The 71223-nt window shown below is 41.3% G+C and overlaps 3 protein-coding genes across 3 annotated transcripts; 2 read left to right on the top strand and 1 right to left on the bottom strand.

The window, feature by feature from the left end:
- Nucleotides 1-13045: 13045 nt before the first annotated feature.
- On the top strand, nucleotides 13046-15086 carry LOC124131989. The gene has a single exon (XM_046495543.2). The coding sequence runs from the start codon at nucleotides 13145-13147 to the stop codon at nucleotides 14384-14386; it is 1242 nt and encodes a 413-aa protein (XP_046351499.1). The 5' UTR covers nucleotides 13046-13144; the 3' UTR covers nucleotides 14387-15086.
- A 21396-nt stretch (nucleotides 15087-36482) lies between these two features.
- LOC124131991 (28S ribosomal protein S23, mitochondrial-like) lies at nucleotides 36483-46455 on the bottom strand. Its single transcript, XM_046495546.2, has 5 exons — nucleotides 46315-46455; nucleotides 44565-44726; nucleotides 42742-42816; nucleotides 39924-40047; nucleotides 36483-37041 (listed from the first exon to the last, which is right to left on the bottom strand). Exons 1-5 carry the CDS (start codon nucleotides 46356-46358, stop codon nucleotides 36991-36993), a joined length of 456 nt encoding a protein of 151 aa, XP_046351502.2. The 5' UTR covers nucleotides 46359-46455; the 3' UTR covers nucleotides 36483-36990.
- A 232-nt stretch (nucleotides 46456-46687) lies between these two features.
- LOC124131988 (CUE domain-containing protein 1-like) lies at nucleotides 46688-70654 on the top strand. The gene is made up of 9 exons (XM_046495542.2): nucleotides 46688-46784; nucleotides 50142-50605; nucleotides 52091-52708; nucleotides 53459-53669; nucleotides 55438-55497; nucleotides 56348-56473; nucleotides 57648-57720; nucleotides 59519-59636; nucleotides 61621-70654. Exons 2-9 carry the CDS (start codon nucleotides 50303-50305, stop codon nucleotides 61723-61725), a joined length of 1614 nt encoding a protein of 537 aa, XP_046351498.1. The 5' UTR covers nucleotides 46688-46784; nucleotides 50142-50302; the 3' UTR covers nucleotides 61726-70654.
- The last annotated feature ends 569 nt before the right edge of the window (nucleotides 70655-71223 follow it).

Below are 71223 nucleotides of genomic sequence, written 5' to 3'. Positions count from 1 at the left end.
AATTACAATGGTGCATACATAGGTCCGTGAAGGAGCAAAGTACATGACTATACATGATTCGAATATGGACATCGCAAAAACATTATCCTGAAAATAGTTCCTTATTTACCAAGCTCTCTAAGCGTCGTTTCGCCAAAAGGGATATCATGAGTGAGTGAGTATTGCTTAACGCGAATATGAACGTATTTCAGTTATGTCACTGCGTTTCAGATCGATGTTGGAGGAAAGCCGGAAGTGATGTAGGTCCAAAACATAATCAGGACAAACCGGGAATTCCAACACACGATCATAGGATTCTCGCACGCCTAGGGGACGCCACTCTGCACAGCGAATTCATCGATTTGAGCCAGTGAGCGTATTATTACCCCGGTCGTCCTCATGTCCACGGGGAGTATTCAACCCGAGCTGCATGCGATGTGATTTATATCCTGTATATTAGGAATAAACATTGTATTTAGCGAGCCTTGGATACAGGATATTTACCATCCACAAACACAAAAGCGTGATAACCTCTTTATCATATAATGTCATTCTTCCATTCTGTGCTCGAAAATCGCTTTCCATCTCTCACAAATATTACCTAAACATTGAATTTTCCTGGAATGTGAGCATTCGTATATATATATGTATGTATGTATGTATGTATGTATGTATGTATGTATGTATGTATATATATATATATATCAATCGAGGGTAAGTGATGTGTCAGTCGGACAGTGACAGTAGCCAATATAGTTCAAACAGAAACCTGTTTCTTATACAGTGGCGAAACTACATATATGCAAAACAACAATTGCCTACACATATTGTTTTACTTGCCTTTCGCGGCAATCCATCGGTCTGTCCGATAGAGTAACTGCCCTTTATCAAAGGGAAGCTACTCTAACCCTAGTCTATGTAACGTCACGGCCACAGTCCAAGTGCAGTCAGATGTACACACAGCGATAACACGAAACAAGGTAACAATTCGAACATATTTCGGCCAAATCCAACTGTTTTAATTTGTGGAAAAGGTTCCAAGCCGCAGAGGTCTACAAGCACAGATATGGAAAGTGATATTGCTTGGCTAGTGCCCTCGCTAAATTGTTTCGCAATTTATATCTCGAAAGGTGAAAAAAACACTTTTTAAAATGCTGTCCCTATGTCAAAGTTAGACACTGGTTTTCAGTATGTTAGACCAATGTTTTCATAATGATAGCAATTATCCCAGTATTTTCTTCAGATTCCCGATGGTTAATTCTGACTCGATCGCGGAATGACAAGGGCTACGCCATGATCGCTTATGAACACTGAAAGTAGTGTAAGACCCCTCAACCGTACAGGCTGAGAATAATCCGATGAAAATGTCAGGTCACAACGTTTAATAGCATTCGACACACAGACAAGTGTGCTCGCTGCAATCTGATTGGCCAATTCCGGCAAGCGTGGTTTGGAGCGAGCACATTCGTGACCAACTCGTGTTATTCCGGGACAAGCCGAATAGCGACTCGTGCCCCTCTCATGGCCATTTTGTGCGACCGGGTTCCGTCTTAGCGCAAACGGGCATACCTTAAACAAATGTCAACTCGTTGCGTAATCGTTCACATATTTCCCCATATATTATACATATTTCAGATGCAATTTAAAGCACATGGGGACGTGCGGAATTATACAGTGTGATTGAACACACTTAACTGTGTCTTGGGTATATTTTTAGACGCAGGACATATGTAAAATCAAAACTTATTTCTGAGGAATTCTTTGATGAAGAACTTGCAGTAAGCAGTAAAATTTAGGGTACTTTTTCATTAAGCAGTAATATTTCTTCTTTTTCAATAAAATCGTTGCGAAAAAATTTTGGGGTCGCATATTTGTCAAATGAATTTTTCAACATATATTATGATATTATCACCAGGTTATTTTACTTACATTTTTCTACAAAATTCATCAATACTTTTGGGCAATATTTGATATTCCTACACAAGTGCATTTCATAAATAACTTTCATTTCAGGGTGTTCTATTTCAGGGTGAAATTACAATATTTAGTTTATTAGATAAGGTATAATTTAACTTGCATTGTCGAAGTCGAATTTGACAGGCATATGCAGAACAGCTGAGAACTGACAAAGATAAACAATTTTATTTTGAAAAGTCCTTAGTGGGCCTTGTCAAGGTGTATATAATATTGCAAAACATCACTTCCTGCATTGTAAGCATGTAAAGACTGTGGATAAAAAATAAAAAGCTTTTTTATTTTTGTTTTTTTCATTTCAGATCAGAAAATGAAAATTATTTGCTTGTAGCGAAGATGATTACCTATCACCAAATTTAATTAATTAACATTATTTGTGCTACAGTGAAATTAACATAGGGGGCCTAGGTTACAAGATCACACAATATCTATGGGAAATAACGTGTTGGACCAGACTGATAAAATAACGAAAACAGACACAAACATTCACTTACCGTTCAACTCGTTCGATGTAGGATTGCTGACAAAGTGTGGCAACTCAAGCTGCCATTGGGACTGCGTAACTACAACAAAAGTTCTCTTTGTGTCCCTATTGTACTGTAGAATTTGTAATCCAAATTTTTGTCATCCGGATACGATCGCACATTTCCTGCAATCCAGTGAAGGATTGTACATGTTTCTTAAACTTATCAAAGAGTGTGCCTTCGGATCCAGAGGAAGCCTAGCCGTGCACTGTTCCAGCTTTTCGCCGTCTTTGAAAAGCTCAAGACACAGTTGATTATTTTCAAATTCACCTCCATTGCTGTCAATCTGTCAAAGCTGCCAAGTTGAATCTAAATTTGGAATTTCGATGCGAAACGATTCCTAAATCGGCCATGGTGGGACATGGGACTTTTAATTCTGCTTTCGTTTCATCCTGACAATTCATATGTTTAATACCGGGTAAAATCTCAAATCGCTAAACATTCTAGACTGGTCCCCTGCGTCAGTTGCGCAGCCTGCTTTCTGTGGCGAAGCATTTGGGTCTTGAAGTCAGACTGTTTTTGACCATTTTAATCATTTTACGATAAGCAGTAAATTATTTATTTACGTTAAGCAGTTATCCTGTTGTATTTTACGTTAAGCATTTACGATAGAAGAAGATGAATTCTACGCTTACGATAGTGTTTGAAGGGTGTTTTACGTTAAGCATTAAAACTCATCAGGATCCTCATGGGCTTGGTAGCATGCTGGTCCCATCATTTTTAGAGTTGCTCTGGGGTCTGTACATTGAAGGGTTCCCGATGGTGTCGTATTTCAACCTCGCTGGTGGAAGTCTGCGACGTCTCCTTCGTCACTGATGAGTTTCATTACATCTCATCATCTGCAAAGTCAGCGTCTGTTGTGGCCTGAGTAACAGCATGTTGAGGGTGTACCTGACAACTGACAACCATGTTGCTGTTCCCTCACTGTTTTCATCCATAGACTCTCCTGAGTCACTCTCATCAGAGACCTCGAGATTCTTTACTGTCACTGGTACTTCCTTCACCATTTTCCTGTACATCTTTGCCACATTCAATAATCATTTCTGAGGAGTTAGTGTCACTTTCACTTATGGGCACTTTGGGAGGTTCTGTCTTGGCTTAGCTTTTGGTCTAACAATCTCGAGTCTAGGGCCTTTCAGCTTGGTTTGCTGCGTCCCTGGATCTCTACTGGTAACCCATCACAAGGCAACAACATATTCCTGTGTAGCACTCTGGTCCATTACCATCTTCTGGTCGAACTTCATACACAGGTCCATCCTCTGTTGCTCGTTTCACCACGACATGGATCTTTGGTTCCCAATACGATCTGAGCTTACCAGGTCCTCCTCGTTCTGACATATTTCTTCCGAGTACTCGGTCCCCTGAAAGAAGAGTTGTGCTCCTTACTTTCTTGTCATACTGGTGCTTGCCTTGACGAGAACTCTTTGATGCCTGTTTGTGAGCTTGTTCATATGCCTGTGTCATACAATGTTTTCATTGTTCCACATACCTGCTAGGTTTGGCACCTAATATGTCTTGGCCCAGTCCAAACATCAGATCAACTGGCAGTCGTGGTGTGATCCTTCAAGCACCTGCATTCCTCGGTTACATATTGTTCAATGTCTTTCTGCATATGCAGCCAGTAGAACCATTCCTGTACAAAAGCGATGACTCTCTCTGATCCAAGATGACCCATCTCATTCTGAAGTTCATGCCACACCAGTGGTCGATACTCACGAGACAATACTATCTGAACCCTTTCCTCAGTTCAATCTTTACTGAAGAACAACTTCTTCCATTTTCTGAATAAACCAGCAGTCTTCCCATCCATAGAATCTTGTTTTGGCTTTGGTGGTCGTTTGTTCCTTTTGACATACTTCCAAACTTTTTGGATTGTCTGTTCAACCAACTGTTTCTCCTGAATATCTTGTGGGCTGAAACAGTGGAAAGTTGGTCTGACCTCGTTTTCTGGTAGGACATTAACATCATCAGTTATTGAAGAAACCGCGATCATGTCCCCTTCATTCCGTGCATCATCAACTTGTATTGACATGTTAATGGCATCTTGGGAAATCTGGGGGCACAGGTGGCCCAGTCGTCTAAGGCGCTGCGATTCGCTGTGCAGAGTTGCGTCCCTTGGGCACGCCAGAAACCTATGATTGTGGGTTCGAATCCCGGTTCACCCGGGTTATGTTTCTAGGTTTGTCGTGCTCGTGGGTTTCCAACGAAGTGATAAACGTCTGAGACCTGATTAACTTCCGGCTTTCCTCCCACATTAAGCTGACAAGCCGCGATATAACTGGAATACTGTTAAAAGCGGCGTTAAATGCTCACTCACTCACTCACTCAAAATCTCAAAGGAGCATTCAGAGATGTACTTATCAATATTAAGAGGCATCCTGCTCAACCTGTCAGCATCAGCATTTTTTTCTTTCCAGGTTTGTACTTGAAATCAACAAGCTCGGCTACCCATCTCGTTCCATGTCTCGTTCCATCTAACTTGGCCGATGTTAGGATGTACATTAATGGGTTGTTGTAACTCTAAACTGTAAACCCTGGTGCGTAGTACAAGTAGTCACGGAAGCGTTCTGTAATGGCCTACTTAATGGTAATTCTTCTCTGCTGGTCCATAAGCCACAATGGCAAGTTTTACCATCCTGCTTCTTTTTATATAGAATCTCAAGTTTACCATCCTGCTTCTTTTGATATAGAGTCGCTCCAAGTCGCTCTTGTGAGGCATCTACGTGTAGGGTGAATTCTCGCTCCCAATCTGGGTAGGCCATGATTTGATCACTGACCAGAATGTCAAGATTCCCTTAAGTACCCTATTATGTTCCTCAGTCCACATCACTTTGCATTTGGGGGAGACATGTCCATTCTTCTTGTTCCTGATCTGCTTCTTTGGAGACTTCCTTTTGACTGTGCTGCTATCACCTCGAGCACAAAGTAGTTCAAATAGGCAATGTGCTCTTCTAGAGTAATCTGGAATGTACCTCCTGTAATAGCTAATGAAGCCCAGTAACTGGCGAACTTCTCCGACAGTTGCTGGTTGTCTATCTTTCAACTTTGCGACAGCTTCCTTGTCTTTTGGGTCAAGGCTAATTCCACTTTCAGAGACCAGATGGCCTAGATAGCGAACTTGACGTCTGAACAGGTTGCATTTTTTTCGGTTTTAGCTTGACTCCATGTTCTCTTTACCTCTTCAGGACTGTTCTGATATCCTCAGTGTGTTGGGTAACATCTTTGCTGAAGACGATTACATCATCCAAGTATGGAATGCATATTGTATCTCTCAGTCCTTCAAGACAGTTGTTCATGAACCGTTGAAAGGCACTTGGGGCACCACTTAATCCAAAAGGAATTCTTGTCCACTCATATAGTCCTCAAGGACTTTAAAGGCTGTGTATGGCCTGCATGTTTCTTTGATGAACCCTTGGTGATATCCTTGCCCTGATCAAGTACTGTAAACCAACAGTTTTATCTCCATCTCAAGATCCTTAATTGTCCCAATGTCGTAATCAGATTTGCTAAATGTTGCAGATTCCCCTAACAACATTTGTTGGACTTTCTTCTCTTGTTCTGGGCTCAGATTCGTCTCTGTCAAATCTATTGGTGGATGCCAACACGCCGGGTGGTCGTCAGCCTTAGATTCCTCTATTAGTCCTACATGGATGTCATCTACATCATTGGAATTTAAAAGAACAATAGACTTGACGTGATGTAATGTTTCTAGTTCAGTCCTACCCTTGACACACACATCACGATTGTTGGTATTCCACAGAGTTAAGTGCACACTAGACTTTGTTCCTCCCTTTAGCCTCAGGAGTGATCCTTGCACTCTGAGTCTCTCAGACCATGGTCCTTCGATAATTGGCTCAAACAGGACAGTTGTTGAATCACACTCATTGGATGCTGCCATGCACTTGATTGTACAAGATTTTCCAGTTCCTAAATGGATAACCTTTCGACCAGTTCTAACATCACAAATAGTGTCAGGACGATCTTCCTGCAAAAGTCTAACAACAGCCTCCACTTTTCCTCTGGCAGTGTTGGCAACCCAGCCTGTAAACAGCTCACATGGTTTTCAACATCATTTAAATACTCCTCAATGACATTAGAACCTGCAATTGGCAAAGAAATAATGGAAATGCTAGTTACCAAAAATGGCACACTAACTCATTTCTTTCCACTACCCTTGACTAAACTAAAGTCCATTAATACCCCATCCACTGAACGTAATGTTATTTCCGTCAACAACTTTCACTTTCAGTTTGGGTCCCTCGAGTAGTTCACTCAATGGTCTGATCAAGACATCTGGCATAAATCTTTTCAACCATCTTCTTGGTATAATGGTGACTTGGGCACCCGTGTCCCACAGTGCTTCGCAGTTAACACTGTTTAATGAGTATGACACTCTGCACTGTTTACCTGCTACACGAATCAACCTTGTTTTCTGTTTTCGCAAAAGATGCACGTTACCTCCTAAATCAATGTTACAGTTCTCCATGGACTTAATGGCAGAACATATTGGCCCCAGTTGGTACAGTGCACAGCTTGGCAGCTGTAAGAACAATTCCACACTGTACACAACAGTTTTCAAGCAATCTGGAAGCAGTCAACGTTTGCCCAATGTCGTTGACTCGTTGCCGTTTAAATGTTGTGATCTTCTGTTCCATCTCAGGCTACACCCAGCAAAAAATGTTCTGCGGAGCCACATTGGAAGCAGTGGTTACATGATGATTGTCCCTAGTCCTTACACTTGGAACACTGTCGCAACACTCTTGGTCGGTGTTGTCGTTGTTGTCATTGTTGAAGGGATGCTACTTGGATTTGAAGAGCTTTAAGCATTTCAAGAGTTTCGTCCCTTGCATCAGTCAGTATGGCTTCAGACAGCAACTTTACTGAAGTAGTTGTACCTTTCCTCCATCTCTCCTCCTCAGCAGAAATTGCTGGTGTTACCTGCGCAACTATTTCTTCATCAGTTGGACTTGATCCAAGTGTTGCTTTCATGTGCTGGGCAATTAATGGGTCATTTAACCCCGTCTGGATGTCCCTGAGAGTCATGTTTCTCACTAAAGCTGGGTCATAAGAAATTTCAGAGCCACTCTCCTTACAGGAGAAATTTATCTTCTGTCCCATATCCAGCATTTGCCTCACAAAGTTAAGAGTCTCTTCCTTTCCTTGAGTCCAACAAGTTAGCTTTTCGTATAGTTCAGTGGCTGTTTTCCCGCGATAGTGCGAGTGTAACAGTTTCCGCAGTAGAGGGAGGGAGAGGACCTCTTTCCTCTCAATATACCCCCTGAGAGGTTCTGTAGGACAATGGCCCGGATAATACCATTTATAATGTCCTTTGGCGAATACCCATGCTGCTTTAATGTAGCTGATTCCATTCGGACATATCACCATATGAATCTTACTCCTTTCAAAGGATGGCCTGTGTTGACTGAGCAGTACAGTTCTCTGTCACTGCCGCTAACAGGAGTTGGAGTTTCTTCTCCCCTGCCTGCTCCTCTGGAGAACAGTTCTGGGTGTACGACTCAAGTATCTGGAGCATGGTTCCCTTGTCGGTTCTTTCGAGAACATGGAGTGTCTCTGCTTTATGCTGATAGATCTGCCCCTTGATGGTCCAAAACACGTCGTCTGACATTTACTTTGGTCTTGGTCCTATGTTGCGTTGTGGAAGTATCCTGGCACGCTCGACAAATTTGTAAGATCCCTCAACCGTACAGGCTGAAAATAATCCGAAGAAAATGTCAGGTCACAACGTTTAATAGGATTCGACACACAGACAAGAGTGCGCGCTGCAATCTGATTGGCCAATTCCGACAAGCGTGGTTTAGAGCGAGCATAATAGAGTTGCTTCCCTTAGAACGTAAATCTCAAATACGCACCTTTTACCACAATCTAACAGTAGTGCCTACTTGACCTTTGCTATTTGCATCTCCATGCGCATATGACCTCAACGGATATCGTTTTTATCAGTTGGCTTTATCCACACTCCGACGCAGTGGTGACTTAGCATAACACCACTGCAACAGGCTAATTTGCAAATCACGGGACCGGACGTTTCTCCTGTTTGTAAACAAACACGCTTTTTTTCAGAAATCAGACTAATGTAAGTATTTAAGGGCACTTTACAGATTGTTTTGCATAATTATATAAATATGCTGCAACAACTGCGACAATGAGTTGCATGACAATAACATATACTCAACAACAAAAGTTCCTGTGACGCCAATATTTTAGTGTATTTTTCAAACAAGTACAGTTTGGTTTTCAATATTGTTGTACACGTATGGAATCAAGTCACAAAAACGCAACTGCTTCAGAAAAGCCTGCATTCCATACAAAAGTTGACTTTTATGCAAGCCCCATGCATTTCACAACCCAAGAATGGGTATAAAAACATGTGCATTAACGGGATTCCATATGCATTGTTTAGCATCGTGCTGACAACAACCACTCAGAAAAACAACAAAATTTCGCAATTATTCAACATTACGAAATGCCACGCCTGTCCGAAAGTGAGCGTCTGCGAGCCATTGGTATGCTTGAAGCAGGATCAAGTCAACGTGATGTTGCAAGACAATTAAACGTCCACAGAAACACCATTTGGCAGTCAGAGACCATCCTCGGAGTGGCAGGCCACGCCTAAACAATAATCAACAAGACAACTTGATTCGAACAACAGACCTACGAAATCGATTCCAGCCAGTAACAGTGACTGCAAGAAGCATCCCTGGCCTTCAACGAATATCTTCACAAACCGTACGTCGTCGCCTCACATGTGCAGGGATTGTCGCCAGAAGACCCGCCAGACGTCCCATTTTGACAGGAAACCATCGTCAAGCACGTCAACAGTGCTGAGACGTCTACGCTGGACGGCCATGCAGTGGGGACAAGTTCTATTCACTGACGAGTCTCATTTTCACCTCAGCCACCGAGATGGACGGATTCAAGTGTACCGACGTCGAGGTGAACGTTACGTTAATTATTGTGTCATGGAAGAACATCAGTTCGGGGTCGGCAGCGTTATTGTATGGGATGGGATTACAGGAAGACAGAGGACCCGTTTGATAGTGGTAGAGGGAAATCTCAATGGACAGCGCTACCGCGACGAGATCATCGGTCCTGTTGTTCTATCGTTTTTGCGTCGTCATGGCCCAGGCATTACCTTTCAATATGGCAACGCCCGGCCTCATATTGCTCGACTTGTTCAGGAGTCTCTTCAACAAAACAACGTGAAAGTCATCCCCTGACCGGCTCGGTCCCCTGATCTCTCACCAATCGATCACATGTAAGATGAGATGGATCGGCGCCTTCGACGACAATCACGTGTTCCACAGACACTCCAGGAACTTCAAAACATGCTCCAGCAGATATGGACAGATATCTCACAGGGCTTTGTGCGACGCCTGGTCCATTCCATGAGACGAAGATGTGTTGCTTGCATCGCAACCAGAGGTGGACATACACGCTATTGATTTGTAAATTGACATTTTGGCATGTTCATGTTTTTTTACGAAATCACGCATTTTCTGAAGTCAGTATGGCAAATTAAACCATTTGAACACTTACAGGAGTCTTTTATCTGTTGCAAACCGAAATTATTTCAGATTTGGTAAAAAAAAATAACTTTGCATTAAATCTTATTCAATGTCACAGGAACTTTTGTTGTTTAGTATATTTACACATCAAAGTGACCATATTGCCAGCTCTCCGTGGGGCTTCGATGACAGCACGTGGAGCCATACAACCAATGTAAACATAGGATAACTATGCAAATGGATATAGTTTTTCACGATTTTGGATATTTTCTCAATGACAGTTAACCATTCTATGACATATGTTTATCTAGATATGTAGACTTGTCAAAAATGAAACAGATGAAAAACATATGCAATATCTTGAATTGACGGTGTAAGATGTGACGAATCGTCACATGGCGCTGGCCTGTGGCAGAGGTACTATGCTGGTGGCATGGAACTCTGGGTAGGAGTGTGGGCTTTATCCTGCCGAGAAACCCACCCATTATATGATAAAAACAAAGGTTAGTATTTCGAACTCATGGTACAAACAATGGTTGTATAGTTAGAATGTGGGAAGCCAATTCCTGGTGTCCCCTACCGTAATATTGCTGGAATATTGCTAAAAGCGACGTAAAACCATAATCACTCACTCACTGGACAGTTATACCTCCGTGTACAAGCAATGGTTGTACAGTGCGACCTCTCGGTACAAACAAGGGTTGTATAGTTAGACCACCGTGTACATGCAATGATTGTACAGTGAGACCTCCTGGTACAAACAAGGGTTGTATAGTTAGACCTCCGTGTACATGCAATGGTTGTACAGTACGACCTCATGGTACAAACAAGGGTTGTATGGTTAAACCTCCGTGTACAAGCAATGGTTGTACAGTACGACCTCATGGTACAAACAAGGGTTCTATATTTAGACCTCCGTGTACAAGCAATGACTGCACAGTGAGACCTCATGGTACAAACAAGGGTTGTATAATTAGACATCCGTGTAAATGCAATGTTGTACAGTGAGACCTCATGGTACAAACAAGGGTTGTATAGTTAGACCTCCGTGTACAAGCAATGGTTGTACAGTACGACCTCATGGTACAAACAAGGGTCGTATAGTTAGACCTCCGTCTACAAGCAATGGTTGTACAGTGAGACCTCATGGTACAAACAAGGGTTGTATAGTTAGACCCCCGTGTACAAGCAATGGTTGTACAGTACGACCTCATGGTACAAACAAAGGGTTGTATAATTAGACCTCTGTGTAAATGCAATAGTGTACAGTGAGACCTCATGGTAAAAACAAGGGTTGTATAGTTAGACCTCCGTGTACAAGCAATGTTGTACTGTGAGACCTCATGGTAAAAACAAGGGTTGTATAATTAGACCTCCGTGTACAAGCAATGGCTGTACAGTTCGACCTCATGGTACAAACAAGTATTGTATAGTTAGACCTCCCTGTACAAGCAATGGTTGTACAGTGAGACCTCATGGTAAAAACAAGGGTTGTATAGTTAGACCCCCGTGTACAAGCAATGGTTGTACAGTACGACCTCATGGTACAAACAAGGGTTGTATAGTTAGACCTCCATGTACAAGCAATAGCTGTACAGTTCGACCTCAGGGTACAAACAAGGGTTGTATATTTAGACTTCCGAGTTCAAATAAGGGATATCACAGTCTGACCTCCGAGTACAACTAATGAAAACACACGAAAATAACAGACTTCACCCCACATCTAACAAGCCAGGCATGACTACGCAATGCGACTTAAAAGCCAGGCTACAATCTAAACAGATTCCTTTTCTTCAGGGTCAGAGCTTTCGTCTTCATGCCTACAATTATTCAACACTAGGTCAAGTGAATATAAAACGTCAACGAATAACCGATATCCACCGAAATATAGTCCATTGGGCGTAAAAGGCAAAAAAACGGGGGCTTTTAAACTAATGTACAGTATACCTCGGCCTCATGGTACAAACAAGGATTGTATAATTCGAACTCTGGATACAAACCCTCTTGTATAGTTCGACCTCTGGGTACAAACAAGGGTTGTACAGATCGACCTCTGTGTACAAAAACGTCTTGTATAGTTCGACCTCAGGGTACAAACAAGGCTTGCATAGTTCGACCTCAGTGTACAAACAAGGGTTGAACAGTTCGACCTCCATCTACAAACACGTCTTGTATAGTTCGACCTCAGGGTACAAACAAGGCTTGTATACTTCGACCTAATGGTAGTTCGACCTTTGATGAGGTGTTACGAAAGGGCAGATTACATGTCAGATTTGTAAACAGAGGTCCTGTGTTCTTTTTTTCTTGTGGCTATGGGGCGTGAAGTCTTTCCAATATTTTTATCTCCCCAGTTGCATGAGATCTCATACACACATCCCCAAGTGATAGGTGATAGGATAGGAACTTGACCATTGGCATGTTGGATGTTTCTGAGTGTATTGTGAGAGGTGAATTTCACTGTTTATGTGAGAAGCCTGCTGATGTGTTCGCTGGTACAGCCTTGGTATGGGATGCTGACAAGGATAGATGACGGGGCTGGTTTTACCACAATGAGTGAGTGAGCTGGGTTTAACGCTGCTTTTAACAGTATTCCAGTTATATCACGGCGTGTCAGCTTAATGTGGGAGGAAAGCCCGAAGTGATGCAGGTCTCAGACGTTTACCACTTCGGTGAAACCCACGAGCACGGGTATGGTGCTGACATTCCTAGAAACATAATCGGAGCGAATCGGGATTCGAACCCACAATCATAGGTCTCTGGCGTGCCCAAGGGACGCAACTCTGCACAGCGAATCGCGGCGCCTTAGATGACTGGGCCACCCGTGCCCCATTGCCCTCAAAGAACCTACACAGGAGAACCTTCAACTTCAGTCATACATTTATGATACGCTAGGTAAAGTGAACTACATCTTTTGTGTTTCGTTAATTGATTGGAAACTAATTTACCGCCTTGACAAGCCCATGGGCATAATCAATACACATGATGACGCAATTAGAAGAACGTGTTTCAGTCGCTATTACCAGATGTAATGAGGCTCCGCGAGCTGCGGAGGGATGGTAGTGGTTCGACGCAACCTGGCGCATTTTAAAATCTGTCTGTTACTAGATTGACTATATTGTGCGTTCTAGAAAGTGTTGCAGAATGTATCTTACAACGTTGACGTTCGTTGTTGGATTTCTTCTGACTGAAGTTTCCAAAACTATGGGACAGATGTGCACGGATTTACATAGCATATACGCCCTGAAGAAGGGTGTGAGACTGTCAAAGGTTCAAATCTACTCTGTTAAAAGCGATGGACTGATGACCTGTGCCCGACACTGTCTTCTGAAAACAGGCTGTGAATCCATCAACTATAATATAGCAACGGGTTTGTGTGAACTCAACAGACATTCCTTCACGAGTACAGCTCCCACCAACATACAGACCGCTCCTTCCTCCTCCGTACAGTCGGACATCCAGACCTGGCCCACTAGCATGGCAGGTTCTTGTGCTAATCACAGCTGTAACGTTAATTCCCGCTGCGTTGCATCGTCGGATCCAGTGTGTGAAGTGTCTGGTTGTTTAACTTCTGACATCCCCGATATACCCTACACAACCCTGAATACAACAGTGTCTTACTTTGAAAGTCCGGTGGGAACAGTTCTGAAGTACACTTGTGATAAAGATTTCTTCTTACCTGAGACGAGGGCAGAATGTGGCGCGATTGGTAATTGGACATTTGCCAACTGTCGGCTGGCCGAGCCATCATCATGTGTCGCTGTGAAGCAGTGCAACCCGGATAGTGGTGACGGAGAGTACTGGATGAGACTGCCGAACTTCGACTTCAATAGGACCCGTATCTACTGCCATGACATGGGAAGCCAGAGTCCAAGGGAATATCTCACACTAAAATTTCAAAATCATGGTACTTTCCCCTCAAGGACAAACTTATTTTGTCGCGGAGAAGGTGGGGTATATCCCACCTGCCTGCCCCTAGTAGGAGAGGTTTGGTACAACAAAATTAGAGTAGATCTGCTTACATTGGAAATTGTTCGAGATGACACAACTTTTGCTCGTGTTTCTGGAAACCCTCCAAAGTATGGAGATGCGCGTGATTGTTACACCGAGCACCAAAATGGAGTTGCACGTCATTGTGGTCTTAAAGGCGAGTTCACAATCAATCTACGCGAAACAGGATGGATTGTCTCCCCGGATCAGCAATGGAGAGAAACAGGATGGAAGGCAGCCATGGAGGCCCCTGACAGGAGCGATGATGGAGCTGTAATTCGCCTCAGATGTGGCGGATATGCAGGAGGATGTTCCCCGGACGGGTCGTTGCTCCTTGTCCCAAACATGGCTGACATTATTGGAGAAACTACTGCAGAAAGGGTTCACTGTGAGTGATGACCATCCATGTCAGGCTCATTTATTGCCCATCGTGATCAGTATACCAGGAGTAATGCAACCACTTGAAGATGTGACAGACGTGTATTTGAAATGTATTTTTAGATGTGTTATTATACACTGTAGGGATATTTGTCTGGATTGCTGCTGATTGTGCAGGCATCTTGAGCCGAGTGAGTACGTTTTAATTATGTCTCTGTCAGAAATATTCGAGTAACAAAGTAATCACAATGTGTTGTAAATCATTAAGTATTACGTTGGCGAACACGTGACAAGTGACAATCGAGGATTTACGTCAGCGACCCGTTGCACATATGTACATTACAACACATCCTCATTAACCAGTTCTCACAATAAGTGAGTGAGTGAGTGAGTATGGTTTTACGCCGCTTTTGGTAATATTCCAGTAATATCACGGCGGGGACACCAGAAATGGGCTTCGAACAGTGCACCCATGTCGGGAATCGAACCCGGGTCTTCAGTGTGACGAGCGAACGCTTCAACCACCAGGCTACCCGACCGCCCCTCTCACAATAAGCAAAGGATACTGGTTACCTTCTCCACAAGTTCTACCTACCCATTGAGCTTATATCTATGCTTAAGTCAATGTTCGGTAACCAGTTTGTTAAAAGACGGACATCTTCAGGCAGTTTTTTCAATGACTGATTCCGTCAGTCAACTTACAAATTGACTGAAATAATCAGTCATGATAAAAATGGAGTAAAAGTGCAGATATTTTTGGAGGATTGACTGAGGAAGTTTACGATATATTTTAGTGAGCTATAGGAACTTAAGAAACCAAGTAAATTTGGATGTCGGGTGTCAAATGGTTCGCAGCCATGTTTGCTTGAGAAAACTCTCACACATCAGGAAACCTCTATTTTACAGTTTGACAACAGTATAAGGCAAAAATTAGGCATCACGTCGACCTGTGAGTGAGTGAGTATGGTTTTCCGCCGCTTTTAGCAATATTCCAGCAATATCACGGCGGGGGACACCAGAAATGGGCTTCACACAGTGTACCCATGTCGGAAATCGAACCCGGGTCTTCAGCGCGATGAGCGAACGCTTTAACCACCAGGCTACCCGTTTGGCCCTTATCGACCTGTGAAGCTTATTAATATAGTTCCTGCTAGGTGACATCGTTTGCATATTTGTCGGATTGTAATGCCAAGTTTATCGGATTGTTTTACACTATTCATTTGATAATAATCAGTTATGTGTTATTCAGTTGATGTTACTTTACATATCCCTGTGCTTTGTATATATAACTATTTACCTTCGTGAATAAAATTAAACCGTTTCAAGGATCCACATAGTGTCGATAAAAATCTCAGTTTGAATCGGAGTTACCGGCTTGAAAACTATGTTTCTTGTCTTAAATATCTCGAATCAGTGAGATTGTGGCACGCGAAACAAGTGAATGAATGCCGTGGATTTGTGAATGAACTCAGTGAGAAAAAAAATAGTCCTGTTGTCCAATGCAAATTGATCTTTGTTAAAATGACCAATCAGCTTCGGAATCACTAATTGCACACTGTTCCAATATCAAAAAGATATTACACTGCAATGGTTGTACAGTACGACCTCATGGTACAAACAAGGGTTGTATAGTTAGACCTCCGTGTACAAGCAATGGTTGTACAGTACGACCTCAGGGTACAAACAAGGGTTGTATAGTTAGACCTCCGTGTACAAGCAATGGCTGTACAATTCGACCTCAGGGTACAAACAAGGGTTGTATAGTTAGACTTTCGAGTGCTAATAAGGGATCCACAGTCTGACTTCCGAGTACAAATAATGAACACACACGAAAATAACAACACAAAAGACTACACCCCAACATATAACAACCCAGGCATGACTACGCAATACGACTTAAAAGGCTACAAAGCCAGGCTACAATCTTAACAGATTCCTTTTTTTCGGGGTCAGAGCTTTCATTTTCATTCTTAACGAACATCAGAGGCTTTTGTCGAACCTTTAATCTTCGAAAAAAAGAATGAGAAGAAACGGATTCATTCACAAAAGAAAGTCAGCACATATGTACAAGAAATATGCCAACTTGAGAAAGGGCCATATAGTGTATTATATACTGAACCAAATTAAAAACTTCACAATCCTAAAATTTTAACATTTTGACCAGTTATCATTGTGAGCCCTTATTGTGTATTTAAACAGTAATGGCCACGTATTGTCTTCAGATAACACCCGTTTTTGTGCAGGTGAATCGATCAAAATCATGTGCACAGCTCTATAGTGGCAAAAGAGGTTTTGCACGTGCAACTGGTCACGTGGCCATAATACCGCACGTGTTTTCAGCCATACTTGTTAGCATTCATTACCCAAAAAAGAAAAACACAAGAAATCAAAAATCTTTACCCCATTTGTCATGCCACGCCTTTCAAATGTGCAACATGAACGTGCCATCGGCATGTTGCAGACGGGAACGTCCGTAGCTGAAGTCGCAAGGACGATGGGTTGTAGTCGACGGACTGTTCAAGATTTACAGACGCGTCTTCAGCAAACGGGTACCACCGCTGATCGCCCTCGGCCAGGTCGACCACGTGTGACGTCACATGCAGAGGATCGTCAGATTGTCTTACGCCACCTCCGTAACCGATTTTTGACGGCTACATCAACCAGAAATGAACTGTTTAGTGGTAGACTGAGTGCGCAAACTGTTCGAAACCGTCTGAGAACTGCTCACCTTCAAGCACGACGGCCATATTGCGGGCCGATTCTGACTCAATTACACAGACGTCAAAGTCAATTGTGGGCACAGCGACACTTACGATGGACTCAGCGGAATTTGAATCAAGTCGTCTTCAGTGATGAATCCCGATTTAATCTTCGATTTGTTGATGGTAGGGCGAGGGTGTGGAGGCGCCGTCATGAACGTTACGCCCAGTGTTGTGTACAGGAAGTTGACAGATTTCGAGGCGGAAGTGTCATGGTGTGGGGTGCTTTCTGTGGCAATGCACGTTCCAGGCTTCTTGTCATCCGTGGCAACCTCAACGCTGCTGCTTACCGCGACCAGGTACTGGCACCAGAACTTCTGCCTTTTATGGCAGCACATGGACCCGGTTTCATCTTCCAACACGACAATGCCAGACCCCACACAGCAAATTTGACAAGGAATTTCCTTCAGAATGCGGGAGTCAACGTCATGGACTGGCCGTTAAGGTCTCCCGTCCTCAATCCCATCAAACACATCTGGGATGCTCTTGGCAGAAGTCGGCGCACTCTCCAGAACCAACCACAGAATTTGCAAGATCTTGGCACCATTTTGCAGCAACAATGGCGTCGTCTTCCCAATCATGTGTTCACAAGCATCACAAGGTCCATGCGGAGGCGTTGTGTGGCAGTTGTCAACGCACATGGTGGCCATACACGCTACTGAACTTGTGTGCCATCAGATTCTCGTGCTTGGGACTTATGATTTAAACTGTTGATGTTATTACCGAATACCGTAGGTGCTTGGAACAAATTATGGTTACCACCGTTAATTAAAATCCTTCTTTGGACATGAATGATTAAAAATTACCTTCTCTGATACATTTGTCCATTGTATGTCGTATACGGGATTACTTTTAAAAATGTGAAGTTTTTAATTTGACTCAGTATACATGCTGCCGCTCCTCCAAAGCAGCGTCCGACCAACTGGAAGGGGGACAACCTTTTACAGAATCCTTGGCTCTTGAAATCTGGAAATGTCGTCAGAAATACTTTTCTTCATGGCGTTGAATGAATAAAGGAGTGTTGTTTAATGTCGCACAAACGCCCCAGCTATGTCACGGCGATCTATAAATAGCCTGAGTCTGAACCAGGCAAACCAGTGAGTGATAGCATGAACAACGACATTACACTGCAATTGTTGTACAGTACGACCTCATGGTACAAACAAGGGTTGTATAGTTAGACCTCCGTGTACAAGCAATGGCTGTACAGTTCGACCTCATGGTACAAACAAGGGTTGTATAGTTAGACCTCCGTGTACAAGCAATGGCTGTACAATTCGACCTCATGGTACAAACAAGGGTTGTATAGTTAGACCTCCGTGTACAAGCAATGGCTGTACAGTTCGACCTCATGGTACAAACAAGGGTTGTATAGTTAGACCTCCGTGTACAAGCAATGGCTGTACAGTTCGACCTCATGGTACAAACAAGGGTTGTATAGTTAGACCTCCGTGTACAAGCAATGGCTGTACAGTACGACCTCATGGTACAAACAAGGGTTGTATAGTTAGACCTCCGTGTACAAGCAATGGCTGTACAGTACGACCTCATGGTACAAACAAGGGTTGTATAGTTAGACCTCCGTGTACAAGCAATGGCTGTACAGTACGACCTCATGGTACAAACAAGGGTTGTATAGTTAGACCTCCGTGTACAAGCAATGGCTGTACAGTTCGACCTCATGGTACAAACAAGGGTTGTATAGTTCTACCTCCGTGTACAAGCAATGGCTGTACAATTCGACCTCAGGGTACAAACAAGGGTTGTATAGTTAGACTTTCGAGTGCTAATAAGGGATCCACAGTCTGACTTCCGAGTACAAATATTGAAAACACACGAAAATAACAACACAAAAGACTACACCCCAACATATAACAACCCAGGCATGACTACGCAATGCGACTTAAAAGGCTACAAAGCCAGGCTACAATCTTAACATATTCCTTTTTTCGGGGTCAGAGCTTTCATTTTCATGCGTACATTTATTCAACACCAGGTCAAGTGAATATGAAACGAATAACCGATATCCACCGAAAGATAGTCCCTTGGGCGTAAAAGGCAAAATAACGGGGGATTTTAAACTAATGTACAGTATACCTCGGCCTCATGGTACAAACAAGGATTGTATAATTCGACCTCTGGGTACAAACCCTCTTGTATAGTTCGACCTCTGGGTACAAACAAGGGTTGTATAATTCGACCTCCATGTACAAACAAGGCTTGCATAGTTCGACCTCCACGTACAAACAAGGGTTGAACAGTTCGACCTCCATGTACAAACAAGGGTTGTACAGTTCGACCTCAGTGTACAAACACGTCTTGTATAGTTCGACCTCCATGTACAAGCAAGGGTTGTACAGTTCGACCTCAGTGTACAAACACGTCTTGTATAGTTCGACCTTCATGTACAAACAAGGGTTGTACAGTTCGACTTCAGTGTACAAACAAGGTTGGTATAGTTCGACCTCCATGTACAAACAAGGATTCAACAGTTCGACCTCAGGGTACAAACAAGGGTTGTACAGTTCGACCTCAGTGTACAAACACGTCTTGTATAGTTCGACCTCCATGTACAAACAAGGGTTGTACAGTTCGACCTCCATGTACAAACACGTCTTGTATAGTTCGACCTCCATGTACAAACAAGGGTTGTACATTTCGACCTCAGGGTACAAACAAGGCTTGTATACTTCGACCTTATGGTAGTTCGACCTTTGATGAGGTGTTACGAAAGGGCAGATTACATGTCAGATTTGTAAACAGAGGTCCTGTGTTCTTTTATTCTTGTGGCTATGGGGCGTGAAGTCTTTCCAATATTTTTATCTCCCCAGTTGCATGAGATCTCATACACACATCCCCAAGTGATAGGTGATAGGATAGGAACTTGACCATTGGCATGTTGGATGTTTCTGAGTGTATTGTGAGAGGTGAATTTCACTGTTTATGTGAGAAGCCTGCTGATCTGTACGCTGGTACAGCCTTGGTATGGGATGCTGACTAGGATAGGTGACGGGGCTGGTTTTACCACAATGAGTGAGTGAGTTGGGTTTAACGCTGCTTTTAACAGTATTCCATTTATATCGCGGCGTGTCAGCTTAATGTGGGAGGAAAGCCCGAAGTGATGCAGGTCTTAGACGTTTACCACTTCGGTGAAACCCACGAGCACGGGAATGGTGCTGACAAACCTAGAAACATAATCGGGGCGAATCGGGATTCGAACCCACAATCATAGGTTTCGGGCGTTCCCAGGGGACGCAACTCTGCACAGCGAATCGCGGCGCCTTAGACGACTGGGCCACCCGTGCCCCATTGCCCTCAATGAACCTACACAGGAGAACGAAAGTGAGGCTACAGTCGTAATGAATTCCTTGTCTTCTTGTTCAACTTCAGTCATACATTTATGATAACACCAGGTAAAGTGAACTACATCTTTTGTGTTTCGTTAATTGATTGGAAACTAATTTACCGCCTTGACGTGCCCAGGGACATAATCAATACACATGATGACGCAATTAGAAGAACGTGTTTCAGTCGCTATGGAAAGGTGTAATGAGGCTCCGCGAGCTGCGGAGGGATGGTAGTGGTTCGACGCAACCTCCCAGCAAACAAATTCTACGTTGTGACAACGTTGTGACAACGTTGACTTTTCGTTGCTACAACGTTGTGATGTTACGTTGTCACAACGTAAATCTGTAGACTCCCAGATTGGTTGCTACAACGTTGTGCGTAAACCAAAATACAACCAAATCAAGACGTTGTCACAACGTCCATTTTTTACGTTGCTACAACGTTTAACCAAAACGTCGCGACAACGTACCCAGCCAACAATTCTACGTTGTTACAACGTTGTGACAACGTTTACTTTTCGTTGCTACAACGTTGTGATGTTACGTTGTCACAACGTAATTCTGTAGACTCCCAGATTGGTTGCTACAACGTTGTGCGTAAACCAAAATACAACCAAATCAAGACGTTGTCACAACGTCCATTTTTTACGTCGCGACAACGTAGGTATCGCATACTGTTTACATATGGCGACACTACAGGCATTGCAGCACGTTGTTGCAATGTCCATGTAGATTAACGCCTGTTTCATCCTCAATACCTCCCAGGCAGCCTGAAAAGTTTGTACCAATCTAGTTAAGACGTCAGGTACCAAGAAATACATTCTGCAAACTGAATTCACTTTAACCCTATCCATGAAACAGCAAGTCAATGAAATGCACTCTCTTTTGGCAGAGTTTGAAATACGGCCAAGATATAAATCTAAATGTTTTAAATTACATGTACAATTTGGTAATATAATATTCATTTTCCAAAACAATTTTCAAGGCTATGTGCAAATTGTTCACAAATGTTTCAACACAATTAAAAGATATTGGATTTCCCCACGAATTTGCAAATTAAAAACCATCAAACAATAAGCCCTGCACAAATTGAAACATTTAAATTTTCTTGGCCTTACCTCATACATTCATCATTGAGAGCAACACTGTGACAAACAGAATAGTCTATGCATCTGATGTCCTAAGATCCATTAGGTAAACGAAATGACAATAGAATTCTGGTTGAGGTGACCTTTATTTATTTGTTAAATGACAAGTCAGAACCTGGGCTGAATTGCTGGGGAGCCTTTTCAGTCCTCAAATGAAAAGTCACAGGGATGATCTTCAACTGTATCCTCAGTCTCTCCTTATGCCTTGGTAACTGAATAAAAAATGACACAAATGTTATAAAATGGCAAGGCAAGGGACATATTTCTGACATAACAAAATAACGGTTGCATTCCCCAAAATAATGTTTTGATGTCTGATGTCAGTCTTTAAACTGTTAAAAACTGCTGAAAGTGCGAAGGCGCTGACACTAATACCATGATGCTCTTGGATCATACATAAGCAGAAAAGCTTTTAGCACTGAATCATTGGTGTAACTTTATACCCCCGCCCTTTTAGATTGTGGGTATAATTAAATAAGAATCATCTAAATTTTAATTCTTGAAGATGTTTGTATATATTATTGAATCAGACATACCTTTCTGTCAGTGATATGTACTTTAAACAAATACGCTCCCACAATACTGTTTTCTCCACCTGAAAGAAAAACAGAAACCACAAAGTATCACATTCTTAAATAAACCAGTACTGTATAGATAAATCCCATTTACTTAGACTAATAGAGTATGATGTAACTGATAGTAATATTGGCAAATAGTTTTATCAGTCAACAGATCAACTGTAGTTTTTCAAAAGCAGTAACTTTACCTTTCTGCTGTACACTCAAACTAGTGATTCAAGTGAATATCATGGCCAAGTTTCTAAAACCTTATTTGAAAAATATGTACATAAATGAAAAATATATATTGCCAAATAAAATAAATAGTTCCCATATTTGAAGCAAGAATGTTGAATATGAATTATGAATTGGCCCACCAATAAGTGATAAAAGTGTTAACACTTTGGGGTATTTATCCTAATTAAAACTGTGATTTTTTTTAATACTTAGATCTACCTTAATATTTTCCATATTAATATGCCAGGATAGTTATATATGTTCTAACATTTACAAAGATTAGAAACATGGGGAAATAAACAAAATGCAATAGCTTATACAATACCAGACGAAGTTGAAACAGCTCTAAATATTTATTGAAATTTATTTGTCACTACGTTTATTAACATAGATCTATTACAGTTAAATATCGTTAAATATAATTCTGTAGTATGGTAGCCTACGTGGCAACATATGCAGATCGAAAACCGAAAGAATATGGTTGCTATCAATTCCATTGTATTTTTCATTGGTGCACATTGGCTACACCTATCTCACTTTAATAATCAACAAACGATGACCAACTCACTGACAATATATGGTGATATTTAACTTTTGACTATCGACTAGCTTATCATCACCAGAGAGGACAATACCGCAAACACCCCGTTATAGCGCGCGACGAGAGACTCGTTTTACTTTTGCTCGTTTTCATTAGAAAGGAGTCGGACATAGATCTAGTTATCGGAAAATGATGAATTGATTCTTTTTTCGGAAATAATAAAAATACACATAAGCACCTTGCTATGATAAACTTTATAGACAGCAGCAACAACCTGATGATCCACATTTAGGCTACTTCAGTCAGTGCTAATTGGGCCTTTTCGGAAACATCAAGTATGTTTCTGTCTCTTCCCGAAAATACGATTTTTTTCATAACATCATTGATCACTTTAGACTAGGGCTATAACTAGCAGCCTACAGAGAGTCGATCTGAATACTTCCATTGTTTTGATTCCCTCTTTTCGCTGTATAAGAGAAATCTACTTAACCTTTCCCATGGCCTGGATGAGCCACATTGTTGCACAAAAATCAAAGTCAGAAGATTAGTACATGTAAACTTTAAATAGTAATGATTTCAGAAATAACACAGAAGAAATGGCCATAACTGTCAGTGCGGTCAGTAGGCGATGCATAAGTTAGGCCTATTTACAAATCTACACGCTTACGAACGAAACCCGAACATAATATGACGGCCACAAAACGCCACCAGATTGAATTCTGGTCAAAAATATACCGCTTGCCCTTGGCAATTACCCTTGGTATCCATAAAATAATAATATGGAAAAAAGTCTTGGGCCCCCTTCACCTCTATCATCAAGTTCTGTGTATCATATTAATATCAACACTGACGCTCAGTGAAAATGACCGGCAAACTGCATTCTTAACCCTGCCACTTCTGAATAATACGATACATTTAGATCATTTGACGCACTGCATGCACAGAAACATATCAACAAGCGGAGACTATTTTTGAAAAATTAACTTACCTCAATCGAATTCACAGATCATCTGTCCAGTTCCAGTTGCTGCACAATCACTTGCTTGTAATATATTATGTCCAGAGTGAGTTTGAGCTAAGATGGCTGGTGACAACAAATCTTCCGCGACAATGTGACGTCATTCTGACGTCACTTCACGAGGCAACAGGCTAAACTTTTCTGCAGTCGCTCTCACGCCGCAAAAAATACGCGCCAATTGTTTTTAACTGTAATATTGCTTGTGACAACATTTAGTTCGTTAATAGATATATATGTTTAAAAAAAAATAACACTTAGAGATGGTAGATCTACAAGTGGTTTCCTAAACATCATTTACAAAAAGTACTGTAATGTCCAAAGCACAACGTTATCACAACGTTAATTTGCAACGTTGTTGTAACGTTGTCACAGATATACGCAATTACGTTCTCGAAATATTAGTATTAAGAGATGAAAATTCAAATGCCGAATATATAGAAAGGTAATGTATTACTACCTTGGTTTTCTGACAAATTCATGTTGATTTTGATAAAGCAGTTCTATTCCTTTATGACTATCGAGAAGCAAACTCAATAACGTTTCACCGACGTTTCAGAAACGTAGTTACAAAACGTTGTGTGATGTCCAATGCACAACTTGTTCACAACGTGAATGTGCAACGTTGTTATTACGTTGTGAAATAACGTTGCAGGTCGACGTTAAAATAACGTTGTTACAACGTTATATCACGACGTTACCAATCCACAACCTTTCAACAACGATGGAAGTTCGAATCATGCATCGAAAATGTTATTGTCATTGTTTGTTGTTTAATCGCCTCTTACGACAAGCACGGGTTGCTGAAAAGTGAAAACCAAATCTAACATTATTGTAATTTTCTGCCAAAATGTAGTTTATTTCGAGTAAACACCTTTGTTTTTACGCTTTTCGCGATGAAGACTATTTGACGTCGCACCAACGTATGAGAAACGTTGTCATCATAACGTTGCATGGCGCCCGATGCACAACGTTTCCACAACGTAATTTTGCTACGTTGTGATTACGTTGTCACATAACGTTGGAGTGACGTGATAATAAGGTGTTTACACAGACTTTAGTTTATTTACGAGATGGAAATCCTGATTCCGAAGATATAGGTAAATAATGAATTACTGCCTTGTTTTTGGCAGAAATTGTGTCGATTTGTATGTAAAACTTTTGTTCATACAATTTTTGTTAAGGCGACAGTTGACGTCGCACCAACGTTTCAGGAACGATGTAACAAGACGTTGGGAAATATTCGATGAACAACGTTTTCACAACGTAAAAATGCAACGTTGTTATTACGTTGTGAAACGACGTTGCACAGTGACGTAATAATAACGTTGTGACAACGTTGTATCACTACGTTACCAATTCACAACTTTACCACAACGTTGTGAAAACGTAGTGTGTTAGCTGGGCTGGCGCTTTTTAAAATCTGTCTGTTACTAGACTGAACATATTGTGAGTTCTAGAAAGTGTTGCAGAGTGTATCTGACAACGTTGACACAACGATGTGTATCCCATCAGCAAGTGTGAATCAGGTCCTGTTTAGTCATGTATCACTCGTTGTACATCTAGTTGTCCAAGTGGATGAGGAAAGATGCACCCAGTTGACGCAACACACCAGTAAATATTCAAAACAATGAAGTGAGAGCCCAGACATATACTGGAAGCCATGTAGCTTCAATTTATTGATGTTACTTTACATATCCCTGTGCTTTGTATATATAACTATTTACCTTCGTGAATAAAAACAAACCGTTTCAAGGATCCACATAGTGTCGATAAAAATCTCAGTTTGAATTGAGTTGCCGGCTTGAAAACTATGTTTCTTGTCTTAAATATCTCGAATCAGTGAGATTGTGGCACGTGAAACAAGTGAATGAATGCCGTGGATTTGTGAATGAACTCAGTGAGAAAAAAAAAATAATGTTGTCCAATGCAAAATAATTAAATTTTCGTTGTGTTCATGCAAATTCCTGCATTCTGATTAGCTGAATTGGTCACGTGTTATTGCATTCATTTCCCAATGAATGTAAAAAATTAAGCCACGCCCACCGCAGCGCACTACTTTTATTACCGCGGAATGTCGGGGAATCCCAATATTACAGTCGAGGGAATTCCCTTTCTGCTCAGGTGTATCGTCATGCACAGGACATTTAGCGACTTTCATGCATATTCATTTTCCAAACAACCCTTTGAAACCGAAGGCCGAAAACGAATGAAACAGCAAACGTGCAGGCTCTCTCGCCTATTTTTTTCCCGCTCGTCACGGTTCAACTTTCATGTCTTCGGGTTTCATTTCTAACTAGCATTTCTCCAACTGTGTTTTACCGTAATCAGGGAAGTAATGTTTGAATCAGCAGTAAACGACCATGTTATTTGAAACAGCCGCCTTCTCTCGGTCGACATATTTTTTCCGTTTCGTTACAGTCTGACTGTTGCAGTTCTTTTCGCCTCTTGCCTTAATTGACAGGTCTAATGAACATTGTTTTAATCCCACTCTCCGTTAAATGGCTACTGACTGTGTAGGCGTGTCAAGTTATGTGCATAAATTAAACGATCACCTGATTCATGTCACGCCACTGTATATATTCCTACACCTGGAATGTTTATCAATGTCGTCATTTTTGTCTGTTTTGATATATGCAACTGTTTTGGGTTAAACAATTGTAGATAAACATGTTTAACGTTGTCGAATTTAATTATAAGCATTGACTGTATATTTTTTTCGGTTCATTGAGGTATGAATCGAAAAACCGATGTGCAAACTTTTGTAAGAATCCGCTACGCGGATTCATACAGTTTGCACATCGGTTTTTCGATTCATACCTCAATGAACCGAACAAAATACACAGTCAATCCTTAATTGATCTTTGTTAATATGACCTTCGGTGTGGCGAAGACACCGGAGCGCAGCTACCGCCGGAGTTTGATGAACGGCGAAGCCACCGGAGCGCAGCTACCGCCGGAGTTTGATTAACGGCAAAAACCGGAGCGCAGCTACCGCCGGAGTTTGATGAACGGCGAAGACACCGGAGCGCAGCTACCGCCGGAGTTTGATGAACGGTGAAGGCACCGGAGCGCAGCTACCACCGGAGTTTGATGAACGGCGAAGACACCGGAGCGCAGCTACCGCCGGAGTTTGATGAACGGTGAAAGAACCGGAGCGCAGCTACCGCCGGAGTTTGATGCACGGTGAAGACACCGGAGCGCAGCTACCACCGGAGTTTGATGAACGGCGGAGAAACCGGAGCGCAGCTACCGCCGGAGTTTGATGAACGGCGAAGACACCGGAGCGCAGCTACCGCCGGAGTTTGATGAACGGCGAAGACACCGGAGCGCAGCTACCACCGGAGTTTGATGAACGGAGAAGACACCGGAGCGCAGCTACCGCCGGAGTTTGATGAACGGCGAAGACACCGGAGCGCAGCTACCACCGGAGTTTGATGAACGGCGAAGACACCGGAGCGCAGCTACCGCCGGAGTTTGATGAACGGCGAAGACACCGGAGCGCAGCTACCGCCGGAGTTTGATGAACGGCGAAGATACCGGAGCGCAGCTACCGCCGGAGTTTGATGAACGGCGAAGCCACCGGAGCGCAGCTACCGCCGGAGTTTGATGAACGGCGAAGACACCGGAGCGCAGCTACCGCCGGAGTTTGATGAACGGCGAAGACACCGGAGCGCGGCTACCACCGGAGTTTGATGAACGGCGAAGCCACCGGAGCGCAGCTACCACCGGAGTTTGATGAACGGCGAAGACACCGGAGCGCAGCTACCGCCGGAGTTTGATGAACGGTGAAGACACCGGAGCGCAGCTACCGCCGGAGTTTGATGAACGGTGAAGACACCGGAGCGCAGCTTCCGCCGAAGTTTAATGAATGGCGAAGGCACCGGGCAATGAGAGAGAGGGAAGCGGTGCAGTCACTACACCGTGACTAGACACAGGTTTTAAGACTAAGTGTCAAAGTGAGGGAGTGAGTTGGGTTTAACGCGGCTTTGAACTGTATTCCAGTTATATCGAGTTACGCTTGATCTTAGTTGTAGAAGTGTTGGCTATTGATTGTTCTGTTTTCTCAATATATCCGAGGTGAAATTTACTCGAAGAAGTAAATTCTGACGTTGAACAGATTCCAGCGGTCCTACTAATTATAAATTGCGTCCGGGAGCATCCGGAAACTCCGGAAGAAGGATACTCAATAATAAAGTGTATTCTACATATAATTGTGTTTTAGTGTGAATTATATTAAAGTGCCATTAAGGAGGGTGCCAACCCTTCTTATCCTTGAATCACGAATACCATCAATGTTTTTCACTCCAAGGCTTATTGCTACCAAATACTATTTAACACAAATCTCAAAAGCAATGAGAAGAGAGGTGAGATTTGAAATTAAATTATTGAAACAAATATCGAAAAAATAAAATATATGAAGAAAATATTTACATACACCAGTATTCTTTATGTTGAATCTGCGTTCAAAATAACATTTTCTTTTATTCGAACTGACGCGGAACTGACGATGTACATCGTATTTCAATTTCCTAGATTGATGCTCATGATGTAAATCACTGGATTGTCTGGTCCAGACTCGATTACTTACAGACGGGGCGGTACTACAGCTGGAATATTGCTGAGTCCGACGTTCAACATCGAACAAACATATACGAGAGATCCGGGTCAGAATTGGCGACAATGATTGTAAGAGGCGACTTATGGGATCGCGTGGTCAGGTTGGCTGACTTGGTTGATGCATGTCATCGTATCCCAATTGCGTAGATCGCTGTTCATGATGTCACTCACAGAATGGGTTGTCTGGTCGAGGCTCGGCTATTAACAGGCCGTCCTCATATAGATGGAATGTTGCTGAGTGTGGCGTTCAACAACAAACAAACAAACAAACAAACAAAATTTTAAACAAACTTGTGTTATTACCATAAGGTCCTTTTTTTTGGTAAAAAAACTTCACGACCTATTAAATATTTCTTAAATTATTACTTGTACGTATTTCGTGGGTGTTTTATTTGTTTGTACTGAGAAAGACATGTTTAACTGACTGACTGCAGTGCATTATTTACCTCCTAGACGTCTGATGAAACCTCCCGGACGCCCGCGGACGTTTAAAAGGAGGACCCGATTCCATGGATTAATAATTCAAATATGCGCATCTTCTTGTGATTGTCTCCCACTGAATACCCTGTAAACTAAATGGCAGTAGTCAAGCATGGACATCGGCCTATGATGTACAAGAAACGAAAAAACAGTCAAGTCGTTTATGCATGAAATTATGTGAGAAGATCATTGAGAATGTGGAATATCGGGGTAAAATAAGTGTGTTCTGAACTGAAACCTGAGCCGTGCCTCTGGATGATTGGTGGAACGCTACAATGCCTGGTGTACCGTGGTAGGATTCATCAGCCGATACGTTCTAACGAACATCAGAGGCTTTTGTCGAACCTTTAATCTTCGAAAAAAAGAACGAGAAGACACGGATTCCTTCACAAAAGAAAGTCAACACATATGTACAAGAAATATGCCAACTTGAGAAAGGGTCATATGGTGTATTATCATGCTGCCGCTCCTCCAAAGACGCGTCCGACCAACTGGAAGGGGGACACCCTTTTACAGAATCCTTGGCTCTTGAAATCTGGAAATGTCGTCAGAAATACTTTTCTTCATGGCGTTGAATGAATAAAGGAATGTTGTTTAACGTCGCACAAACGCCCAAGCTATGTCACGGCGATCTATAAATAGCCTGCGTGTGAACCAGGCAAACCAGTGAGTGATAGCATGAACAACGATCGCCGCCGTCAGGGTGTTGTGACAAGCAGTAAAGTCTCGAGGCTCATGATCACATGTTGGACAGCTTCTACATAATTTAGTCTGGACCTAATCTGTCCTCAGCGGGACCCGGCAGTCAACATTTTTTTTTTGTTGTTGTTGTTTGTTTGTTGTTTAACGCCTCACTAAGCAATATTTAAGCTATATCTGTAAATAATCAAGTCTGGCCCAGACAATCCAGTGTTTGACATCATGAGCATCGATCCACGCGATTGGGATTGTGATATCAACCAAGTCAGCGAGTATGACAACCCGATCCAGTTAGTCGCCTCTTACGACAAGCATAGTTGCCTTTTAAGACAAGCGTGGGTTGCTGAAGACCTATCCTACCCCGGATCGTCACGGGTCTTAATGCCATCTGAACTGCGGAATTGTAATTCAATATGCGGCCGGCCGGTGGGTAGGACTGTACAGTTTGCCCACACCACCACCTCCGTCCCCCTACCCCAATATTTCATGTCACATTTTGTCATGCCCCTCCCAAAAGTACATGTCACATTTTGACATGCCCCTCCCCTATATAGTGGTAATCGACCCTACACACAAAACTGCAAACAATCAAATATCTTCACCCCTAAACTTAAAATACCCAAAATAGACACAACACTAGCTAGCCAAATAAATACACAAACCGACCCAAACATAGCTAAAACTACCACACTAGCATACATACACGAAAATTGGCCAAATTGGTGTCACATTTACACGGACGGATCCTCAGATCCGACCTCCAAACACACAGGTTTCGGAGTCCATACCACACAACCAACTAAAACCACACAATCCTTCCGACTCCCAAACAACCAATCAATATTCACGGCAGAACTAATGGGCATGGCCTCAGCCCTCCATAATCAAGAATCCAAAAAACACAAAAAAAATCCTAATACTTACCGACTCCCTAAGTGGACTGCAAGCCCTCCAAAACAAAAATACCCAAAACCGACCTAAATTAATAAATCAAATACTTAAAGGCTCCAACGACCTAACTATGGCAGGCAAACAAATAACCTTCTTGTGGATACCCGCCCACGTAGGAATATACGGTAATGAAAACGCCGATAAAGCAGCTAAACTATCCCTCAAAATCCCAGAAATAAGCTTAAACTTACCCATCTCAAAATCAGAAATTAAAAGTGTAAACAAGCAAAAAATCACCAAAAAATGGCATAACCTATATCTAAACTCAAATAGCCAAATCAAAAGTGCTCAGCAAACCACTTACCAAACCAAAAATTCTCCATCCATCCAAAAAAATCGACAGAGTAATCACTAAACTCCAAACAGGACACACCAACCTAAATAACCACCTAAAAATATTTTAAAAACACACTACAGGTAACTGCCCACACTGCAAACAACCAGAAACCCCAGAACACGCACTTATCCACTGCACACACTACCTAACACATCGAACCGCATTACAAACCACCCTCAATCTAAACAAGGCTCTAACTCTAGAAGCAAAACTAAACCCACAAAATAAACTAGAAAACTTCAAGGCCTTAGGCGTATTCTTAATAAAAACGGAACTAATAAAACGCATCTAAAAACACAATAACCTACCAAATCAAAATCACATAAACAAACAAACATCCACCATACCCAGCTGCCTTAGTTCTCCTCCCCAATCCCAAACCCCCCTCTTGGGTTGCACAGACCACCTTCGCCCCTTTCGGAAACACATTAAATGGCCTGGCCGGGCCCGTGTGCGAAATACGCACGCATCAGTCGGAAAGCGCACGTTAAATCTCCAAAGTAAGTAAGTAAGTACACACAGGGCAGGTGTTTTGAAATCCTCAGCCTAAGTGATTATATGGCGCTTCGTTCAGCTGTCGACCCGTATAAACACATCAACGCCGTTGTGTGTACGATACTACGAATATCGACCGAAAAAACGAACAGTTCAGAGATGTTGAGTGTTCGACCTGCCATGGATTTAGCACGGTATGTCGGCAGTATTGCACAGTATGACGGAAGTAGAGCACAATATGACGGCAGTTCTTCCCCGGGCAATGTTTGGCCAAAGCCAGTTATTATCCCGGTAATATTTGGCCAAGGCCAGTTATTCTCCGGGCAATGTTTGGCAAAGGCCAGTTCTTATCCGGGCAATGTTTGGCCAAGGCCAGTTGTTCCCCGGGCAATGTTTGGCCAAAGCCAGTTATTTTCCCGGTAATGTTTGGCCAAGGCCAGTTATTCTCCGGGCAATGTTTGGCCTAGGCTAGTTATTCTCCCGGTAATGTTTTGCCAAGGCCAGTTATTCTCCGGGCAATGTTTGGCCAAGGCCAGTTGTTCCCCGGACAATGTTTGGCCAAAGCCAGTTATTTTCCCAGTAATGTTTGGCCAAGGCCAGTTGTTCCCCGGACAATGTTTGGCCAAGGCTTGTTATTCTCCCGGTAATGTTTTGCCAAGGCCAGTTATTCTCCGGGCAATGTTTGGCAAAGGCTTGTTATTCTCCCGGTAATGTTTTGCCAAGGCCAGTTATTCTCCGGGCAATGTTTGGCCAAGGCTAGTTATTCTCCGGGCAATGTTTGGCCAAAGCCATTTATTCTCCTGTTAATGTTTGGCAAAGGCCAGTTATTCTCCAGGCAATGTTTGGCCAAGGCCAGTTCTTCCCCGGGCAATGTTTGACCAAAGCCAGTTATTCTCCCGGTAATGTTTGGCCAAGGATGGTTATTCTCCGGGCAATGTTTGGCCAAGGCCAGTTATTCTCCCGGTAATGTTTGGCCTAGGCCAGTTATTCTCCAGGCAATGTTTGGCCAAGGCGAGTTATTCTCCGGGCAATGTTTGGCCAAGGCCAGTTATTCTCCGGGTAATGTTTGGCCAAGGCCAGCTCTTCCCTGGGCAATGTTTGGCCGAGGCTAGCTATTCTCCGTGCAATGTTTGGCCAAAGCCAGTTATTCTCCCGGTAATGTTTGGCCAATGCCAGTTATTCTCCGGGCAATGTTTGGCCAAGGCCAGTTATTCTCCGGGTAATGTTTGGCCAAGGCCAGTTTTTCTCCCGGTAATGTTTGGCCAAGGCTAGTTATTCTCCGGGCAATGTTTGGCCAATGCCAGTTCTGTTCTGTTCTGTTCTGTTATTCTGCCGTGTGTTGGGTGTCATTCCTGATTTTGACACTTGATTCAGTGATGATTTACTTGATTTCATTCATTTGTTAACAAGCGGGATGTCTACGGGCTATTTGAATGTCAAAGCCGGCAGAAGTCAGCGTGCTGTGGCCAATACGTTAAATGTTGCGAGTCTGCGATTAGCAGACAATGTAACAGGAACCATCAAACACAAAATGTTGACTATCGACCCCATTCAGGACATCCCAAGTCAATGGCAAGAGATTGATCCGAAACCAGGCTCTCAGACGGTGAATCAAACTGCTGTATACATTCATCAGGCTCCTGGAGTACGCGTTACAGGTCAGGGTATATATGTTAAGGTCGTCTGCTGTTACGAAGGGGAACAACTCTAATATTTCGAATCTTCCGTGTTTCCACACAAGAGAGTTACTATTTTTGCCGATGAGGCTTGTCGCTGTATTTGCTATTCAAACCATAACACCCAGACCTCCACAAATCGTCTACATGCTGCTCATCTCCATCCTCGAAGGCCATATGTTGTGCTTCCCCTTAAAAATCGTTGTATTGCCGACGATGTCATACACCACGTAAAACTGGAGTAATCTGTCATGTTTTCACTTTGCGCTTCCTTGGCGTGGTCTTGTCTGGTGACGTCGAAATGAAAGTCAAGCCGATGTCAACCGGAGACCTCATGACAGATTTGGCAGTGGGTCAGTTATGGTGTGGGATGGCATCATTATGACAGAGCAAACCCCACTCCATATCGTGCAAGGAAGGGTCACTGGACAGTACTATCGGGACACTGACACCCTTTCTTGTCCCGATTGCAAGGGGGTGGGTCAACGTTTTTGACTTTCAGGATGACAAGGCCCGTGCTAACGGTGGACGAATCATCAACGCTCACCTCCAGCACCAAACCTTTCCCTGATTGGACACGTCCAAGTCATGATAGAGAGACGTGTTTGTCAACGTCATAGGCGGTCGACCATGATGGTTGCACATCGCCAGGCTCCCCCATATCGCCACTGGGCGACTCACATGCAGTGTGCCTCATCCCGTGAATGATAGGGTGATGTGTTTGTCAACGTCATAGGCCGTCGACCATGATGGCTGCACATCGCCAGGCTCCCCCATATCGCCACTGGGCGACTCACATGCAGTGTGCCTCATCAATGAATGATAGGGAGATGTGTTTGTCAACGTCATAGGCCGTCGACCATGATGGCTGCACATCGCCAGGCTCCCCCATATCGCCACTGGGCGACTCACATGCAGTGTGCCTCATCGCGTGAATGATAGGGAGATGTGTTTGTCAACGTCATAGGCCGTCGACCATGATGGCTGCACATCGCCAGGCTCCCCCAGATCACCTCTGGGCGACTCACATGCAGTGTGCCTCATCGCGTGAATGATAGGGAGATGTGTTTGTCAATGTCATAGGCCGTCGACCATGATGGCTGCACATCGCCAGGCTCCCCCATATCGCCACTGGGCGACTCACATGCAGTGTGCCTCATCGCGTGAATGATAGGGAGATGTGTTTGTCAACGTCATAGGCAGTCGACCATGATGGTTGCACATCGCCAGGCTCCCCCAGATCACCTCCGGGCGACTCACATGCAGTGTGCCTCATCGCGTGAATGAATGTTTGACAAATTGCACTGCTGATCCAAAAACATAATTTTCAAAACATCTACTGTCATAATTTACTACCGATTGTATTGTGTTCTCAATTCGTATGTTATTATCATATACCTATTACAAGAAACTGATATCACTTAAATTTTGGACATTTAAGTCATTTGTGAGTATCACCTACTTAATGTTTTCAGACTACGTATTACCTAGACTAAGTCTTCCTGTTAATAACATTTCATACAGTATCTACTATGGGTATAGTTTAACTAGCCTTAAGCCACATCTGGGGAGCCCCTGCAGAACATGAACATATCGAGATGCCAGATATTATTTTGCAGATATTATTTTGCCGGACAGCAACCTGAAATTCAGTCAGAGGAAACTGTATAAGAACTAGTGTCCTTGATTTTGTTGTTGAATATTTAGCATCATTATTTCTTCGTCTCAACACCTATATATATATATATATATATATTGATATATATTGATATATATTGATATATATATATATATATATATATTGAGTAAGCTCCTCCTCTGTCCAGAGGGGGCACGGGTGGCCCAGTCGTCTAAGGCACCGCGATTCGCTGTGCAGAGTTGCGTCCCTAGAGCACACCAGAAACCTATGATTGTGGGTTTCGAATCCCGGTTCGCCCCGATTATGTTTCTAGGTTTGTCAGCACCATACCCGTGCTCGTGGGTTTCACCGAAGTGGTAAACGTCTGAGACCTGCATCACTTCGGGCTTTCATCCCACATTAAGCTGACACGCCGCGATATAACTGGAATACTGTTAAAAGGGGCGTTAAACCAAACTCACTCACTCACTCCTCTGTCCAGGGGGATGTTTCATTTGTGACACTGGTCCGTTTCACTGGGGACATTTTAGACATAACCCACTAACATAGAAACCATAACACCAGAGGCTGCTCCAAATAGGACTCTGAGTACAGGAGGTAGATCATCTCAGGACAGAAAACATTTTTTGAAGATTTGAAATTTATTGTCTGATCTCACACACACACGTCACACACTTGTAGATATGTGCACACATTCTAAAACCACATGCAGCTGGCTCCCCTTCTGCAATGCGATCTCAGCCCTACGTCTTTTGCAAGTCTATGTTAAAGTATGAGAGTTAAGACCGTCTTAGCGCTAAGATCGCTTTTTGGAATGGGGTACTGAAATGCACTTCATTATAACATGATTATTTGCATAATAACAAACCAAAACTAGACTTTAACATGTTTAAAGTTTAAGACAAACGAGACACTTGTTTAACAGTAGGAGAAAAGGAAAGGACCAATAGCCCAAATTTCATTTCCTGAATACAACAAGCCTAACTCTTGTCAGATTTGTAGGGGTCATAATATGAAATGAGCCATGTTGGATGATTCACAAGAAGGTGATATGCAAAAACATGGCTGTTGTTAAAATGAAATATCTCAGCTACATCAACTGACCAAAAGCTAACCCTTTCTATCCTAATAAAGGACTTGTTCCATTGATACAAAATAACAAAGATATTGTTGTTTTTAATGTCAAGATTTTTTCCCCATAACTCCTTATCTTGTGAAGTATGTTCACTCAAGATGTACTGGTGTAGTGTGCAAAAAAACACTCTGACTTATATAGGTCACATGTTCTTTTTGGTGTTCCAGTCTTTGAGCAGCACTTGATGACTTCCTTCAAGATACAGGCACCTGTTCTCATGGAGAAGCGGGGAGATGTGGAACCACCCTGCTTGTGTAACATACATTATTGTACAATGACTAGGATTGGATTCTGTAGTCTGATTGCTTGAAAAGTGTTAAATGCATTTGAGCCCGGAAATTTTTCGAACATTTCACTTTGGATGAATGCTTTGAATAATATATATCCTTTTCTCTCAATCCCACAGTTGAAGCAAACGTGCACGTCATCATGGCAAAATGGATACAACATTAACTCAAACTTGATTTACTTGCTTTACCAGTTTCTGTTTACCAGGTGAGCTCGAATTCAGTCGTCCCGGAAGAATATGACTCCATACATTGTATCATTGCATGTTCCAGCATGGCTTTGTATCATTCCATAGCGGCGTCCATTGTCTCACAATGGTGAGAGATGACATAGACATGATAGAGAGACAGTACTTTGAAAAACTACCAATAACCTTTGCATTTACAATGCAAATAACAAAAATGTGTTTTCAGATTTACGTACTGGATGGCGTCAGATGTTAATCGCCTGCGAGACGTTCAGCAATGACCATTCCATAAACGCAAATATGCCTTGACATGAACAGTTTCTCTCTACATTTGGAGTTTCCAGTGCTTGGTGACTTTGTACAAAACAACCTTAGCGCTACGAGTGTCGTAAGTCTGTGTTAAGGTATGGGAGTTATGATCACCTTAGCGCTAAGATCGCTTTGTACAACGGCACCCTGGTAAACACTTCTCCCCAATATGATAATTCACACAGTTTTGTCGTTCCACCAGCTACAGCTTCTCTCCATCTTCCTTGCTGCTTGCCTCCTGGGCAGAGATCATCTGAAGAAGAGACAGGACCGTTACATTCCTTTGTGAGTGGGTGAGTGAGTGAGTTTGGTTTTACGCCGCTTTTAGCAATATTCCAGCAATATCACGGCAGGGGACACCAGAAATGGGCTTCACACATTGTACCCATGTCGGGATTCGAACCCGGGTCTTCGGCATGACGAGCGAATGCTTTAACCACTAGGCTACCCGACCGCCCACATTCCTTTGTGTGGAATACTGATACACGATGTATTGCTTTCAGTATGCTCTAAGGTATGGATTTGGTGCATTATCAATATACACAGTATTATCATTATTATCAATTAAAATACATTAATAAAAATAGTGAGTTGTATGCTGCTTTTAGCAATACTCTATCAGTATCACAGCAGGGGGCACATAAAATGGGCTTCACACATTGTACCCATGTGGGGAATCAAACCCAGGCCTTCAGTGTGATGAGCGAACATTTTAACCACAAGGCTACCCAACTGCCCCATACTATTAACAGGATAAAACATAGCATACTGATTAAAGTTCATTCTATGAAGTAATACCTGCTGGCTGTAATGACAAGTTAAATGCTAGTGTTATTAAAAAATAATCTCTTATTTTCCATTCATCTCCGAGAGCCTAGATGGAGGGGCTACAATTGTAGCAAATCAGAGACTGCAACATTTACACCTGCTGAAATACCTGAAGAAAACTGATGACACTGACAGGTTTCTGATATGAGCGGTCAGTATATACTAGTCTCCAGATGTGGTCTTCCAATGAATCAGTTCATAATGTTTGTTTGTTGTTTAATGCTGCACATAGCAATATTCCAGTTATATGATGGCAATCTGTAAATATTAGAGTCTGGTTGGTTGGTTTGTTGTTTTACGCCGCACTCAGCAATATTCCAGCTACCGGGGTATATGACGGCGGTCTGTAAATAATCGAGCCAGGACCAGACAATCCAGTGATGGATATAATGAGCATCGATCCACGCAATTGGGATAGATGACATGTATCAACCAAGTCAGCGAGCCTGACCAACCGATCCCGTTAGTCGCCTTTTATGACAAGCATAGTCGCCTTTTACGGCAAGCATGGGTTGCTGAAGACCTATTCTACCCCGGAATCTTCACGGGTCTATTAGAGTCTGGACCTGATAATCCAGTGATTGACATCATACACATCGATTTATGCAAATGGATTATGATGACAGGCATTAACTGTCTGACCACCCGATCCTGATAGTCACTTCTTACGACAAGCATGGGTTGCTGAAGATCAATTCTGACCCAGATCTTCACTGGCCAAGTTCTTAATGAAAGAAACACCAACATCAAATCTAGAAATAAAAACTTGCAATGCAAAAAATGATCAATTCTAAACCCTGCCAATTTCTGCAGTTAAGACGGGCCGGGTGTTTTCCATGTCTTGTACCCAAACACCCAAATTAATGTTGTAAAGTTGATACAATTAAGGCGGCAGTTCACGTAAAAAAACAAAAATCTACTCTAAAACACAATACATGTCTCCCAGGGTGGCAATCAGAAAGAAAGTGATGTGGCAGCAGTGTCCAAAATAACTGACTGCCCGCCTCCCCGTGGCTGGTAACTTTTCTGTTGGGCTGCATGAAACAATTATATCAAACACTGTGTGACAGGGGTTGTCAGGTGATCATATCGTGTTAGGTCACAACACAGAGGATTACAGTGTGTGACCCATTCATTGGGGTGATGAGGGGTGGTCGGGTAGCCTAGTGGTTAAAGTGTTTGCTCGTCACGCTGAAGACCTGGGTTCGATTCCCGACATGGGTAAAATGTGTGAAGCCCAATTTCCGGTGTCCCCCACCGTGATATTGCTGGAATATTGCTAAAAGCTGCGTAAAACAATACTCACCCATTCATTGGGGTGATGACCATGGCGATGCTGGTATGAGTTTGGGTGAATTGTTTTTAGAAACGGGAAACATTTTTCAAATACGTTTCCACAAAAGGATCGAAAGAAGAATGAAGAAATGCGTAGTGTGAGATAGGATAAGTTTAAATATGTGGGTTTTTTCACCCTACCGACTATAATATTTACTGATCACTTGCAATATTATTCATATTTTAATTTCAATCAACTATCCCGTTTCTAAGAAAAAACATTGTAAACTATACAAGAAACACAAGGACTTAAAAGGGAACAAAAATGTTGCGCAGAGAACGGAGAACAAAAGCACTTCTATACTAGTACACAGTGATGAACTTCAAACTCCGTCAGAGCAGTTATGAACATGATGAAAGAATCTGATGTCTTCCTTACTACTGATGTCTTTGTCATCAAACATAAGATACCTGCGAGATAAATCGCAAAGAACAATGAAGAACGAAGCATGTTTTTTTTCACGATAAAACATTGCTCTATCATGACGTCATTTGACGATTTGAACATGAGCTTGCAACTTGATGACGTAGTAAATTGGACAACTTTTTTTAAGGGGGAGTATCTAGTGAGTTGTTCTCCATGGCAGTAGCTGGACAGCGCTGATGAACGCAATGGCCGAACGATCGCACCCAGAAGTGAGAGAAATTTGACTGTCGGTATTGGGAGAAAAGGTACAGATAATGAACGTGACAATTTTGAACATACCAAACTTAAACCCCCTGTACATAAAATGGAGTTGCATTCAGGGAGTCATCATCATATAAATGCAGCTTGCACGTTTTATAAAAATCCTTAGAAATGCTTAGAAAATGGTGATATTTCTTATTGATAAACGACTTGTGGTTGTTGTTTATCGTACAGTAAAACACTGCAGGGGGAATAAACCATTCTCTCTGCAGTGTTTTACTGTATGATACTCAACGACCACAAGTCGTTTATTTCTTAATGAAAGCAGCCAGTCCAGAGCTTACCTCTGCATGTTCATCTACTGAACGAAGCCGAGCATTTTCTGTCTTCAAGATCTCTGTAGTCTTGTCAAACAGATCCTCTGGCTGGACTCCCTTTTCCTGAAGGTCGAAGTACTTCTCCACAAACCTATGTCAGAAAGATGAACATGAGTGAATGAGGCGTTGCCATGGATACACACTGCAGTCAGCAACAACAGGACATACAGGAAGCACACAACATGCACAAGTGGCTGATGATGTGAGCATCCACGCCAGGTCTGCTGCAATATGTCCATTCAACTACCATTATGGAATAACTGTAACCATGGTAACATGACTGCTGTTTTACGCAGCAGTTGGCAAAAAGACAGCTAAAGAGTTGTTGGATGTAAAAGCTTGCAAACATAAGTTCTGATATGCTAATTTAATGAAATGCTATTTCCTATTTCATGAATATATTGGCAAAACACAGATATTTATGGCATGATGGGAGCTAGTGAATATCCTGCAATTTAAACAGATTGGTGATAGGAGATGATGTGAGAGATGACAGTAATCAATTCCAAGCGAGAGGTTCCAGTGACAATGCTGTAAACTTTGATAAGGACAAAATGATACATGGTCTGCCAGGTCACCAGAAAGTGAGTGAGTATGGTTTTACGCCGCTTTTGGCATTATTACAGCAGTATCACGGCGGGGGACACCAGAAACGGGCTTCACACGTTGAACCAATGTCGGGTCTTCGGCATGACGAGCGAACACTTTAACCACTAGACTACCTGACTGTCCCCTGTCACCAGAAAGTGATATCAGCAATATTTCAGCCATATTGCAATGATGCAGACACCAGACACCACATAAATTTAATAATATTTCCTTCACCTGAAATGACAAGTTTATGAAAAAGTGGTGCAGAGTTAAACAGTGCAAGTATAAAGTCGGAAATATTCCCGCAATATCACTGCGGCATGTTTGTAATTGAATACAGAATGTCCGTAGTACCGTAAATCCTTGAATAAACACCTGATTGGAATAAGCGCCTGCCTTGCATAAACGATAGGTCCAACGACCGTCTGCCATGCATAAACGCTGGGTCAAACGACCGTCTGCCATGAATAAACGATGGGTCCAACAACCCTCTGCCGTGAATAAACGCTGGGTCCAACGACCCTCTGCCATGAATAAACGCTGGGTCCAATGACCCTCTGCCGTGAATAAACCCAGGGTCCAATGACCTTTTGCCTTGAATAAACGCTGGGTCCAACGACCCTCTGCATTGAATAAACACTGGGTCCAATGAACCTCTGCCTTGAATAAATGCTGGGTCCAACGACCTCTGCCTTGAATAAACGCTGGGTCCAACGACCCTCTGCCTTGAATGAACGCTGGGTCCAATGAACCTCTGCCTTGAATAACGCTGGGTCCAACGACCCTCTGCCGTGAATAAACGCTGGGTCCAACAACCCTCTGCCGTGAATAAACGCTGGGTCCAATGACCCTCTGCCTTGAATAAACGTTTGGTCCAACGACCCTCTGCCTTGAATAAACGCTGGGTCCAATGACCCTCTGCCTTGAATAAAGGCTAGGTCCAACAACCCTCTGCCTTGAATAAACGCTAGGTCCAACGACCCTCTGCCTTGAATAAACGCTAGGTCCAACAACCCTCTGCCTTGAATAAACGCTAGGTCCAACAACCCTCTGCCTTGAATAAACGCTAGGTCCAACAACCCTCTGCCTTGAATAAACGCCGGGTCCAATGACCCTCTGCCTTGAATAAACGCTGGGTCCAACGACCCTCTGCCATGAATAAACGCTGGGTCCAACGACCCAGGCTGCAAATTTAGTTACGTCCTGCTCCCTTTCCCTACCAGTCAATATCTGTAAGGATCCATGCCCTATACCAGATCAGCTTGGGAATACAGAACATGAAACAACACAAAACTTTGACGTAAAAATCTCCTTCTGAAAACACGAAATACCTGCCTTGAATAAACACCAGGTCTTGGGACCTTCCATATAAATAAACACCGGGTCTTGGGACCTTCCATATAAATAAACACTGGGTATCGAGACCTTCCATATAAATAAACACTGGGTCTTGGGATCTTCCATATAAATAAACACTGGGTATCGAGATCTTCCATATAAATAAACACTGGGTATCGGGACCTTCCATATAAATAAACACCGGGTATCGGGACCTTCCATATAAATAAACACCGGGTCTTGGGACCTTCCATATAAATAAACACCGGGTCTTGGGACCTTCCATATAAATAAACACCGGGTATCGGGACCTTCCATATAAATAAACACCGGGTCTTGGGATCTTCCATATAAATAAACACTGGGTATCGGGACCTTGCATATAAATAAACACCGGGTATCGGGACCTTCCATATAAATAAACACCGGGTATCGGGACCTTCCATATAAATAAACACCTGGTATTGGGACCTTCCATATAAATAAACACCGGGTCTTGGGACCTTCCATATAAATAAACACCAGGTCTTGGGACCTTCCATATAAATAAACACCAGGTCTTGGGATCTTCCATATAAATAAACACTGGGTATCGGGACCTTCCATATAAATAAACACCGGGTATCGGGACCTTCCATATAAATAAACACCGGGTCTCGGGATCTTCCATATAAATAAACACTGGGTATCGGGACCTTCCATATAAATAAACACCGGGTATCGGGACCTTCCATATAAATAAACACCGGGTATCGGGACCTTCCATATAAATAAACACCGGGTCTTGGGATCTTCCATATAAATAAACACCGGGTATCGGCACCTTTCAAAACAAACCTTCTACACACAGACTTACTTCTGACATGTTGTCTTCACAGACTCATTGCCCAGGTCCACCACATCGGTGTTACCAAATGTGTTATAGTACTTTCTGAAAGAATAAAATAGAGGTCAAAATTAAGCATGCCAGTCGAGGGGTCACAACGATTAAATATGTCCATGCATTCAAATACTATACAGGAAACCTCAAGGACCCATGACCCCCATCAAACTCTAACAGTAACGGTGTAAATGTTATTTTTAATGTTAAAGCTGACATGGCACAGCAGTCTGGTGCCATTTCCTGTTCTCATCCAGACATTGTAAGTAGGTGATTTTTGTACTGCTAGAACGAATCATGCTACAAAATTTGAGATATTAATAAGAGTAAACAGTTATTAGAATAAACTGTTGCAAAAAAGTTAAAACTGAAGTTTTAAGAATCCGGTACTATTGGTATTAAATATTATGATAAATCACCCATCATCAGAACTTAACAAGTTTCTGCACACGACGTTCCTACCTCCCCCGAATACATATGGCAGCGATAGAAACTAACTGTTTTAGTCCACTGATCCTTATAACATATAGCAAAACCCTTAATAATGGCAAATATCTACGAGTCCTTATGATACCTCAAAAGGACAGGATGTGGACCGTTCTGAAGCTTTGTTTGTAAACAATAACGCAAGCTTACTGCCAGATGAAACCAGTTTACTCTGCACAGCACTTGCTTTGTCAGCTTCACTGTGCAGAGCTCTATTGTTTTTGTTTGAGAATAGAATGGGCCACGTGAAGTCACAATTGGAAATTATTTCATGGATGATTTGAAAACACAGAAGTGTCAACATACTGTCCCTTCACCTATGGGCAGTTTGGCAAGGGCTAGTGCCAATTTCTAATGCTGTATGGCCTTAGGCTTGGACGGGTAACTCGGGTACTCGGGTCGGGTGGGTACTGAGTAGGACCCGGGTACCCACAGGACTACCCGGACCCGTGGTTAGTCACGTGATTATATTGTTTAATGACAAAAATTATCTATTATCATGTGATTATACTCTATGGTTACACTATAAGTGACAAATGTTCTCATTTCTTTCCGACTATGCATACATTCCTTCTGACTTTATATGTTTGCATAAAGATAAAAACTTCAGTCAACTTCAGTGTATGCATGACCAGATCATTTTATACCTGTATCTAAATACATTTTGCCCCAGTACGATCAAACGTTTCCCAATCGGACATTTTGTACCTATAGCTATCTTCATCAAGTACCCGGGTAGGGTCGGGTAATAGGGGGGTGGGTACCCGGGTAGTAAATTTGGACTCGTCCCAGCCCTAGTATGGCCACTTTGTGGTGTAGTCGCTATTCCAGTGAGAGGGAGCCAGCAACTGCTCTGACCAGATTACATCCCACAACAGCAGTAGAAACTAACAGTTTTAGTCCACTAGGCCTTCTGATGATAACATATAGCAAAACCCTTAAAAATGGCAAATTTCTACTCGTCCTTATGATACTTATCTATTGGACAGTTTGGCAAGGACTACAGGACTAGTGCCAATTTCTAACGCTGCACAAACAATACTGTATCTCATGCAACATGTGCCACAGCCTCAGGCCATCTACTCCAGGTGTTTCTTCAATATCATAACATGGGGTTCGCACAAGGATCATTCACAGAGTAGGGCTCATTTGACTTTCAGAAATAGACACGTCACTACTACACAGCAAATCCGTTATATGCATTCACGTGTGATGGAGAAATGTAGAGCAACAAAGCCTGTAGAGTATTAACAATGGGAAACCTGTTACACTTTCTGACCTCTGGGTAATATTAAAGGGTGTCCGCCACTTACACTCTCACAAAGTCCTCCGGGTACAGAATAGGCCGGACTTTCTGTTCTGGAACTGGTCTCTCATGCATCGGCTCCTTCTGAGGGGGGAACGCTTCATACACAGACTTCCATACTGGGCAGTCCACCTCACTCAGTGCTCCAGACTTCAACAACCCCTGAAGCCTGGAAGATGTGATGGTTCATGGTGAATATTCAGGCCAAGACTGTAGCTTACCCGCATTTTGTAGATACCGTATTCGACGTAATAAGCGCCCTGCTCTAATAAGCGCCCACGGGGATATTTGCTAATATATTGGCTAGTGAACAATCCCATTTAGCACCCTTTCCGATTGATCAGTGTACACAACACTTATTTATTCGTGTATAATACGCACTCGTTTGTTATACATGTTATATGCACCCTTAATTATGGGCAATTAATTTCTAGAAAATATATCTATCGTGTATAAAACACACAGATTCTTCTTTTATATCATTTCAGGCTGTCAGCATAAACCACAAAATTTACAATCTTTCAACCTCATTTTAATCTCACCAAAATTATATTCTAATAAGAGCTCCCTATTTCTAATTTTAAGAACGCCCTGGGTGCTTATTTCGTCGAATACGGTATTTGCAAAATAGTAGATCATGTTGATGACATTACCAGAGTGAGTGAGTGAGTGGGTTGGATTTAAAACACATGTGTGACATCATTCTATTGTTTAAACGCACCATTATTTTTCAGGAATAGAGTTGTTTGTGAATTATACATTATCCTGAACCAACGTTTCAATTATTTTCACTTGGAAGAGATGGAACTATTTTTTAAATATTTTTTCAAGGGAATGATTTCATTTTGGGGGGAAAATGTGTCGCCAGTGGGGTTGAACCTGTATTGTTTGATTTGAGGATGTCTAATTGTCGACCTTAGCTACGGCAACACATGACAGTACAGTGTGAAGTTTACTGTTAAATAGTTACATAATCCTAAAAGATAAAAAAATAATAATTGTGTATGAAATGTTGTGTTCCAGCTAGTTATCTATAACAATGTTCATATTAAAGCAATTAGATAAACGAGAGAAAAAACGTCTGATAAACATATGTATACACCCTTGTTCATGGCTCTATTTTTCCTATAATCCCCGTCAGCATGTATTTAAAATGTGCAAGTAATTTATTAAATACTAGTTTAGGACCTCATGAAATTATGAAGAGCTGTGAACCATGATTTGTTAAGCTCAAGGTTGGAGCTTGAGGCACGTGCAACAGCGGCAGAGAGCGTATTGCTTGTGTATCATGCAAAGGCTCCCACAGGGTACCTGTTTGTATCCAGAAACGTACCTGGGGTACATATCTGTGCCAACAATGACCCCCTTCAGCATTAGTTAGGCTAGTGCAATACATCAATAAATAATCTACATACTAGTATCCGTTTTTACTAACTTTAAATAACAGGCTTGATCTATAAGTTAACACGCATGATAGACATAATAAACTAAATACACTCATCATCCTTGGAACGTAAAATGTGAAACATATTCTTTGTGATTACCCAGGCACAGCAACTCGTTATTGGTCAGTAAATGAAACATGTACACCCTATATGTAAGTAGATCTAGTCTACCTACTTAGGGTACATAGTTTATTTACTGATCAAAAACGAGTTCCCGTGTACCGAGCTGAACACGATGTAGGCCTAGCCTACATGAATCTCCCGGCATAGGATTCATAGGAAACAAAACCATTCATTTCTCATTTACAGTACCTTGAGTATATCGTTCCAAACTTTTCAATTCGACTGCCTGCCATGACTTTAATCAAACTGTAAGCATCGACTTTTTCATATCGAGTTCATCCAAACTTATCGTTTCATATGAGCACGCCGGGTCTGCAATTTGGAGTTATCTACCCTTGACCTTTCTGTGACCCTGGATAATGTTAAAAACTAATACTCTCCATCGAAGACAGATATATGCTCGTGGCATAAACTGATCATAATTTGAATGTCTTTTTAGACATATGATTTAAAAATAACTAAAGTTTGATCGTGTAATGTATATTCTTTTTCATACGAAATGTTCGTACCGTGCGCGACTGGAAAGTGAATACCAATTCTTATTTCGTTTCAGTATTTGTTACAGATTTTATGTAATTAAAGACTTCCGAAAGGAAGTTCTGTACTTTGTAACATCAGAGGAAAAGACGATCTCTGGTGTTTATGTGGATCTGAATAAGGTAGTGTTTGCGTTAAATGTTGTAGTTATTTATTGTTTATCTTTTTGTCTCCAATACATGAACACTTGATGTACACATGCTCCGTAATACGTGTAAATGGAAGTGTCATAACAAGCCCGGTTTGGCTGTCATCTGAATCACAGAGCAGGTGGCAGTTCGGTAAACAGTAGATCTATAACACTAAGGATTCAGTGGATTGCTCAGCCACTATTCTTCATAATTATCAGACCCAGCATTAACCAAAGAATCCTGGCTTATGTAGATATTTTCTCTATTATTGTCTTCTGTTTACTTTCACTATCATTGTCTATTATGTCAGATTCTCATCATAATTAGCCCATATAATCATGATTGTATCTCCTTATGAACTACGCTTATAAACCACCCTTGAAAATTTACTGAAATGGCCCACATCTAATGTGTAGAAAAATACACGGAGTGCCAAGTACCATCTTGCATGTCTAGCTGAGAGGATTGTGTTAGTCATGTTTATGTGTGCCAAGGATGCACCTTTAGAGTTCAGCACTACAATGTCTTGTGATAACAGTGGCAGTCAGGTAGCCTAGTGGTTAAAGAGTTCGCTCGTCACGCCACGGTGTCCACCGCCGTGATATATTGCTGGAATATTGCTAATGGCATAAAACCATACTCACTTATACTAACTCACTTCTTGTGATAACGTTGTGCAGTAGGTAACATGTCACTGAGACAGGTTTTGGTGAGAATCCATCGTACTCGAAATTATGACCTTCAGATTGTTAGCTCAAAAAGGTATGACTGAGCTACATGCACACTGATAAACTGAGAGACATGTGACCTACAGCAGAGATCGTCACCAGAAGTTGTATTCTAAAGGTGCTCCATTTTTCTGGTCATGCCTAAACAGCTACCGAAATGGAGACAGACCCTCACGAAGGTTACAGGTAGCCTTGGTGTATTGTGACTTTAGTCTATTGAGACTTACAAGTGATCCAGCTGCCATTTGGCATCTTGTCCAGTTCCGTAATGGTGAGATATGAGCTCATGTGGCGCAAACTGAAAACGGCTGCTAGCATCAGAGATGGTACGCATTAATGACAGAATATTAAATGATTTGTTAGGTGGTTTTGACAGAAAACACTTTAAAGATAACGTGCTTCATAGTACCCTTAAAGGGGCACTGATCTAACGCAATTCCCCGGGACTGGTTGTTGCCTTTGTTATTGTTTTTTCCCAGTGAGTACCCGGATGTATAGCAGAAATCTAGACTAGTTCGCGACCTCTGCTGCGCCATTCGTAAGGGCATTAGTCACTTTTATGGGTAGTAATAAGGGCGTATGGTCACATTGATCAACAAAATGAAATACGGTTTTTGAGATAATAAGGAAATGTAGGTATCTTTGCGGGTAGCATCAGTAATGGTGACGAAATTTTGATAAGTCACTTGCTTGGTAATTTTGCGATTTTCGTTTACACAATTTTGACTTGCAACACAAAGTAAATATTTCACCTGAGCATTGCTTTTTTTTATAGTGTGTATATTTTTTTACTGTCAAAATGCGTAACATTTTTCAAATTTATTAAACGCCTAAATATTCAGTTATTTTACAAAGTGACTGAAAAACATTTCCATCTGTATTATTATGATAACGAATTCCAAACATTTTGATGTTTAATGTCATCACCAAGAGACTGAAAATGTTACGTTGAAAAGTACATTTCTATGTTGTTTGGCTTCTAATCCAACATAATAATCTGTTGTGATGTTGTTAGGCCCTTTTGATCGTCTTAATCAATTTTAGTCAATCTGAAGAATTTCCCAACCTAGACGTAGAGGAACAAGAACGAATCGGTTCAATGCTACAGCGAATGAAGGAAAACAAAATGCAAATACCATAATTACAACCTACCAAATTTATGTGTATAAATTTTGGGCAGCTTCCTTGTTCGAGGAATGTATCCGTGAATATCCACACAAAGGAACAATATCCCACTCGTCTGCAGCTGTACAAAGAAACTTATTCGATGTCACGTGTCTCTGTAACAATCAAATATTTTTAAAGATATATATCGTTTCGGGATATTATAACCCGTGGTCCTTTCTCAACTGATCACTTAGATTGTTTCAGGTGTTTCACATAGGTGTCAAGTCTCAAGGGTCGGCTGAAAGGTTCCATTATCGTTGTCTGTAACCACTTCTTCCTGCTCTCACAACGTTTTTGTGTGAAGAATAAATGCAACTGAAAAATTTAAAGCAATAAAATGAACATGATTATCCCGGCAGTGACAAGTGCAATTATTTGAACACTACAACATTTTGCTTTGAAATGCATGAGAAGGTGTAACCCCTGTAGAATCGCTGTACTGACCTAATTGATTTATTGCAAAGGATACATGAATATTATTCAGACTGGTACCTGGTGTAGAACGTCAACATTGTCAATAAATCCATACTTAATAAACCACACTCCTGTGTATAATTATGAAAAGTACCAAATCATAAAAATGATACATAAGTTCTGGTTTATAATCCCTCTAGCCCCATGAATCATGTTGAAACCAAAAACCAAAATATTTTGAAAACATAATAAAATGTGCCATCGCTCTCTATATTCATGATATTTAGAAAACAAATATTGAAAACTCTCAAGATTGCGTGACTATTCAATTGCATGTAGAGATGATATATCATTGGAAGATATTTTGCACACTTCGATGACACCAGCAACCCTGTTCAGTGTTAGAAATTGGCACTAGTCCAATAGTCCTTGCCGAACTGCCCAATAGCTAAGGTATCATAAGGACTAATAGAAATTTGCCATTTTTGAAGGTTTTGTGGACTAAAAATGTTAGTTTCCATCGCTACTGTTGTTTTACTAACATTGCAGGGAATTGTTTTGCTAGTGTATCTTGCAAATATTGACTCGTTTAACTGTTCCATAGCATAGCTGTTCCTGAAGCAATCTTCATGTTATACATTTTATTTAATTGTGCCACATATAACCCATGATATCGCAGATATTGCGTGTACAAACTATAAATCAGCTTTAGAAACTAACATTTTTAGTCTATAAGTCAGCAAAACCCTTAGAAATGGCAAATTTCTACTGGTCCGTATGATACCTTATGTTTTGGGCAGTTTAGCAAGGGCTGCAGGACTAGTGCCAAATTCTAACCCTTCAAATAAAAACTGCTCTGTGTATTATAACACTGCATTAGATAATACATGTTATAAGTAACAGCATCTTTTTGACAAGTGCATATGTATTTACTTTTTTATGTTTGGCAAATACTATGTAATTGAAGTGTTTTTGGCCTACAGCAGGCACAGTACTGATCCTATATTTGATATTGGCATTATCATTTCCCTTTTTACAGGGAGAAGAGGCTGCCGATGCTCCTGTGAAGGAGACACTCACACAATCATGACCAGATCCTGATTACAGATGCGTACATCTGCACTTGTGATTGTGACTAAAGACTCCCAGCCAGATGCCATTCTTTACCAAGTGTCCCAGGTGACATCCCCTCTGTAAGGAATGGCTGAAATGGAGAGGATGAACAACCACCGACGGGGCCGTCAGGGCCCACGATATGAAAATGATTTCACGCCGGGTACAGTGAACTCAAGACCAACCAAGCAGCTTGAGTTTCACCAGGCAATGACAGACTTTAAGAGGATGTTCCCCACTATGGATGAGGAAGTCATTGAGGCAGTCCTCCGAGCCAATAACGGAATTGTTGATGCCACTATAGATCAGCTTCTCACCATGAATGTTGACAATGAGGTTTTCCCTGAAGACTTGCAGTGGGAGGATGAGGCGGCCTTGGCTGCTGGACTGGTAAATATAAATTAAAGTGACATCTTGTGGATTGATCCAGTTTAATTTGTATCATTTTTGTAGAAAGTATGAAATTGGAACATGAATTGTTGAATATGTATAAGGGTAGCCTATAACTTTAGGTACATGAATAATTTGGATGAATTTATCAAGTACCATATTTGACGTAATAAGTGCCCTGCTCTAATAAGCGGCCTGCTATAATAAGCGCCCACGGCGATATTTGCTAATATATTGGCTAGTGAACAATCCCAATTAGCACCCCTTCCGATTGATCAATGTACACAAGACTTATTTATTGGTGTATAATACACACTCGTTTGTTACATGCACCCTTAATTATGGGCAATTAAATTCTGGAAAATATATCTGTTGTGTATAATACGCACAGACTTTTCTTTTGTATCATTTGTATCAGGCTGTCAGCATAAACCACAAAATTTACAATCTTCAACTCTATTTTTTCTCTCACCAAAATTATATTCCAATAAGAGCCCCCTAGTTCTAATTTTGAGAGCGCCCTGGGCGCTTATTACGTCGAATACGGTATTCCAAATTCCATGGGAAATCAAATTGAGAAGAATTCTTTTTTCTTCAAACCTATAACATTGAATTGAGCATGTTCTCTGCTGTTATGTTCATAATGTTAAACTTTAAACATTAAAGCCTCTTCCTCTTTATCATGTTTATTGGTCAGGTTATCAGGGAAATACAAGTCACCCAGTGTCCGCAATAACTGCTTGCCCGCGTGCCGGGGGCTGGTAACTTTCTGTCGAGCTGCATGAAGTGTTCCTCCACCTGCCTGACTATCTGGCAGATACTTTTAAGACTAGTTAAGGATTCAGTTTTATTATAAGTCCTTGTAGATTCTCAATAACTGTTTGCAATATTTCAACTGAATCAAGACATGATTTGTCTCTAAATTTTTGCGATTTTCAATATTAATAATGCCAGAATGCGGCAGGTAACTTTGAAGATGGGCAGGCAACACTTATGCCATGGGTCACCCGCCTGACTGTTTCGAACACTGTACATGCTGTAGTCTCCTCCAGGAAATCATTTCACACATGGTAGATCTGGAACATGTAGAACAGCAATGGAATAATTTAGTTGGCAAAATTGTCCTACCTACATTTTGATAAACAATTTCATATTTATTGCTTTAAGCTATATCTACCAATAATCATGATAATGTACATTGTACTATGACCATTGTTTTGTGACTTAAATTCTGTTCTATGCTGTTCTAGCATGGTGTTGACACTCAAGATTTATCTGAAATAAAGAAGCAATAAAATAAGACATGTTCAAAGATGAGACCACATATTCAGTTTTCAAGCCTTTTGATTCAATTGTGTTTGTGCGCATGAAATATATAAATTTGCTTGAAATAGCCTGGACTTTTATAGTCAGTTAGCTCTCTTGCCTCGGGAAGATGATCTACGGTATTTCATGTATATAAACACCTTGATTTTTGCATCGCAGCCATTCCCTCTCGAACAAGATTGCCTGCCACCGAAGAGATCATTCTCTGAGAAAGCTCCACTGCCAGACCCTATTGGGGAATCCCCACCCCCCTACTCTGAAGCTGTACAGTCCCCACAGATGCTGATATCCCCCAGTATAAGAAAGACAGTCAAATCTAGTCCACCCAACCCGCCCATAGCAAACTTACTGGATTTAGGCATTGATGAACTGGCCTTGTCCAATACTGAACCAAAGACTCCCATATCATCTTGGAGCAGTCCTGTTGCGTCAGCCAATCCTTCATGGCATGGTCCAATTGCCTCGAGCGGATCCAATTGGAGTCACTCTGGAGCCACAGAGAAATCATCTTGGAAAGGTCCGTCATCAGCCTTAGCTAGTCGCTCATGGAGTATGCACGGCCCAGCTGATCACACGTCTCGGAAGCTCCACGGCCGGAGTCTCAGTATGGGTAGTGCTACGAAGAAAGCGTCCTATCGGAACTGGAACCCACCAATGCTGGGCCGACTGCCCGATGACTTCCTCCGACTGTCTCCCACTGTGTCTCCCCAGAGATCCCCATCGTCAGTGACAACCACGGAGAAGTCTCAGCACAGGAGAACAGCGTCACAGCCAAGGGTATGTACAGAGAATGACAGTGTTTAATGTTGTAGCTATCCTGGGGGCTAGTGCAATGTCCATCTTGCTGGTGTCCATATACATGCTCTATGCTACCTCTACTGGAACTAGTAATAGAAGTATACTCCAGCCAATCAGATGTCAACTTTCTAACAGTATTTGGCGTCATTGAATACTGTTAGAATATTAACTTGATAATTTTTACAGCTGGTTCATCATATGGTTCGTGGCAAGGGGAAGTGGGAAAATTGTTGTGAACCTTCTAGTGCCTCACAGGCAGCTTGGGTTGCATACTTCCCAGGGAGCTGAGAATGATTGTTGATTGCACATTGATCCATTGACCAGGGTGATAACATTGCTTTGAGCATGCCTCTGGCCTGTGTGGTGAGGATATATGCACAATATATATGGCCTATTGGCGGCTTGTTTTGGTCTTCAAAATATCATGATATGTTAACAGTGCTTAATGTATGAATACTGTGACATGTTTGACCCAGGGCACCGTGATGTTTTGTTTTGTTAGTTTGTTTGTTTGTTTGTTGCATGTAATACATGTAAGAAAAGATATATGGTATGATTTATGATTTGTCAGTCAATTCCATGATACAGATCCCAACAAAATTGAACAATTAACTATGAACATGATGAGGTTTGACAATATGATTATCATTTCTATGTTGATGGATGTATTGTTAATACTATTGTGAAATCACCCCAAGACTCATATCAGTTACTCATTCTCTGTTTCAGATTCTGTCCAATCACAGTCATCAGTTTAGTTCCGACATGTTACAAGAGAGAATCAAGGAAAACGAGCGTCGGCGCCGCATGGCTTCCAGTGACCTTGACCCCGAGCTGGCTCAGTACTTGGAGGACGAGCGGCTTGCCCTGATGTTTCAGAACAGTGAGTTCCTGCAGGAGCTTCGGGACAACGAGGACTTCATGAACACACTGGAGCGAGGTGAGTTGCCTACTTTGTGGTATTGGAAAATACTTTCTGCCTTTCAATTGCCAGGAAAATAAATCTTTTGTCATGGCTGTGGTAGAATCAACACCCTGTGTACATGTAGACGCTGGCTCTTTTAGGATCATATATGGTATCATTTACCATGAGGCTCAGCCCTTCATGAGGGGATGGGGGAGGGGCGAGGGGCGAGGGGCGAAATAGGCACCTTCTACTTGTACTATTACAATCATGTGTTTACAATATGTGACCTGACTGTGTGACATTGTACCCCAGCAGTGTGAATCATACCCCGGCTGTGTGAATCATACCTCAGCTGTGTGAATTGTAGCTGGTAGTATGAATAGTACCCCGGCGGTGTGAACGGTACCCCGGCGGTGTGAACGGTACCCCGTCGGTGTGAATCATACCCCAAAGGTGTGAATCATACATAGATTGTGTGGATCGTACCCAGACGGTGTGAATTGTACCCCGTCGATGTGAATCGTATCCCCATTGTGTGAACAGTAACCCAACGGTGTGAATTGTTCCCTGATGGAGTGAATCATACCCCAGTGGTGTGAACTGTTTCCCCGCGGTGTGAACGGCACTCCGTAGGCGTAAATTGTACCCCAGTGGTGTAAATCATACACCAGCAATGTGAATTGTACCCTGGCAGTGTGAATGATGGGATTTAAAAAGAGAGAAAAATAGTCCCAGAAAATTCTTGAAAAAAATAATTATGCTTCAGACTGTTGAACATGTTGAAAGAAAAGAAATTGTCTGCCACAAAAATTACATTGTTCACTATTGTTGGTGTTTTTCTTTAAAAAATATTCAGACTCATAGTTTTAATTAAGAACATATCAGGTTTCACAGCTGTTGCTGAAAACATATCTAATCTTCAGACAATCCATGTAATACTGTTCCATTCCATGTTTTGGAGGGGGGCAGGGTTGGCCCACTGTGCAGAGTTGCGTCCCTTGCGCACGCCAGAAACCTATGATTGTGGGTTAGAATCCCTGTTCGCTCTGATTATGTTTCTAGGTTTGTCAGCACGATTCCTGTTCTTGTTGGTTTCACCAAAGTGGTAAACGTCTGAGACCTGCATCACTTCGGGCTTTCCTCCCACATTAAGCATGTTAAGCTGACACGCCGTGATATAACTGGAATAATGTTAAAGCGATGTTAAAACCCAACTTACTCACTCCATGTTTGGAAACATCTGCCTTCAGTATGTTCAGGCTTTCCTCGCATAGTAAGTCTTGTTTTAAAGGGCAAGTAAAGTGAAAAAGTTATTCCTATTTTTTTTTGGCAATTATAAATTTTTCAAGATACATTTAGTCAATTTCCGAGAGAGAAATATTCATAGAAATGTATTTAAATGTCCAGGTGAAAGTGATGGAATCCAACCCTCTGTAATCAGCTTTAAAAACAAACCTGTTTGGGGGTGTGGCCTAAAGCTACCGTTGCACCGGTGACAACTGTTTTCATTGGCTGTCATGTTTGCCTTGTTTATCTATCATGATCATGATGATACATATCCTACAAAAATATCAACATTCCATACCTTGTTGAATGTGTGAAACGACCCTTGATCTTGACATTGTGAACATTTAGGAAAACAATTAGTAATCGGTAATTAGCATATTATTACTAACATACTGTTTGGGTAATAAAACACCAGACTTTACTTGCCCATGCAGCCCATGAGATAAAAAACAGAGGGTGAAATTAGGTGCATTCCCAGTGGGGTGATGATCATGATGATACAATATGTTTTCAGATCGTATGAATGCAGTTGCGTTCGAGCCAGCGGTGACACCAGTCAGTCCTGACAGGGATGGTAGGAAGAATAATTATCTTGTAACTGGGAATATCAATGTAGTCACCTCTTTCCTTTCTATCAAGGAGGGGTAGCCTAGTGGCTAAAGTGTTTGCTCTTCATGCTGAAGACCCGTGATTTTACTGCCCACGTGGGTATAATGTGTTAAGCTCATTTCTGGTGTCCCCTCCGCCAAAATATTGCTAAAAGCTGATATGTCAAGAGCAACAAGTGTCACATTGTTCCTGAACAGTGTTTATCAATACTTATCCTGAGCAGGATAACAGTATTTAGGGCATGAATTTGAAGAGTTTCAGAAGCAGTATAGCTGTGCAGAGTTGCTTCCCTTGGCCATGCAGTATCCCTGTGGTCATGGGTTCGAATCCTGGTTAGCACTGATTGTATTTGTCACATTGAAATACTGATCAGATCTGTGTCAACCAAAACTCACTCACTCACTCATTCAAGAGCTGATGTCCTATATGTTTTCAACATTCAGACTTGTATCATTGTGTACTGTGGGACCGCCTCCATGGTCTTGTTGTAGAGCGTCTACCCGGAGAGTGGAAGGTATGAGGTCCGTTTGGTGTCATACCAAAAGCCGTTAAAAGATGGTACTTGTTGTTACCCTATCTGGTGCTTGGCTTTAAGGGACTAAAATGTATACTCTGCTGAGTGGGGTGTTCATGTTAAACTGCGACATGGTTTCTCAGTGGGCTAGGACTATAAAATCGGCATCAATCCGAAATAGTACAAGCAGCCACACCATCACGTGCATGCATGTCGCAATAATCTTGGATGCGATGTTAAACCCCATTCACCTACCTTGTGTACTGCGGACTCGCATCACCTCCCTCACTCTCACTTGCAGCCATGATGGAGGGCTATGGCGATGACAGGGACGACACTCTAGAGGCGTTTCCGTTCAGCCAGCAGCTTCCGAAGGGGGATGATGAGGATGCAGAACTCCGGCGGAAACTCAAACACATGGGTAAAGGTGGGTAACAAAATGTCCAGTTCACATCAACAGCATTAGAAATTGGCACTAGTCCTATAGTCCTTGCCAAACTGCCCAATAGTTAAGGTGTCATAAAAATGCAGTATCACTTTTACAATGTTGATATTAGCCTTAGTAAAGTACCTCTGGGGTCTAGCGGATAAAGTGCAGGGAGCAGAAGGTTGGGGGTTTGATCCCCAGCTGGCTGCATCATACAAAAGATGTTAAAAGATGGAACTTGTTAGTCTGACTGGCGCTTGGTAAAAGGGGTATGAAGCAGGACTGGTCCGGTCTAATACAAGTATGAACAGGCACATAAAGACACGCATTCATGTCGCTAAAAGTGCAATAGTCATTAACGAGGTGTTAAACCCTATTTCACATCACCTTGTATTAGTCATGACAGCTTTACATCATCACTTGACGTATAATTTGAGACTTTTGCCGCTTGTTTAATCGAGTAACATTTCTGACTCTAGTATTGCTAAAAGAAATTTAGTCCAGTTCTCAGGCACCGCCCGCATCATCATTAAGTCTGCCGCACGTTTCGTTTTTAAATCCTAATACTTAAAAACAATGCGATCTATTATGGCATGCAGTTACTTCCCTTTACATGCACACTGCTTTACTGTGCATCTTGTGTTATGTTCATGGCAGCAATAGGAGTTTGTGTGCTTGTTTATATAGGGAGGCCCTTTCCCAGGTGGATTGTTATTTGGTTGCATACTAGTTTGAACAAGCGAAAAAACAGACCGCATATATTTTCAAAAGTCATTGCCTGAGAACCAATTGTTTTATTTTTTTAAGCCTAAGCCTAGCTATTAACATGAAAAATGCCAACATCATATAGCAAGAGTAATCCCCAGGTTCAAGATAGTACACACGACATGTCTGGCTCAGACTGCAGCTTCAGATTGCTAGCAGTGGTTCACATACATACAGTAGGTGTATTAAATGGAGGAATATGTATCCCAGTTTACTTACATTGTAATGGATTGATATCCTTTCTATACATGCAGACATCCCTAAGTAAATGTCCAGAAACTGAAAGTTTGATGAAAGAGGTTTCCTTTATGTGGCACATGATTAGTGACACCACTTGAGACTGTTGTTTGTGGTTGTTTGCTGCTCATTGTATCTGTGCCTTGTCATGTTGTTAACTGTCTCCTTGCAGCTTCAAGGAAACAGTTTGCTTCCTTAGCAAGGAAATTCTTTTCAAGAAAGAAGAAGAAGTCTTCAAAACAAATGTATCCTTTGCTAAACACCTCGGTTTGTAGGTGAAATATTGCACACATTTTTCCACCTTTGTGACATTATGGGGAATTATTGTTCATGACAAAGGATATGTTTAACTGTTAATACTGTTGATGGAATTGTGGGTATTGTCTCAGGTGCTATAAAGTACCTCAGGGCAATGTCATTTAATGGTGCTGAAATTTGCGATCAGAGTTGACTCTTAGGCGTTCCGGTAACACACTATCGTGGGTTTGAATCAGGTTCGACCTCATTATGGGTCTCACGAAGGAGGTAATCGTCTAAGACCTGTGTCATCTCAGGCTTTCCTCCCACATCAAGATGACACCCCCGGCTATAGCTGAAGTGGCGTGACCCCCTCCCACATCAAGATGACACCCCCAGGTATAACTGAAGTGACGTGACCCCCTCCCACATCAAGATGACACCCCCAGGTATAACTGAAGTGGCGTGACCCCCTCCCACATAAAGATGACACCCCCAGGTATAACTGAAGTGACGTGACCCCCTCCCACATCAAGATGACACCCCCAGGTATAACTGAAGTGGCGTGACCCCCTCCCACATCAAGATGACACCCCCAGGTATAACTGAAGTGGCGTGACCCCCTCCCACATCAAGATGACACCCCCAGGTATAACTGAAGTGGCGTGACCCCCTCCCACATCAAGATGACACCCCCAGGTATAACTGAAGTGGCCTGACTCCCTCCCACATCAAGATGACACCCCCAGGTATAACTGAAGTGGCCTGACCCCCAGTTTGCTCTCTTCCAAAAAGGAAAAACCCCTCCATGTTCTAGTGGTAGAGTGGAAGGTCCGGGTGTTCGATTCCCGGCAGAGTCATACCGAAAGACGTTAAAAGATTGAATTGTTGTTACCCTGTCTGGCGCTCGGCATTAAGGGGCAAAACAAGGACTGGTCGGCTCGGAGTCAGTACTGTGTCTGAGTGGGGTATTCCTGTTAAACTGCAGCATGGTATCTCAATGGGCTAGCACTATAAAATCATCATTAGTCCAGACTACAACAAGCTGCCACACACACATGCGTCAACGTCTCTATATAAGTGCAATAACCTTGGACACCTCGTTAAACCCCATTTCACTTCACCTCACCCAAAAAGGAAATGTCGGTTAAAAGCTCTGAGGGTTGTACGAGGCAACTTAATACATCAGATGGTTAGACTAGTGGTTGGTTGATTGTGTGTCATCGTACCCAAATGGTGTGGAAACTTGCTCATTATATCAATCACTTGACCATGTTGACAGTTGTCCAAACTTGATTATTTAAGGCCATCATCATAGCATTGAAAATTGCTGAGTGCATCATTGAACAACAAATATACAAACATGCTTGAATCCAGACATTCATTGATGTGTCATCAACCCTTGCAGTACTTGTGCGTGTGTATAAAGTTCATAGGTCACGTCTTATCAAGTAAAAGCCTGTGAAGATTCGGGGTAGAATAATCAGCAACCCATGCTTGTCGTAAGAGGCGACTAACGGGATTGGGTGGTCAGGCTCGCTGACTTGAATGATGCATGTCATCGTATCCCAATTGCGTGGATCGATGCTCATGATGTCAATCATTTATACAGACCGCTGTCAAATAGCTGGAATATTGCTGAGTGCAGCGTTAAACAACAAACAAACAAACAAACAAACAAATCAAACAAACACCTATGCATGCTGAATTGAAAGTGTCTTGATGTTCACAGAGATGTTCGTTCACTGCACATGCAATAACTTACAAAAAAATAGAACGGAAAAAAGGTTTTCCTTAGCAAACAAGTATACGTGAGAAACTAGCGCCCTCTAGGATGAATCTGCTGGAAGAGGACTCTGATGTAGACGGAGGTAACTCTGAGAGCCATCTTGCCTATGATGAGGGTGCTGATGTCGACACGATGGTGAGTTTGTTATACCCAGTACAGTCAAGTTCCATTAATCCGACATCGTTGGTTGCGTATGATGATGTTGGATTGACGAGTATGTCGGATAAACTAAATTAAGTATGATCAATGTTCATTATCGAAAATTGGACAACTACACAATAGATTAAGTTTGCAAAAGTCGTTTTGACGTTATTCATAGTATGATGTCCTCAGATCTTCATTTATCAGTAGCGAGCACTAAGATCTGATTTTAATGAGTTTCAGGTATTCTCAAAATTATTCTAAACATGTGATTAATTCCAGTTTAAAGTATTAATTGTTAGGCAAGTTTATCTCAGCAGCCATTGCAACATACAGCCTCCAGCCTTTTCGTCTCACAATTAGGTTTGTCGGAGTGCAATACTGTCAGATTAACAGGTCTAAATAGCACGGATAAAACCGACTGGGTTTAACGAGTGTCTGATTAACAGGACTTGACTGTAGTTCTCTAAATCTGAGAGTGAGTGAGTGAATGTTGGTTATCCCTGTCAAGAATACTCCAACTATGGCATGACGGCCTGTAAATCATTGAGCGCATGGACAGACAAACCCGTGAGAAAGCGCAATACCATAAGGGTAGAATATTACTCAATCACAGAGCCAGATCAATCTGAGGCAGGTCACAAGAAATGACTTTTGCAAGCTTCAATTCTGTTATTCCTGAAATTAAATGGAGATAACATTCACTGAATAATCTCCCTTGAGACTGTCACAAGAAATGACTTTTGCAAGCTTCAATTCTGTTATTCCTGAAATTAAATGGAGATAACATTCACTGAATAATCTCCCTTGAGACTGTCACAAGAAATGACTTTTGCAAGATTCAATTCTGTTATTCCTGAAATTAAATGGAGATAACATTCACTGAATAATCTCCCTTGAGACTGTCACAAGAAATGACTTTTGCAAGATTCAATTCTGTTATTCCTGAAATTAAATGGAGATAACATTCACTGAATAATCTCCCTTGAGACTGTCACAAGAAATGACTTTTGCAAGATTCAATTCTGTTATTCCTGAAATTAAATGGAGATAACATTCACTGAATAATCTCCCTTGAGACTGTCACAAGAAATGACTTTTGCAAGATTCAATTCTGTTATTCCTGAAATTAAATGGAGATAACATTCACTGAATAATCTCCCTTGAGACTGTCACAAGAAATGACTTTTGCAAGATTCAATTCTGTTATTCCTGAAATTAAATGGAGATAACATTCACTGAATAATCTCCCTTGAGACTGTCACAAGAAATGACTTTTGCAAGCTTCAATTCTGTTATTCCTGAAATTAAATGGAGATAACATTCACTGAATAATCTCCCTTGAGACTGTCACAAGAAATGACTTTTGCAAGATTCAATTCTGTTATTCCTGAAATTAAATGGAGATAACATTCACTGAATAATCTCCCTTGAGACTGTCACAAGAAATGACTTTTGCAAGCTTCAATTCTGTTATTCCTGAAATTAAATGGAGATAACATTCATTGAATAATCTCCCTTGAGACTGTCACAAGAAATGACTTTTGCAAGATTCAATTCTGTTATTCCTGAAATTAAATGGAGATAACATTCACTAATAATCTCCCTTGAGACTGTCACAAGAAATGACTTTTGCAAGATTCAATTCTGTTATTCCTGAAATTAAATGGAGATAACATTCACTAATAATCTCCCTTGAGACTGTCACAAGAAATGACTTTTGCAAGCTTCAGTTCTATTGTTCCTGAGTAAATGGAGATAACATTCACTGAATAATCTCCCTTGAGACTGTCACAAGAAATAACTTTTGCAAGCTTCAGTTCTATTGTTCCTCCTCCATGATATTGCTGGAATATTGCTAAAAGCGGCGTAAAACCATACTCACTCACTCACTCTATTGTTCCTGAAACTAAATGGAGATAAAATTCACTGAATATTCAAGGATGATCTCAGCCTAATAATACCTTTATGCTTCCAGTCTCTCCCACCAGCTTCAGTGCCAAGAATTCGGACTGTACAACGCCCACCGTACCACCCGGACACCATCATCACATACAACCCCGACAGCTCACACAGGGTGTAGCGGGCAGCAAGCTGTAGCAGCACGCAGTTGTCTCCCTTAGATAATTCAGCATTGCCGACAAGGTCCTTGAGTTATTGTTTACAGACAGTGTTTAGTAGTGTCCTCATGAAAAGTGTTTCAAGTTTGTTTCATGTTTGTCAGTGTATGATGCTCTTGTTCATATACAGCTATCAATGTACTATTTGTAAATATGTAAATCACAATTCTTCACCAGCAAGACCTGTTAAATTATAACTGTCTTGCTTTGATTTACAAGTTATGCTACCAAGGAATGAGATGTGTCTCGAAAAATTTTCACAATAATAATTTCACATCATACTCAGTGTAAATGGTATGGAAATAATTTTTAAGATGTCTTGTAAGACATATAAACTTTCAATCTTTTAAAACTATAGAATAAAGACATAGAATGGTTAATAAAAACAATTATTAAGATGATAAATGGAGGAAAAATGAAAATGTCAGGCATATGGGCTGTGGGAGTTGAAATTATCTCAGTTACCATGGTTACCTGTACTATTTTTAGCAAGAAGAAAAGTGTGGAATACCAAGTTGAGATTAGTAATTTTTTAGATGAAAACATCACAGTTGACCGTGATAGTAGACTATGGCAGGCTCCCAGTCTGCTGTACGGTAGTTTCGTCGTTCAGGGTATTGACATATCAGTGTTGCCAGTATGGCGCTCGTGTTGTACGCTGTCACATCAAGGCTGTTTTTTGCTTCCTGCATATGTATATAGTTGCATGTAGTGAGAAGTGTTGAAGTTACTGGAGACACGTTAGTATTGATTGTAGTGAGGATGTGTTGACTGAGTAGAACTCAATTAAAGTTCATCTGGGCTGAGAGTGAATTGATGGTCGTTGAGGCTGTGAACAGTTATGGAGTCTTAGGGAGGAACATTTATCCAACAGTCATGAATTTGGAGTTGTAAAATTTGTGAGAAATTGTGTTGTGATCAAATTTGTTTTCAATGAATGCCATACGAAGGTGACATGATAATCACTGATAATACTGAAAGAAAATCATCGAGGTGTTTTTGATTTAGTAAAACACGAACAAATGGTGAAATGACATTTTGGTTTTTGTCGTGTCATAACGTAAGGCATTATTGGACGTCACCTACGCTATTTTACTACTATTTACTCTGCCAAAATACATGACAAGTGGATGAACTACAGCAGCGGTTGTTATCAGTTTGTGTTGTGGAACTATTACCATATGAAGATGATGATTGAAGAAAAACAAGGGGAAAAGGTGGGATTCTAATCCAAAATATATTTTTTGTGGAGGTCCATTGTTTAGATGACCTTAAACCAATGCAAAAGTGTAAGATTACAGTGTTTCGTAATCAAATTGTCCCATGTAAAGCTCTGAATTCAAGTTTCTTTTACAAGAAACTGAATAAAAAAAATATGTCTTTATCACTGCTGAGTGATATTCAAAGCCGATGCAAATTGCTACCACTTCGGTTTAAGTCTGTACTTAGATAGGCTTGGAAGCAAGGTTCAGTGTTGCTCCGAGGCCATCAATCCCAATCCTCCTACGACATGGAGGACTCGTAATAAGCGGTCACAAGAAATAAACAGTTCCTCCACAGCTGTTCAACGAGTACTAATAAAAATGAATATCACATAGTTTTATTGATTTGTTCAGTCGTCCAAATTGGAATAAAACAAGTCCCCATTCAACTTATATGAAGTTTCAACGTAAAATGTGTTGAAGCCAATTAAATAATTTAATTTGACATCATACACTGTATGCACTGTATGCACTGTTTGGCCGTATTGAAATGCCCTATATATGTTTCCTCCAAATTGCCTGCCGTGGACACTTTGGTTAAAGTCCTAGATAAGTCCCTTATGTAACAATTCTGTTTGATACATTCTTCAAATGTTTTATTCGTCTTGACCGAAACGAGGACATTTCTCATGTCGGGGTTATGATAAAATCCTTCTTTTATCCTGAAAATATGTTGAATAACAGTTCATTGCCTGTTTTACTTGGGAAATAAAATACATTTGCGGGTCATTTGTCAGTATGGGTGTGGACAGTGGGACGCAGTACTTCATTCCTACAGGGCCCAGTCACCTCGGAGCAACACTGCCAGGTCATTACGAAACATATGCAAGTGTAGTTACCTAATTCATACTGTAACAAACTGTTTTATTATTCATGTTAATTGTTCTTAATAATTTCTTTGATATTATTTTATGAGGCAAATACCTTGGGCAGATGTTGAGTTTTCTACAGTTGTACAGACGGTATCACAGTGTAAATTTTAGTTACAGAGTGGGAATACATACTGGATAGATGTATGTTAGAGAAGTCATGTAGTTACCATGTTACTGTTTTAAGAGTCTTCTTTTGAGACAGCTTACTAGGGCAGGTGCCCTGCGTTGATAGACTTTGTGGTTCCAACCATCTCAAACAGTTTAGGCGTTGTAGTCTACTTTAAACATCGTCCACCATAGTTGTTGGACTCATGTGGTGAAGCATCTTTTCAGTATCATTATGTTAATTTGCAAGTTGTGACATCAGTCTCTCAAGATTACCGATAAGTTTACTCCTTAAAGGGCATCTTCCCGAGGCAAGGGAGTTAACTGACTGTAAAAGTCCAGTTTCCACCCCTGCCGAACTGGGCTGGAATTCTGGAGTTACATTTTGTTTGAACTTATGAGTCTTTGCATAGACCATTCAAAAATGGGGAAACGAACTAGACATCCGGTTTGTAAGCTACCCAGATTTCAACATGCAGAAGTTGGTCGACTGCAGGTTTTGCAAAGCATATGTACCGCCAACAATCAACCATTCAATTTAAATTGATCTGCAAGAGTGGTTCTGTGATAAGAGAGATTGAGATGGCAACACCATTTCTCAGCCGAAACTATGGTGGTGATTGAGTCCAGGGTGTTTATCGTTATACTGGAAGAATGGAGATAATATGCCCTGGAGGATAGAGGATGATCCTCTCATGCCTGGACATTGACAAAGTGCACATACGATCAGACACATGACAAACGTCAGGAAATCATTCACCTCTCTTATAGGTCATCCATCCTTGTGTATTCAGGGCGTTATCTCTCTGTTCTGTAATGATAATTAACCTGGACCCGTTCACCACCAACGAGAAGTTGATATCGTTGTTTCAGACTCCGTCTCCGTCTCCGTCTCAATCTCTGTCTCCTATCCCTGTTTCAACCCAGAATTTCTCTTGCTCTTGAGATAAATTCCTTTGGATGGCTATTTTTAGTGTCGTTTCATTCAAATCAGGGTCAAAACAAAGCTGTTGTTGTGAATGGTTCCAGGGTTTTTATCAAAATTAAATAGAAATATAATCTACTGGATAATCGAGGACACCAGTAGTCAAGATAGTTGGAATCCCAACGTAGTGTATATTTTGCTGGGCTTTGTGATGTAAATACTTGTACATCTAGTTGTGTAATTATATCTGTATGTATCTGTGTGTGTGCAGGGTCCTCGATACACCCTGCTCTGGCACAGGGGTACAGTCCGAGCTGGAGTATTGCAATCAGTGTACAATCTAATTAAAATCAGATCTTAGTTCTCGCTACCGCTGAACAAAGATCTGAGGACATCCCATTACAGGTCAAGTCATAAAGACCTTCATCTGACCAATCAGACATTCACTTACCAGATCGGGAAAGTGACAGTCAGAATGTGTTTTCCTACCATGCAACCTCAAAACGTTTAACACGGGTTACTCGAACGATAGTTACAGGCTTTACGACTGAATCCGTAGAAATCATCATCTGTCTGTTGCTTCAATGGGATAAACATTCGAGACTTTGTGTTGCCCGTGGGAAGTGCTGCCATACTATCTAGGCCATCCATTAGCTATTCCAGAATGTACTTTTGTTCAGTTTTCAATTTTTTAATCGAGAATTTGTCAAAATATGTCTAGAAGCGTAGTCGCCAGTTTGATACTTGTGCCAAAAAAGCTGCCTTCTGATTGGCTATTGTCGACTTCTTGTCTGTTATTCCATTGGTCGGTCCAAGTTCGCGAAAGGTGAGTCTGATGTGACCCTTAAGGGGATGTCTTCAGATCTTTGTTTAGCGGTAGCGAGATCTAAGATCTGATTTTAATGAGATTGAATCAGTGTAGTACTTGATAACCTGAGTCGAGATGTCCCGGCTACCCATACCTCGTGTCTGTGTTCACTTACTTCCCTCTGAGCACTGGTATTAAGAATATACTGTTTTATGACATATACCGTTGTTATTCTCTGCAGTCAATATGGACAGAATATTGATTTGTTCTTCTATTTGATAAACGAAAAATCTTATATTGGAAATGTTTGTGTCACAATATGAAAATTTCAAGAAATAGATAAACAGTTATAAAAAATAGAAATTTTGGTATCCCAGAATGAAAAGTTATAACGTTTTTATACAAAATTAAGAATTGGAACTTTAGTGTCCGAACTGGAAGTTGAATTAAACATGTTAAATTTAAAACTTATATCCGCCACAGTGGCAAAAAAAATTAGGAATTTCATGACAATTTTGTTTATTTAGTTATTGTTTTATATGAATTATTAATAATTGTAATATTTGTTCTGTTGTGAGCATTATATTTTTAGATGAAATAGCAATTTGTTTTGTTGTACTTTGTATTGTAGAACTTATTTGTTTATGTTTGACCGATCATGATATTTGTCATATAGGGCAGCCAGCGTTCAGGGGTGGCATGCATACCTGGAGCCAAGTACAGCAAATACTATCTACCTGAGGAGTAATCATAGTGTGTGTAGACAGCCCATCTTACCTGTAATACTCCTCCCAGAGCTTCATTTACAAATTTCATGGCTTCTCTATTTTAGCCTTTTTTTATCATAGAAATTGTTTTTTTAATACCTCACTATTTAATTTCATACTTTTAATGCTGATGGCTATTTTATGTTTTTAGCTTTTTTTTATGGTCTCATGATGATATTGTTTTTTAATTTCAAATGGGTATGGTCTTGTTCCTGGAACAAAATGTCTTCATCGCACAATGAACCAGCCACAATACCAATCTGACTGTGGTGTGGAAAATTTGATGAATGTTACGATAATCATGTTAAATCGATAAAATATTTAATTGGTATTTAGAAGTTGACACAAAATGAAGACATGAAACTTTATAACTTTTTAATTTTTTGTCACGTTTCAGGGCTATGCCCCTTCATCAGTTGAATGACTTAACTAGTATGTCATATATATATATGTACAAACAAATTATGTTTACATGGGAAAAGATAATCATGTGTGTTAATCTTTAAGACCCTCATTCTCTTTGAATTTCTATAGTAGAGTCATAAAAAACTGAATTGTTATTGCAGTTATGTTTGGCAACTGTTACCATGATATATGCTTAACATTATCTACATATGCAAATCTTAGTAATGTAAATTTCAGGGCTATATTGCCAGTCACACAGAGACAGCATAATACTGTTATTCTGCAGCAGGCAATATTAAAACACTTACGAATAGCGACTTGTTATTAGTTCGTGGATAACTTGGCATGTCGTGTCTTTGGGATATTTCATTGGTTGTATATATCTTCAAGGTTTATGAAAATAATACTTTGGTTACTGATTACTAGTGGTGGGACGATACAACGATGCATCGGTGGATCCCGATTTACTTCTCAATACAAGTATCGATCACAGTCGCACACTAAGAAGAAAATATCGATTCTTACCTTAAATGTTTGCCTTAATAACTGTTCCACTAAACACTAATCAGAAGAAAGCAAATTTTGAAAACAAATATTTTCATCCATTGCACCATACTTGACACTGCGAACTGTAAAATTATCAGTGTGCCGGGTATATTTGTCCATCCTTACGCACCACAGATAAGAGCACGTGCAAGTATCGTGATACATATCGGATCGTGAGTAAGGTATCTTGATACGTATCGGATCGCACAGTTGGTGTGTCGTCCCAGCCCTACTGATTACCTTGGTGACTTATAGGAACATGTGTTCCTTTAGTTCTATGAGATGTATTCCCAGTGTTCCCAGGGGCAGTGATATTCTGTGTGGTCATTGTCATCACAGGGTGTAGCAGGGTACAAATGTCTTTTTAATGCATTTTTTAATTTTTCTTCGATGGAGAGATGTTTCATGCCTGTCCTTTCTCCCTTTGTCACAACTGATCAGGAAATCGATATTGAACTGCATTAGTTTGCTGCGTTCCTTCATCGCCCGTACGCTGTAGTCGCTTTATTTAACCAACGACTCAAGCCACAGATTGGTTGAAGAGTGAAGCCAGCAGGTGCTCCGACCAATGAGCAATCAGCTTATATCATATTAACGTAACTGTTTCTCGTTAGATAACCGTGTGCAACATGTGTCACAGAGACATGGTATTTTCTCTGTTGAATTCTTTAATGTCGGGGGGCGGTCGGGTAGCCTAGTGGTTGAAGCGTTAGATTATCAAGACGAAGACCTGGGTTCGATTCCCGACGTGGGTACAATGTGTGAAGCCCATTTCTGGTGTCCCCTGCTGTGATATTGCTGGAATATTGCTAAAAGTGGTGTAAACCCATACTCACTCACTCACTCACTCACTCACTCACTATCAGGTGTATGTATTCACGTGGGGTGGAGGAACGCAGTGTATTCAAACCTATGAAGTAATGATGATGTAGTACTCAAAACAAGTCCAAGAACAACCTCAATTGGAAGGCTGTGTGTGGCAATACATACAGCTAGGATAGACTGACAATACTCATATGAAAAAATGGGTGTTCTTCAACTTCTTTGAGTGGTGTATATATACTGGCAAGAAACAGTTCCACAGTCAGTGTAAAGTTTAAACGAGGAATTGTTAGCATTATAAGGACAGTACAATCTTGAACTATTTCCGATAAAACCATAATTCCAAAGCCCAGACATTGACTGCGTGACAAGGGATGGACAAAACTGAAGCAGCTTTTGATGATAGTTTCATTTCAACACAATGTGTATCATAGTATTCAGGGTACGTGTCTCAGGGCATCTTTCCTTTGTTTATAGTTTTCATTTGCCTCAATGTTGTGCTTCAACTTCTGTCTCCCAGCATGCTAAGGGTGTTGTATGCAAAGAAATATTAAGAGCTCACATGACCAATATGAAAACTGAACAATGTTTAGCTTAAGGTAAACAGTATTAGATGCAAGTCATGAAACTTGTCGTATTTGGTAAACATAAGAGATAATTCAGCAAAGGAATAATTCCTATTTCCGTAATGATGCAACTAATATAATAACAACATTACACAAAAGTTTTACTAATTCAAACCATTTAAAAAATTATTATCAATTGCCTATTGTCATTTTTCGCTTCTTAATAAATATGCAAGTCATGACACAGCATGGAACCTGACTTGACATGAATAAATATGCAAGTCATGACACAGCATGGAACCTGACTTGACATGAATAAATATGCAAGTCATGACACAGCATGGAACCTGACTTGACATGAATAAATATGAATAGAATGGTATATTTTTCTGTTGCAATGTTCATTATTATATAAATTCATTTCAATTATTTTACTGATTTTAATATATTTTATGATCTGATTTTTTTCCTTATATTTGCCATACACTATTATTTGATGACTCATCTTTGCTTTTTGCAGTATGAACAAGTTGCACAGCTGTCAAAGATTTAACTTGCTAAACGATACTCAGTTACCATGGCAACAGATTCATTAAGTTATTATCATTACTCTTCTGTACCATCAGTTAGTCATCCACATAGATAAAACTGTATCCCCATCATGTTGGACTGATTCCTGAGTGTACTGGAATTAACCATTATGTTCTAATGTAAGTGATAGTTTACATACCTTTGTGAACCCAGAGGCCGTGCATGTTAAGCATTTACACATTTAGTAAAAAAAACTGTAAACGTATAAAACACATATAAACATATAATAGTTTATATAATTTTTAAAAAATTGATACGACTACCAGACACAAATTGTCTCGTGAGCTATTTCCCTTCACCTAACAGGTGTGTTTAGGCCTTTCCCTTCACCTAACAGGTGTGTTTAGGCCTTTCCCTTCACCTAACAGGTGTGTTGAGGCCTTTCCCTTCACCCAACAGGTGTGTTTAGGCCTTTCCCTTCACCTAACAGGTGTGTTTAGGCCTTTCCCTTCACCTAACAGGTGTGTTTAGGCCTTTCCCTTCACCTAGCAGGTGTGTTGAGGCCTTTCCCTTCACCTAACAGGTGTGTTTAGGCCTTTCCCTTCACCTAACAGGTGTGTTTAGGCCTTTCCCTTCACCCAACAGGTGTGTTTAGGCCTTTCCCTTCACCTAACAGGTGTGTTTAGGCCTTTCCCTTCACCTAACAGGTGTGTTTAGGCCTTTCCCTTCACCTAACAGGTGTGTTTAGGCCTTTTATTTTTTAACAGGTGGTTAACAAAAAATGGCCTTAAATTCAGTGAAGCAAAAACATGAAAAGTTCCAGATTACTACTGCTAGTAATGAAAAACAAACAAGTTTTAACATGGCAAAATACCAAGGGTAATTCATTGGGTTTTTTAAGTTGTTAAAATAAAGATTATTAAAACAGTGGTGATACCCTACTTTTTAAAAGTTGTCTCCTTACTACATAAAATGTACGAAATACCATATGTGATATGTTTATAAACTAACTTGTTGATGAAATGTCTCACACTTACACAAATGTTGAAACAGGAACTGTCCAGTAAAGAAATACTAAGCCATGGTAGGATATTAGTATCAGTTCCTGCATGGATGCCATCATGTGTCGCTGGCGTAGAATCAGGTGTAGTTAGATGTATGAATACACAATGTCTTTTAGAAAGTGGTCAAATGTAACAAATGTTATATTTGGGATAACACTTTCTTAGTAAAGTACAGACCCACTCAGCCACCGAGGCTTCCACAAAATGACTTGATCTAGACTACCAGTTGTCGGACTTTCATTTTGTGGAAGCCTCGGTGGCTGAGTGGGTTAGATCGCTGACTTTGTGTGCTGGCGATTAGGTGCCTCACTCTGGCAAGTGTGGGTTCGAATTCCGGACGGGACTCAACCCAAAAAAGTACTAGAATCTGTACTTTACTAAGAAAGTGTTATCCCAAATATAACATTTGTTACATTATAGTTAGATGTAGATAGGGTAGCAGTGATAGTTTTCAACATACCATTACAGTATTTATATCCTTCATCAATAATCATTGATAATTATCTGTGTTCATCTAATCAAGCTGGCCAAATGAGTGGTTTGATTTTGTGCCGTTTTTAATAATATTCCAGTAATTTCACAGAAGGGGCGACATGAACAGGTGTCACACATTGTACCTATGAGGGGAATCGAACTCAGGGCTTTGGCGTGACGAGCAGATGCTTTCACCGATGGGCTACCCCACGTCCCTCAAATCTACTGACAAAGGATGGTGGTTCACAATGTGTGTATTTGCCTTGCTGTGACATCGCAGATGTTACCAGCTCCTCTGTCAATCATATCAAATC

The sequence above is a fragment of the Haliotis rufescens genome, unplaced genomic scaffold (genome assembly GCF_023055435.1).
Source record: "Haliotis rufescens isolate VD_foot unplaced genomic scaffold, xgHalRufe1.0.p SCAF_93, whole genome shotgun sequence".
NCBI lineage: Eukaryota > Metazoa > Mollusca > Gastropoda > Lepetellida > Haliotidae > Haliotis > Haliotis rufescens.
This window is presented reverse-complemented; position numbering and strand designations above follow the sequence as displayed.

Coding starts and splice junctions, on each gene's coding strand:
- LOC124131991 (XM_046495546.2), bottom strand. CDS start 46,358: ATGGCAGGCAGTCGAATTGAAAAGTTTGGAACGATATACTCAAG. Junction 44,727..46,314: donor TTTGGAACGATATACTCAAG/GTACTGTAAATG, acceptor CACATCTTCCAG/GCTTCAGGGGTTGTTGAAGT. Junction 42,817..44,564: donor CCGGAGGACTTTGTGAGAGT/GTAAGTGGCGGA, acceptor TTATTCTTTCAG/AAAGTACTATAACACATTTG.
- LOC124131988 (XM_046495542.2), top strand. CDS start 50,303: ATGGCTGAAATGGAGAGGATGAACAACCACCGACGGGGCCGTCAGGGC. Junction 52,709..53,458: donor GAACAGCGTCACAGCCAAGG/GTATGTACAGAG, acceptor TCTCTGTTTCAG/ATTCTGTCCAATCACAGTCA. Junction 53,670..55,437: donor CATGAACACACTGGAGCGAG/GTGAGTTGCCTA, acceptor ATATGTTTTCAG/ATCGTATGAATGCAGTTGCG.
- LOC124131989 (XM_046495543.2), top strand. CDS start 13,145: ATGTATCTTACAACGTTGACGTTCGTTGTTGGATTTCTTCTGACTGAA.